Source organism: Pongo pygmaeus, chromosome X (assembly GCF_028885625.2).
Source record: "Pongo pygmaeus isolate AG05252 chromosome X, NHGRI_mPonPyg2-v2.0_pri, whole genome shotgun sequence".
Classification (NCBI taxonomy): Eukaryota; Metazoa; Chordata; class Mammalia; order Primates; family Hominidae; genus Pongo; species Pongo pygmaeus.
In genome coordinates, this window is record NC_072396.2 from 53,460,853 (window position 1) to 53,532,941 (window position 72,089).

At 46.9% G+C, this 72,089-nt stretch overlaps 1 protein-coding gene across 14 annotated transcripts; it reads right to left on the bottom strand.

The window, feature by feature from the left end:
- Positions 1 to 2,962: 2,962 nt before the first annotated feature.
- On the bottom strand, positions 2,963 to 50,987 carry FAM156B (family with sequence similarity 156 member B). Of its 14 annotated transcripts, none has more exons than XR_008497069.2 (7): positions 36,135 to 37,285; positions 33,791 to 33,864; positions 32,979 to 33,071; positions 24,905 to 26,626; positions 24,524 to 24,592; positions 20,571 to 20,816; positions 2,963 to 4,746 (listed from the first exon to the last, which is right to left on the bottom strand). XR_008497069.2 is itself a non-coding variant. In XM_054471224.2 (4 exons), the coding sequence occupies exon 4, from the start codon at positions 26,515 to 26,517 to the stop codon at positions 25,876 to 25,878; it is 642 nt and encodes a 213-aa protein (XP_054327199.1). In that variant the 5' UTR covers positions 26,518 to 26,626; positions 32,979 to 33,071; positions 33,791 to 33,864; positions 50,969 to 50,987; the 3' UTR covers positions 25,183 to 25,875. The 14 variants fall into 14 exon arrangements, 10 of the variants coding, with proteins under 10 accessions (XP_054327199.1, XP_054327200.1, XP_054327195.1 ...); XR_008497066.2 differs by having other exon boundaries at positions 35,916 to 36,243; XR_008497065.2 differs by lacking the exon at positions 36,135 to 37,285 and adding an exon at positions 34,460 to 36,034.
- Positions 50,988 to 72,089: the final 21,102 nt, after the last annotated feature.

Below are 72,089 nucleotides of genomic sequence, written 5' to 3' on the forward strand. Positions count from 1 at the left end.
CCTAATAAACATTGTGAAATAAAATATTTATATTTCCCGTCATTTTTCTTTATACGTGTAGAAACAATCTTTTCATAGCACTGAGAGATAAAATATAGTGAAGAAAACTATCCACAGTTCCATCAACATGCCATCATCAGTAATCAGATTTTTTTATTTCCTTAGTGGTTTTTCATCTATAAAGGTACATTTTAAACATACTGAGATTGATGTTTGCATCATTTCTTTCAAAAATTTTTAAACTATTTAGCATTAAGGTGTCCCACAAATTATTTCAAAAAGACTTGAACATTTTTTATTCATGAATAAAAAATATAGTATAGAAGTAGTATAGAAGAGTAGTAGTATAGAAGAGCAAAAAAAAAAATTTAACAATTAAGCTGGACAACAGAAATAACCCCTGACTCCCTATTTCAAAGGTTAATATCAGAAAGTGATCATTATAAGGACAGGAACTATATTTGTTTTGCTTTGTTTTTGCTCACCAATGTATTTTCAGCACATTACCAGAACAGTGCCTAGCTTTGTCTTGTCAATATAGACATTTGATGAATACAAATACAAGTGCCTAATGTCTTCCAGGTGATTTAAAAAAAAAAAAAAAATAGGCCAGGCGTCGTGGCTCAGGCCTGTAATCCCAGCACTTTGGGAGGCCAAGGCAGGAGGATTGCTTGATCCCAGGATCAAGTTGGAGGCCAGCCTGGGCAACACAGTGAGATCCTGTCTCTACAAAACATAAACAATAAAATTGGCAGGCTGTGGTGGTGTGTACCTATAGTCCCAGCTTTTGGGAGCCACAGGGGGCTGAAGTGGGAGGGTCGCTTGAGCCCAGGAGGTCAGGGCTGCAGTGAGCCTTGATTGCACCACTATACTCCAACCTGGGCCTTGTCTCAAAAAAAAAAAAAAAAAAAGATATCATTTCATAATACTTAGGTCCTACTCTTTGAACATTTTCCTACATGGTTTATTTTTTCTTTCCATTTTGCACTATTTCTGTGAGCAGTGACTGCCATGATTTTTTAAAAATGTTTTGCTGGCTCTTTTAAACACTTCCCCAGTGTGTCTTTTATTCTTATACTGGGGACAGGAAAGCATTCTGCAAGCCAGTGTGTAATATAGAGTCTGACAGACCAGGGACAACTGACTCCACATCTGTGTGCCTGTTTCCACAAGTGTAGATTAAGGGTGGTAACAGCATCTGCTTCAGGGGGTAGTGTTCATCATAAACAGCCCAACAGGTACTTGGCTTGGATCCTGGCAGTTGTAGATGTCACACTACTGTTGTTGTGTCTAATATTTTCTATTACGTGTGTAGTAGGTACAGATTTTTTTTTTTTTTTTTTTTTTTTGAGACGGAGTCTCGCTCTGTCTCCCAGCCTGGAGTGCAGTGGCATGATCTCGGCTCACTGCACCTCTGCCTCCCAGGTTCAAGCGATTCTTGTGCCTCACCCTCCTGAGTAGCTGGGATTACGCCTGGCTGATTTTTGTCTTTTTATTAGAGACAGGGTTTCACAATGTTGACCAGGCTGGTCTTGAACTCCTGGCGTCAAACGATCCACCTGCCTCAACCTCCCAAAGTGTTAGGATTACAGGCATGAGCCATGGCGCCCAACCGGATTTTTAAGCCAGATTTTTTTTTAGAGTGCATGTAGTAAAATCTAGTCTTGAAATTTAGTTATAGCTGCTATGTGTTCTTTCATTTCCCATTTTTGCCTTCTGGTAGAAAATGCACTCTACTAATCACTAGGGAAATTCATGCAAGGAAATGTGTAGGAGGAAAGCATATTGATACATTCCTCAAAGATATTCCCTCCATAAAATGTAAAGAATATTTTTGTACGTATATATTTTTCACTATCTCTGATTATTATTATTATTTATGGAGTTTCACTCTTGTTGCCCAGGCTGGAGTGCAATGGTGCAATCTCGGCTCACTGCAACCTCTGCCTCCTGGGTTCAAGCAATTCTCCTGCCTCAGCCTCCTGAGTACTTGGGATTACAGGCGCCCACCACCACACCCAGCTAATTTTTGTATTTTTAGTAGAGACAGGATTTTACCATGTTGGCCAGGCTGGTCTCGAACTCCTGACATCAGGTGATCCACCTGCCTCGGCCTCCCAAAGTGCTGGGATTACAGGCGTGAGCCACTGCACCTGGCCACCCTGAGCTCCTTGACCTGCCTGAGCTCCTTGACCTGTATCATTTAGCACACCTTTTAGTAAGACCAGGAGATCCCTGAGCATGGTTTGACAAGGCCACCATAAATGAGGATTTAGGTAATGCTCCTAGAAATAACACCTGCTCTGCATATGTAAAAGCCCCAGAAATAGGATAGTGTCTTTTAAAGGCTATCCCTGAAGTTTACCCCCTCACAATTACTAGAGAACAATCCAATCCTGTTGACAAAGGTAGGATGAATCTGTCTCTAACTATAGAGACCAATTAGATACTACTATCAGGAATGCTAGAGGTTGGGCATTAATGCTGATGCCACCAGGGAGTTCTCCACCTTTTTTGTTAATGGCCCTAAGCCTGAAATATCAGCTGCTGTTCAGAAGCAGAAAATACGTGGGCAGGTCATACCCATCCATGAGTTACAACACTTAGCTCAGTATTTTGAAGAAAGTATGATAAATGAGGAGAAAACTGCATGCACAGTCTTATGGCCCTCAACTTCACCTAAGGGAAACACAAGGGCCTCTACAAATACAACACAGCTAGGCAAGCATGTGTGCCGATGCTGTGGTTTATAATTTCGGTATTCTACAGAAACAACAGGGTTTCCTACCTGCTGCTGGTACTTCTTATATTAAGTATGGTGAGCAAGGTCGAGCTTTACTAGAAACCTTGCTCCAGGAATTGGCTGTAAGTGTAGTCAAAGCTCCTACTGGGAAATAAACCTGTGAAACAAAAGGAAAGTCCTTGACTGGTATGTTAAACAATTCGCTCTCATTCATATTCAGCAAACTAATGATGGTCTGGTTCCTCCAGACCACTTATTTATTTATTTATTATAATTTAAGTTCTGGGCTACATGTGCAGAACATGCAGTTTTGTTACATAGGTATACACATGCTATGGTGGTTCGCTGCACCCATCAACCCATCACCTACATTAGGTATTTCTCCTAATGTTATCCCTCCTCTATCCCCCCACCCCCCACAGGCACCGGTGTGTGATGTTCCCCTCCCTGTGTCCATGTGTTCTCATTCTTCAGCTCCCACTTATGAGTGAGAATATGTGGTGTTTGGTTTTCTGATCTTGTGATAGTTTGCTGAGAATGATGGTTTCCAGCTTCATCCATGTCCCTGCAAAGGACACAAACTCATCCTTTTTTATGGCTGCATAGTATTCTGTGGTGTATATGAGCCATGTTTTCTTAATCAAGACTATCATTGATGGACATCTGGGTTGTTCCAAGTCTTTGCTATTGTGTATAGTGCCGCAATAAACATACGTGTGCACGTGTCTTTATAGTAGAATGATTTATAATCCTTTGGGTATATGCCCAGTAATGGGATTGCTGGGTCAAATGGTATTTCTAGTTTTAGATCCTTGAAGAATCGCCACACTGTCTTCCACAATGGTTGAACTAATTTACACTCCCACCGACAGTGTAAAAGCGTTCCTATTTCTCCACATCCTCTCCAGCATCTGTTGTTTCCTGACTTTTTAATGATCGCTATTCTAACTGGCGTGAGATTGTATCTCATTGTGGTTTTGATTTGCATTTCTCTAATGACCAGTGATGATGAGCATTTTTTCATATGTCTGTTGGCTGCATAAATGTCTTCTTTTGAGAAGTGTCAGTTCATACCCTTTGACCATTTTTTTATGGGGTTGTTTTTTTCTTGTAAATTTGTTTAAGTTCTTTGTAGATTCTGGGTATTAGCCCTTTGTCAGATGGGTAGATTGCAAAAATTTTGTCCCATTCTGTAGGTTGCCTGTTCACTCTGATGATAGTTTCTTTTGCTGTGCAGAAGCTCTTTATTTTAATTAGATCCCATTTGCCAGTTTTGCCTTTTGTTGCCATTGCTTTTGATGTTTTAGACATGAAGTCTTTGCCCATGCCTAATGGTATTGCCCAGGTTTTCTTCTAGGATTTTTATGGTCCTAGGTCTTACGTTTAAGTCTTTGATCCATCTTGTGTTAATTTTTGTATAAGGTGTAAGGAAGGGGTCCAGTTTCAGTTTTCTGCATATGGCTAGCCAGTTTTCCCAACATCATTTATTAAACAGGGAATGTTTTCCCCATTGCTTGTGTGTGTCAGGTTTGTCAAAGATCAGATGTGGTAGATGTGTGGTATTATTTCTGAGGCCTCCGTTCTGTTCCACTAGTCTATATCTCTGTTCTGGTACCAGTACCATGCTGTTTTGGTTACTGTAGCCTTGTAGTAAACTTTCAAGTCAGGTGGTGTGATGCCTCCAGCTTTGTTCTTCTTGCCCAGGATTGTCTTGGCTATGCGGGCTCTGTTTTGATTCCATATGAAGTTGAAAGTAGTTTTTTTCCAATTCTGTGAAGAAAGTCAGTGGTAGCTTGATGAGGATAGCATTGAATCTATAAATTACTTTGGGCAGTAAGGCCATTTTCACGATATTTATTCTTCCTATCCATGAGCATGGAATGTTTTTCCATTTGTTTGTGTCCTCTCTTATTTCCTTCAGCAGTGGTTTGTAGTTCTCCTTGAAGAGCCTCCAGACCACTTCTGTGATACCTTGGGAAAACTGCAGTCACAAGCATTCGATTCTATAAAAGAGATAAGGGAGAATGGCAGTTCCTCAAAAAATTAAACATAGAATTACCATATAATCCAGCAATCCCACTTATTGGTATATACCCAAAAGAACTGCAGTCAGGGACATGACCAGATATTTGTACACCCATTTTCATAGCAGCATTATTCTCAATAGCCAAAATGTGGAAGCAACCCAAGTGTCCATTGACAGATGAATAGATACACAAAATGTGGTATATAAATACAATGGAGTATTATTCAGCCTTAAAAAAGGAATGACATTCTGACACATGCTACAACATTAAAAAACCTTGAAGACATACTAAGTGAAATAAGACAGTCACAAAGACAAACATTATACAATTTCACTTATATGAGGTATTTAGAGTAGTCACATTCATAGAGACAGGGAGTAGAATGGTAGTTGCCAGGGGCTGGAAGGAGGGGGGAATATGGAGCTATGGTTCAGTGGGGACAGAGTTTCAGTTTTGCAAGATGAAAAGAGTTCTGGAGATGGATGGTGGTGGTGCCTGCAGAACAATATGAATGTATTCAATGGAACTGAACTGTATACTTAAAAATGGTTAAAATAGTAAATTTTATGTTATGTATATTTTGCCACAGTAAAATAAGATATTGGAAGAAACCCAATGTTCCCTCCTATGAGATGGGCAATGGAGATACCAAGACTGCTGTTTGCCCTCTCCAGTCTGAATTGGAGCTTGATGAAAAATGTGTAGGCTATGATCCATCACAGTAAACAAACTTGAAAACTCCTCTGGGCCAACAGTGGTGGGGAATTTTATTTGAGTAGCAGATGATGTCCCCAGGGTATGTTCCACCTGCAACACTTTATAATCCTGGACAAACTGTAAATGTGGGACATGGACAGGAACCACAGCTCCAGGGACCTTTTGAAGATTTACAGATGGACTTTATAGAACTCCCTGCATCACAAAACATTTAATTTCCTTAATTCCCTTGCTCTAAGGCAACAGCTCTTACTGTGACTTTTAAGAACATTAGAATTTGTATTTCCTATCTGGGGAATCTCTACTTACTCATTTTACTGAAATTATAATTAAGAAACTTTGTAAGGTGTTTTCCTGTTAGCCAAAAATTATACTATTGCTACCAACTTGTATCCTCACTCTGCTATTTCTGTTTCCTCTCCTTGTTCTCCCCATTTCCTGCTCCTTTTCTCCTCTGCCCTTACTCAATACCTCAAATCTTTCTCATTTTCTTGCTCAGGCTTATGAAGCTAATGTCACCTATTGGCTCTGCTCACCTTTTCCTGTCAATTGTATTTTACAACTCCTCCATTTCCTACCCTGGAAGAAATCTCTCCACCAGTACGGCTGCCATTTGAGGCATATTCCCATACCAACTGGACCTCTGACAACTCTCCAAAATGAACACACCCTACCCAGGATACGCACCAAAGGAGATGAACTTGTTTTTATCCAAAGGAAGTGTTTGTTTGTAATCATAAATTTGTGAGCCTAAGCTACTGCAAAGGAAACCGGCCAGGTTATTAGCCCAAATGAGGGCAGTGGGTATCATGGGTTTAGCCCCAACACCAGCCGCACCTAGGAAAGTTACATGATAAATTGTGACAATTGCTCCCCCCACTCCCCCAGAGAATACCGAAGCAGTTCATACTTTGTTGTGGGTTCACTACCTTTTTTTTTTTTAACCAGCCAATTGGATAGTCATGTTATCTTACCCATCTCTTTCTCCCTTTCTGATTATACATTTGCATAGAGTTTTAACAACTTATCACCTTTTCAGAAGTAGAATAAAACTCTCACTCCTGCACAGAACAATCCATTGTCAGGAGTGAGAACATCCCTCTGCAAAACAGCCATTCTCTCCAGGAGATGAACAGGAACTGTCTGAAGAAGCTAAAAGACTTGGAATGGTTTTAGATGTGTTCGCCCCCAACAGGGACAGGTCTCAGGTTGCAGGCTTTTCTGGTAAACCAGCTCTGTGGGTTACTGAAGAAGCTCAACCCAATGCCCGAGTTTTCCATGCTCTCATTCATGAAGCCAACCAAGTCACCAGTGATGTCACGAAAAATATTAACACAATCACTCAAGAAATGCAAGAACTCCAGAGGCTGTTGTCCATCATCAACTGGCATTAGCCATCATCCGGGCAGATCTAGGAGATGGATGTGCTTGTGCAGTTGTCAGAGACGACTGCTGTACATATATCCCCCAACACCTTTCTGATGTCTTTTTGATGAATTGCCACCTAGTCCTGATCTCTGGGACCTCTGGGTTATCATTGGGTGGCTGAGAATATGACCTTTTCCCTTGAATATTCCCAACAGGGATACAGTCCTGGGGATGCGCTGCTTTTCCAAGATATAGTGATAATTTTTCTTTTTATTTTCATAGGAATACTCCTCATGAAGTCTATCCAATCACATCTAGTTAAGACCAGCAGCACTCTCCTGTCCAAATGGATGATCCATGCTACGACTAAGGAAAAGAAGACCAAATAACAAACTGCTCCTCAGATCCATTATGGAGGCCTTCTTGGCTCAATTCCTGAATATGATATATCCTTATAATTTTTTTTCTCTCCAAAAAAGAATATGCTGGCAATGAAAGGAGTTCATCTTGTCTAAGAGAAGGGACTGGAAAAATAATTTATTTATTTTGAGATAGGGTCTCACTCTGTTGCCCAGGCTGGAGTGCAGTGGTGCAATCTCGGCTCACTGCAACCTCTGTCTCCTGGGTTCAAGCGAATCTCACGCCTCAGCCTCCGGAGTAGCTGGGACTACAGGCACGTGCCACTATGCCTGGCCAATTTTTGTATTTTTAGTAGATACGGGGTTTCACCATCTTGGCCCAGATGGTCTCGAACTCCTGACCTCAAGTGATCCTCCCACCTTGGCCTCCCAAAGTGCTGGGATTTGTTTTTAATTTTTAAAAATTAGCCAGGTATGGCCAGGCGTGGTGGCTCTCACCTGTAATCCCAGCACTTTGGGAGGCTGAGGCAGGTGGATCACGAGGTTAGGAGATCGAGACTATCCTGGCCAATATGGTGAAAACCTGTCTCTACTAAAAATATGAAAAAATGAGCTGGGTATGGTGGCACGCACCTGTAATCCTAACTACTCGGGAGGCTGACGGAGTAGAATCGGTTGAACCTGGGAGGCGGAGATTGCAGTGAGCCAAGATCGTGTCACTGCACTGCAGCCTGGTGACAGAGCGAGACTCCGTCTCAAAAAAAAAAAAAAAAAGCCAGGTATGATTCCAGCTACTTGGGACGCTGTGGTGGGAGGATCTCTTGAGCTCAGGAGGTCGAGGCTGCAGTGAACCATTATTGCACCACTGCACTCCAGCCTGGGTGATAGAGACCCTGTCTCAAAAAAAAAAAAAAAAAAAAAGCCAGGTACAGTGGCTCATGCCCCCCGTCTCTACTAAAATACAAAAGATTAGCTGGGCGTGGTAGCGTGCGCTTGTAATCCCAGCTACTCGGGAGGTTGAGGCAGGAGAAATGCTTGAACCCAGGAGGCGGAGGTTGCAGTAAGCTGAGATCACCCCACTGCACTCCAGCCTGGGTGATGGAGTGAGACTCTGTCTCAAAAAAAAGAAAAAAAAAAAAAGAAAAAAATATGAGGAAATCTGTCCCTTGAGTCATCATAGGGTTCACATTATACAAACATCTTTAGCATCACACACCTGAGCAATGATGTCTCTTTAAGCAGCAGTTTTCTCATCTGTTAACCAGAAATAATTATAGTAACCAATAACAAACTCCAAATATTTCTATGATCAATGAGACTAATAGTACATGTAAAGGACTCAATATAGTACCCAACACATAGTATATGCTCAATAAATCTTATCCATATGATTTGAAATAGATAAGAATACAGTCTCTGGAATCATAATTTTAGGGAGAGTAAAGACTTTCTTTATATCTTTTTTTTCGAGACAAGATCTCACTCTGTTGCCCAAGCTGGAGTGCCATGGCATGATCACAGCTCACTGTAGCCTTAAACTACTGGGCTCAAGCAATCCTTCCACTTCAGCCTCTTGAGTAGCTGGAACCACACCTGGCTAATTTTAAAAAAATTTTTTGTAGAGACGGGGTCCCTACATCTTTAAAATACAAACAAAGGGTGTCTGTGCCAAAATAATACAACCTAAGATGCCACTGGGAAACAAATATAGGAAAAACTGTGTTTTGCTATTTGGAAAAGATATTGAAAAACTCACTAAATTGAAAAAAAGGACTCAAATTTCTATAGAGTTTGGTTTTCAGTGATGCTACAGTCTATGCTCTTATATGCCTATTATTATTATTATTATTATTTTGAGACAGAGTCTCTGTCACCCAGGCTGGAGTGCAGTGGTGCGATCTCGGTTCACTGCAACCTCTGCCGCCCGAGTTCAAGCGATTCTCCTGCCTCAGCCTCCCAAGTAGCTGGGATTACAGGTGCCTGCCACAGCGCCTGGCTAATTATTTGTAGTTTTAGTTGAGACAGGGTTTCACCATCTTAGCCAGGCTGGTCTTGAACTCCTGACCATGTGATCCACCTGCCTCGGCCTCCCAAATTGCTAGGATTACAGGCATGAGCCACCGTGCCCGGCCCTTATATAACTATTTAGTTAGGAAACAGGCTAATCTATTTAATGAGGCAGCAAAAATATATTAGCTTTAACAAAAGATAAAAGTTTATCTTCAAATAGTCTTTTGATTAAGCCAAGGGCCAGTAGAGTAACTTGACAGTGCTGGAGACCTAAGCAGAGCGATTGCTTGGTAGTGGCTGCTACTCCTATGGATGGCTGTACTTACTCATTTTCATAACTTCATTTCTGTCCAATCTTCCTTCCTTTCATGTGTGGGTGACTAAGCACAGAGGAAATCTTAGAAATCATGTAGACCAGTGGATTTCAGTTTTTGTTAAAGTAAAAGCATGTTTCTTGAAAAAAAAAAAATCCAATGCATAAGAGAAAAAAGAGGAGCTGTTGTGCTGGGAACAGGGGCACTCTCACCACACCCCTCCCTGGATGCTGCTGCAAGCCCAGAGGAGCAAAGTGACTCAGTCAAATAGGTAAGGCTGGCAGGGCAGGAACTATTAATAGAAAGGAACTTCTCTTGAGGCCTGACCCAAGGCCCTGCATGAGGCCCTGTGAGAGGAAGTGAATATTAGTGAAGAACTTCTTGTCCAAATCAAACCGCAGCTTTATGGTAAAGAAGCTGTCTGCATAAATTAACTCCGATTATTTGTGTACAGTACTGTTTACGGTGAGCCCCCTCCCCCTTTTTGGAAAGAAGTATGTGATTTTTTTCAGTTATTTGAGGCATGCTTAAAGCAGCTTCACAAGTATTAGCTAGACATGGAGAAAGACCACTGCAGTCAGATAAGCCTTGGCTCACATATGGTGCTTCCAGTCAAGTGATGGTGTCCCTGACTCCAATGACACGTTGGGAATTAGGCCCCTAAGTTCATATTTAGTGCATTTTTCTTTATGCCCCCAGTACATCATTACATGACTATATCAGTGCAGCAAGCTAAGCTGACTGTAGCTTCTTACCACTGGGCCAGATAACCTTAGCATGCCATCCAGAATCTCAGTTCTATGAATTGATTTGATCTAGGGCAGTGTCCTATGGAAGACAGCCAATATATTGAAAGCTGATTAAAACAGAATAAAAGATCCGTCTCTATCAAGGCAATTCTAGGCTACAACTTACTCAAGCTTCAGTGAGATTATTATTTTTGGAGGCAGAGTCTCACTCTTGCCCAGGCAGGAGTGCAGTGGTGTGATCTTGGCTCACTACAACCTCCACCTCCTGGGTTCAAGCGGTTCTCCTGCCTCAGCCTCCAGAGTTGCTGGGATTACAGGCGCGCACCTCCACGCCCAGCTAATTCTGTATTTTTAGTAGAGACGGGGTTTCAACATGTTAGCCAGGCTGGTCTCAAACTCTCAACCTCAGGTGATCTGCCCGCCTCGGCCTCCCAAAGTGCTGGGATTACAGGCGTGAGCCACTGTGCTGGCCGGCTTCAGTGAGATTTTTATGGAATTAAGGAGAGGAGTGTTTTACATGCAAAGCCCTGAATTCTTTCCTGAATATCATAAACAAGTAAAATTATCTTCTGTAAGTGAATTGACCTGACCGATGCAAGACAATTAAACATTTAAGAAATGTTAACGACAAAGGCAAATGCTCACTACAAAATGTGAAACAAAAAAATCATGTAGAAAACCGGTGCTATATTATAATCCAGGGCTATGAAAAGATTAACTCTACATATATAAGGAAAATTGACTGGAAATGTAAATATCAGTTTAATTCACAATGTTTATTAGGCACCTAGTAAATTCTAAGTAGTCTTCCAGGTGCTGAGGACAAAAGACTGGAACACACACATACCACAGCTCCTGCCCTCATAACACAGTGACAGCTGTCTTTGGATATCGAGTTAATGAATTGTGCACTCAAGTTTTACAGGAACTTTCAACGTTCCAGAAAACGTTTGCATTATTATTTCAATCAAAACCATGAAAGTTACAAAAAGAATTTTTCAAAAATGTGAAACTGAGTTTAAAAAGGATGTTGAAGTCGCGACGGAAGTAGGAATCTCAGTATGTGCAAAATGCACCTTTATGGATGAAAAACCTTCTTAAGGAAATATCACAAAGCATAATGAATGACCACCGCTGCGTGATGGGACGGTGGCTAACATTCGTTTTCTTTATTCTGCGTTATCTCACCTCCCAATGTTCTCCAGTGAGGCTGAACGCAGTCCCTAATGAAAGAATACATTGATGGGCCGGGCGCGGTGGCTCACGCTTGTAATCCCAGCACTTTGGGAGGCTGAGGCGGGCGGATCACCTGAGGTCAGGAGACTGGCCTGGCCAACATGGTGAAACCTCGTCTGTACTAAAAATACAAAAATTAGCCGGGTGTGGTGGCATCTGCCTGTAATTTCAGCTACTCAAGAGGCTGAGGCAGGAGAATCGCTTGAACTCAGGTGGCGGAGCTTGCAGTGAGCCTCGCAACACTGCACCCCAACCTGGGCAACAAAGCGAGACTCTGTCTCAAAAAAAAAAAAAAAAAAAAAAAACCAAAAAAAAAACGTTGATGAAGGTTCACAGGTGCCAGGACGGCGTGGGGGAAAAGAAGGATGAGACCAGGCCGGGACCGGTGGCTCACGCCTGTAATCCCAGCACTTTGGGAGGCCGAGGCGGGTGGATCACGAGGTCAGCAGATCGAGACCATCCTGGCTAACAGATGAAACCCCGTCTCTACTAAAAATACAAAAAATTAGCCGGGCGCGGTCGCGGGCGCCTGTAGTCCCAGCTATTCGGGAGGCTGAGGCAGGAGAATGGCATGAACCTGGGAGGCGGAGCTTGCAGTGAGCGGAGATCCCGCCACTGCACTCCAGCCTGGGTGACAGAGCGAGACTCTGTCTCAAAAAAAAAAGGACGACAGCATTCAGCGCAGCAGAATGAGGGTTGCTAAAGGAAGCGGGCAGCCTCGCAGGAGACAGGCCGATTTAAAAACCAAAAAGGCTTTGTCCACAGGCTCTGAGTTTTAGCGAGGGGGCCCCTCAAAGGGCGGAATCTTAGCCTCTGGGACCTACGGGCGCAGACCCCAGGGAAGGAAACAAACAAACAAAAAAAGCCTCTGCTCTCGGAAAAGGTTCGGCGACCTTTTTTCGCCCGCGAAGGGCGGGGCGGGAGGCGAGCAGGGCGGCTCCATGGCGCAATATTGCCACCTGCCGGCCGCAAAAACCGAACGCCGCCAACTGCAGAGGAAATTCCATCTTCTCCTCTGCTTTTCGACCTCCAGCCCGGCTGGGGCAGGCTAAAGGGAGGAGAACTACGACCCGAGAAGGGAATGGTACGGGCCGCAATTGCTCCGGCGAACAGTGAAGAGGGACCAACCACTGCACAAAACTTCCCCTAATCCCGCCCTCGCAATCACAGCAACCACGCAAGAAGTCCCTGCGGCGCCGGAATCCCCCCCGTCACGCCCTCGCAACCATAGCAACCGCGCTAGTCCCGTTACCGCAACCACAGCAGCCGAGCAGGAAGTGCTTGCGGAGCCGGTAACCCCCACTTTTCACGCCCTCGCAACCACAGCAACCGCGCAGGAAGTTCCTGTAGCTCCAGAACACGCAACCCGTGGGGCGTTCCTGGCGTAAGATTAACGGGCTCAGGGCCTGCACTTCGGGGCCCAAGGAGGTTGGCTCCTGTCTCCTTCCCGGGGTCCGCCAGGGCTTCCTTCCCTGCTGTTGGGAGCTGACGGCTGAGGGACGCGACTGCCCCAGCCGCGCCACGTTCGAGACTTGTGTCAGTCCCCAGGCCATTCTCCTCCTACCAAGCCAGGCTTTTTTTTTTTTTTTTTTGAGACGGAGTCTCGCTCTCTCGCCCAGGCTGGCGTGCAGTGGCGCGATCTCGGCTCACTGCAACCTCCGCCTCCCAGGTTCAAGCGATTCTGTTGCCTCAGCCTCACGCATAGCTGGGATAACAGGCACCCGCCACCATGCCCGGCTGATTTTTGTATTTTTAGTAGAGGCGAGGTTTCACCATATTGGCCAGGCTGGTATCGAACTCCTAACCTTGTGATCCCCCCGCGTCGGCCTCCCAAAGTGCCCAAGCCAGCCTTTGCACACGCTTCCCACGTGACACACACCCCGTACCCCCGCAGCCCTTACTCTATAAATCCTCTCTGGCGATCTCAACGCCCCCCCCCCCCCCCCGGGGCTGACCAAGCCACCGCCAGAACCCCTATGTCTTCAGGGATCTCCTCCTGCCCACCTTCATGCCCTGGGCCTCAGGAAAGACCGCGCCCCTCCACGATGTGCAGTAAAGGATGGGCGCCCGGCCTTTCAGGAGCTGAGCACTGATGAGAAAAAAATGCCTTACTTACTGTTGTACCTTTCTCCATGACCAAGAGAGATTGCTTCTCACTTTCACTGTCATCCTACATCCATTGCTAACATACTCCCCAAGTATGCTAGGAACCCTCTTCCATTTCAGTGGCCTACCCTAAGGATTCATCGAGAAGACAGAAGCAATCCACTGGGAACTCTTAGAGCTTCCCAAGCCCGGTCTACCCGTGCCTGCCCTGGCATTCTCTGCCGCCCTTCTGCATACAGTGCTCCTAACTGAAGCCAGCTCCTCACCTCAGCTCAGGATCCCATACCTCCCACCTTCTCAGGGGCTTTGCTCCTGCAATGATCCCTTCTCCCTTCAAAGTCATCAACTGCCCCCTCTACGTTGGAGCACTCCACAAGCAAAGGAGGAAAAACCCACCCTCTCCCCACATGTCCTTCAGCAGCTGCTGGCACAGAATGTGCTGCCCTTCAACAAAAGCTGCCTGGAGTTCTGAGGCCACGGCCTCCTCAACTCCCTTCAATAGAGCTTTTGTCCCTAATCTGTATTTTGGGGTGGCTGAGGTGGGAGGATCTCTTGAAACCAGGATTTTGAGGCTGCAGTGAGCTATGATCGTGCCACTATAGTCCAGCCTTGGTGACAGAACGAGAGGGTGTCTCAAAAAAAAAAAAAAAAAAAAAAGAGAGAGAGAGAGAGAGAGAAACAAGAGGGAAAAATCTCCCCTTCTTCTTATAAGTAAGAAGCAGTAAACCTTTGGCTTACTGCTTTTTCCCTAGGCGTCCTTTCCTGGCTCTGGACACATTTTTTGAATCCAAGCTCCATGGCTCAGGCCCTTGGAAACATATTCTACCGTTGTTCTGAACCAAGTACAAATTCCCAACTGTGACCTTCTTGACCTGGATATAACAGGGCAAGTCTGAGGTGAACATGAAAGACAAGCCAAAGAAAGTGTCCTGTTCTGGTCACAGGGGGTAGGAGGTCCCCAGAGGCAGGAATCTCAGAGGAGGAATCTCAGAGGAGGAAGGTGTGACAAGGGAGTGGAGAGAAGCTTCGAATAAAAGAGGGTTTTACCTCATGCAAATTTGGAGCTCGTTTTGCAGAATGGCCCAGTAGCCTCTTTGGGCAGAGGGATGTCTGGAGTTGAGGAATTTCACTTTGTAGAGCTGATCTTGGTTCCTGCTGTTTTGGGAGACCTCAGTGCTCTACATTCTCTGAGAGGGGAATGTGGAAGTGGCTGATTCAAAACCCAGCGGTGCTACCATGAAGCAAGCATAAGCCAGATAGGAGCTAGGAGACCCTGCAGCTGAGGCTGTGGAGTGGACAGCACTGGTCAGGGGTCGGGGAGAGCATGAGGCCCAGACTCAGAAGGGTCCGCAGATGCCAGCACAGGTGGGCTGAGGTCAAGTCAGCCAGGGAGCACAAGGTCCTGATCAAGATGAGAGAGAGACAAAAATGCAAGTTATGCCAGCCTCACACATGGGTGAGCAGGGCAGCGTCGCCAGCAGGACCTGGGGACAAGAGTGAGCCTTCCCTCAGAAACCACCGAGGACACTGCAGTCAACATACAATGTCATAGGCCCCTTCCCACATCACCATGGAGACTCAAAAGCCATATATGCCCCTTCCCCATCTTGGACAAGAGTAGGGAGGTGGGGTGGCAATCCAAGAGACTGATCATTTTCGCCAAAACAGACTGAGCATTTATACAAATGGACCGGTTACATGACAGCATCAGATGACACCAGATTGGACGAAAATCCAGTGCGTTTGTTTCCCCTTACTATCCAGTCCAGAGGGTGGACAAGCAAGACAAATGTCAAATCAGTCAGAGAGAATAAATAAACCAGCGTGCTTGTGGGGTGTGAGGGGCTTGAGTGAGTTTGTGCTCTCTGCATACCATTCCCTGCGACTCCTCCTCTGCACACTGTCTTATCAGTCCACAGTAGCAAGGGAATGGGACATACTTGTCTTCCCTACTGTAACCCAGGACAATTTTAACCCCTCATAAGCAGACTCCCAAAACAGGACACAGAAAGAGCAGAGAATCTGACAGACACACAGAATAGAGAAGCTGTCGTTCCCCTCCCCATGCAAGGCCAGGCTTTACTGTCCTTTATTAAGACAGACCCCATTTCCCAGGGCCTGAGCCATGGAGCTTGGAGTCAAAAAATGTGTCCAGAGCCAGGAAAGGACGCCTAGAGAAAAAGCAGTAAGCCAAAGATTCTTATAAAAAGAAGGGTTTTTTTTCCCCCCTTCTTTTCTTTCTCTTTTTCTTTTTTTCTGTCACCTAGGATGGAGTATAGTTAGCATGACTGTAGCTCACTGCAGCCTCAAACTCCTGGGCTCAAGAGATCCTCCCACCTCAACCACCCCAGTAGCTGGGAGTACAATCTTGCACGACCACAGCCGGCTAATGTTTTTATTCATTGTAGAGATGAGGTCTCATTACGTTGCCCAGGCTGGTCTCCAACTCCTGGGCTCAAGCATCCTCCGGCCTCAGCCTCCCAAATGATTGGGATTACAGGTGTGTACCAGTGTACATGGCTGCCACCTCTTCTTTAATCATCTGAGATGATATTAACGCCCCATAAATAGACCCCCCCCCCCCAAACAGAGCACAGAAAGAGGAGAAAACCAGACACACACAGAGAGTGGAGCAGCCAATGAGAGTGTCACCGAGGTGAGCAGGGCCTCCTTGAGGGCCATCATTGACATCCCCAGCCACGCCGGGCTCCAGTGTTCTTTATTAAGATAGACCCCACTTCCCAGGGCCTGAGCCCTGGAGGGTGGAGTGAAAAAATGTTTCTACAGCCAGAGAATGACGCCTGGAGGAAATGCAGCAAGCCAGAATTTCTTATTAAAAGAAGGAGGGCTTTTTTCCTTCTTATTTCTTTCAAATGTACATAATGCCAGTTTCCTCCCAAGAGTTGACAGGTACAGGGGAGAACTTCAGTGGCTCCTGACAGACCCAAGAATTGTCTCCCATCGTTGTATCCTGGCAGAAACTCATTCTCCAAGGCAGAACCTCCTCATTTCTCACAGACGCCACGCGCCCTAGTGCACTGGCATGGCCCTTTGGGCAGGTCTCGCTTCTCCACCCCGGGGCGAGTCAGCTGTCTTGGGCCCCGTTGAGTGTTTTCATTTAATAGTAAAACTCGGTTACTAATAGATGCAGCCGCCACAGTTAGGCAGCAAAAACAAAATCAGTAATAGCACTCTTACTTCACATGGAGCTGTAAGATTTAGAAAACATTTATATACGCATTGCCTGATTCGGTTTTGTGGGTTTTTTTTTTGATATAAGGTCTTGCTCTGTCACCCAGGATGGAGTGCAGTGGTGCAAACATAGATCACTACAGCCTTGAACTCGGCTCAAGCCATCCTCCCACCTCAGCCTCTCGAGTACCTGGAACTCCGAGGCCACGCCACCACTTCCAGATCCTGACTGGGCTCTTGACGCTGAGAAAATCATGACTTCTACAGCACTTCTTCACGCCCCAGCAGCGCTCTGAGGCCGAAGAGTCTGGCAAATGCACACCAGGAACCAGACCCAGAGAGGCCCCCGGGGCCCTTGTGTCTCATCCTGGGATCTCTAAAGGGGTCAATTTGGAGGAAGGGCATGCTTCTCCTCTTGTCACATTCATGCCCCATGTGGTCCCCTTTTCTTACAGGGGGTACCGCCCAGGTAGACACCCGGAGACCGCCCCCCCCCCACCCCCCCCCACCGCCCACAGAGAGTTTAAGGAGCTTTGCAATGACGGGTTTCCCTGACAAAGACCTTCAGTTCCCGATGGCACCTGGGCTGTGGCCAGGTAGTGATGGCCGGAATCTTTCTTGCATTGCACCCTGCTCCTTCAACTGGGGAACATACCCCACCATTATTTATGGCGGCCTGGTACAGGTGGCTCGCTGCAAGATATCTGAACCTCCAGACTCGGGGCTCTCCTTGCATTTGCAAAGAATACTGGAACACGGGGCCCCTCGCAGTTCCCATGGAGAACTCCCAGGGGAGTTCTGTTGTGTCACCCTGTGGCTAAGTCTCTCTGATCCTCCCTTGAAGGGCCCAAAAGCACAGCCTCCTCACCACGAGGGATAACACTTTGAGGCCACTCTCACGATAGGGCTTAGGTTTACAGAGGCTGGAAATCCATCCTGGCCAGGGCCACAGACACGAACAACCTCTTCTGGCTTCTGATGGCTCCTCGTGCTTCTATGGTCCCAAACAAAGAAACCTCTTCACACCAGGCATTCGGTGTGAATCTCCAGACCAAGTGCCCAGCCCCTTCCATCACCCCAACTCCAAGCCCCATAGGTCCACCACTCTCATCACAAGACTGCTCTGTGCTCCCCCAGCGGGACTCCTCCTCCCTCTTGCGACCTTTGCCCTGGACACTCCTCATTCTGTAGGTGACCCTGGGTGCCCACATGGCCACCCAGACTTGGTTCCGTCCTTCTCCGCTTGTGTGCTGATGGATTCCTGCATCACGAACTCCACCAGGAAAATCCCAGCTGAGCCCCAGAGCCCCCACAGGGCATGGTTTCAGGAGCATGTCCACTCAGATATCCCACAAGCCCAACAAATCAGCGGGTGACCCCCAACTGTGTCCCTTGTCTCATGGGTTGGCACCGCCATCCACTCAGTTCCTGAACCCCAGAACCTAGGAATACTGCCAGGTTGGCTGCAGATCACCCCGTGACTCTGCTGCAAGGCTCTGGAAAAAGCCAACCATGACCTCCACATTGCCACAGATGAGCAAAGAGTCTCCCGTGAAGGCTTCGTATTGGCAGAGGCTCTCTACAGGCACCCGAGTGGAGGCCCAGACCCTGGCTGGGGTGGCCCCCACAGGGAAGGCCAAAGAGCAGACCCGGGCCCTGTAATATATCTCAGAGACCGAAATGCTCATCTCCTCCGAGAACTCAACAGATAACCTCCAAATCCCTAAATCGGGACATGGCAGTAGGAGCCCATCATTTAGAGACACAGAGGTTAATATTCAGAAGAAATAGCTGAAGAAAAAAAAGAGAAGTTTGCGGAGGTGGGTCTCCACGGGTGCACATGAAACAAGGGACTGCTGAATTGTATTTTTCATCGTACATTTCCTAGTCCTCTATGGCCCTTTAAGCAGAAGGATTCATCTGATATCACTAATTATAATAACATGTGAAAAATGCATCTCAACACAATAAGTAAGCCTGGGAGCTGATTCATCCACATCGGCTAATACAAATCTGAGCCATCTCTAGATTCAAGGAATGACTGTGCAATGTCTCGTGAACGTATCTATGCAGTGTTTTACTCACCTTGAAAATAACTACCATATGATCCAGTAATCTCACTTCTGGGTATTTATAGTCCAGATACTCCCCATGTTCTTTGCAGCACTATTCATAATAACCAAGATATAAAACAACCTAAGTGTTCATTGATGGATGAATAAAGAAAATGTGGTAGATAAATACAATGGAATATTATTCAGCCTTAAAAAGAAGGAAATTCTGACATTTGTGACCACGTGGATGGACCTTGAGAACATTATGCTAAGTGAATATGCCAGACACAGACTGTGTGACCTCACTTATATGTGGAATCTAAAATAGTTAAACTTATATAAACAGAGAGTAGAATGGTGGTTGCCAGGGGCTGGTTGGGGCAGGGAGTGGAGGGTTGATGGTCAAAGTTGCAAAGTTTCAGTTATGCAAGATAAAGAAGTTCTAGAGATCTACTACATGGCATAATGCCTATAGCTAAAAACACTGTATTGTATACTTCAAATTTACTAAAAGAGTAGATCTCTGGCTAAATGTTCTTACCACACACACACACACAAATAATAATCATAATAATAATAATAGTAATAAAAAAGAGGGTGTGTGGAAAGTTAAAAAAAAGAAAAAAAAAGAAAATAACTCGAGCATAGGAGACCCTCACCAGAAACAACAATAAATTTCACTGGCAAATGCAGCATGTTAACGTGAAAATTTTGATTTCAGGAATATAGAAGAAGGTGAGCACAGTGTCAGCTGTAAAACACGCACTCACATTACTTTGAATGTTTTTGACCTTTCCTCAGCCCGGGAAATCTATTAGCCCTAGAAACTGCCAGCATAGCAGGGAGCAAAGACGTCCTGCTTTCCCTTTGGCGAGGGACCTTGTGTTTCAGATATGCTTTACTTCCTATGAGGATGGTTCCGTTTCTGCAGCTGCCACCTCGTCTTTCATAAGAGGAGTTATAAAATGATACTCATGCTGGGGCCACATTCCAGACCTGCTAAGTCAGACTCTCTGGGGATGGGGTCCGGCATCTGCTCTTGGACAAATGCTCCACGAGAGACCTGATGCACAGCTGACGCTGAGAGACATAAGCACACACTCCCTTTCACCTGCCCTGATTTTTAAATATAACCTTGGACTTCATAGCCTTGTTTGTAGTTAATGAATTGGAAAAAAAAAAGTAGGGGTTGCCTTCTCTTTCAAGAGCATCTTTTGACATATTTATTCTACAGCCACGTCTAGAGCAATTTCAAGGACTTAGGAGGGTGGTTATGCCACAGCTTTCCCTTTCCGACCTGATGCTCGGCAGGCCCAGGAGAGGGAGAAGAGCCTTGCAGGTGGAAAGGGGTCGAGCATTCTGTTGTCTTGGTAACCGTGCTGCCACTCATCCCATTGGGGTGCTCAGCTCCGGCAGGGGCCCTGTGGGTGAGACACCACCCCTCCCCACTCTGGCTATCTTCCTGTGCTCAGAGGTCGAAGCTAAGGGCTGAGGCTGGTTACCAGGGAAACTGAAGCCAGGTCCTTGAGATTGGTGAACAGAAAAACCGGCAGTGGAATTCAGGACGTAGCACGGATTATGGGAGCCAGCCCACAGACAGAGGATTGACAGTCACTAGTGCATGCACCCACAGGGTGCCTGCGCAGGAACGCGCGCACACCGCACACAGACACACACGTAGACATGTGCACTCACCAGCACTCCCTCTGCCCAGGTGTGCACAGTCTATCTGGCTGGAGCATCAAGTGCACGTGGAGGGGCCAGGCGACCAGGCAGGACATGTAGGCAGGACGCGGAACAGGGAAAGAGAGGGGATGTTGCTTACTGTTGTAGAAAAAAATGACTGCATACTCTTTCCTCCGTGACTTACGGTCACACTTGCACTACATTTTTTAAATGGCTTTACTAAGGTATAATTTGCTTGCCACAAACTTCACGTACCTAAAGGGAATAACACAGGGAGTTTTAGTAAATTCACACAGTTTTGCAGCCCTCACCACTATCCAGTTTCAGAATACTTCCATCACCCCAGAAAGATCGCTGGTACCCACTAGCAGCAGTCAATCCCCATTACTTTACCTCCAGGCCCACCCAGGCAACTAGTAAGCTCCTTTAGAGCTGCCTCTCTGGGCATTTCCTATAAACTGACTTGTGCAATAAGTGGTCTTCTGTGTCTGACATCTGTCAATTAGCATAATGTCTTGGAGGCTCAAACGTGCATCAGCAGTGTGTTCTTTGTCACGGCTCAGTAACATTCGGCTGTACGGATATACCACTTCTTTATCCCTTTACTGGTTGGTAGACACTTGGCTTGTTTCCATCTGGGGCCTTCCTGCAAAATGCTGCAGTGAACATCTGAGCACATGTCTTTGTGTAGACATGATTTTATCACTAATGGGTGTCAGATATTGTCAAATACTTTTCTCTGTCTATGAAGATGATGATATAGTTCCTGTCCTCTATTAACAGGGTGGATTACCTTAACTGAAATTTGAATGTTAAGCCAATCTTGCATTCCTAGAATAAATGTCACTTGGTCATGTTGCATGACCCACTGTATGTGTCGCTGGATTGGGGTTTGTTAATATTTTGTTGGGGATTTTTGCACGCATATTCATGATGGATATTGGTTTATGGTATTCTTCTGCTGTCTCTGGCACTATTATTATTATTACTATTTTATTATTGTTTTTGAGACAAGTCTTGCTCTGTCACCCAGGCTGGAGTGCAGTGGTGCGATCTGAGCTCACTGCAACCTCTGCCTCCCAGGTTCATGCAATTCTCCTGCCTCCGCCTCCCGAGTAGCTGGGAATACAGGTGCCCACCAGTATACTCAGCTAATTTTTGTATTTTTAGTAGAGTCGGGGTTTCACCATGTTGGCCAGGCTGGTCACAAACTCCTGACCTCAGGTGGTCCGCCCACCTCAGACTCCCAACATGTTGGGATTCCAGGCGTGAGCCACCACGCCCAGCTTCTATCTGCCTTTAGTAGCAGGGTAAAATACAATTTTCAAAGGATAAGTTGGGAAATGTTCCCTCCTCTGTAGTCTGAAAGAATCTGTGAAGGGTTGGTATTATGTATTTTGTAAATGTTGGATAGACTTCACCAATGAGGCAGTGGAGCCTAGACTGTCCCTAGTGGGAAGATTTTTAATGTAGTCTTTCTATTTCCTTACATTCTCCGGGTCTACTCAGATGTCCCACGTGATCACTGCATTTGCACCTTTCTCTGTCCCAATCCTCTCTAGCCTGCTGGTGCCTTTGGTTTGGTCTCTACTCTAAAATGTCGCATGCTGGACACCTGTGGACATCACGGGACTGCAGATCCTAGTCTATAACTTGGGATACTATGGTGTCTCAGACACGACCCCCAAGTCCCATCCACCCCCCATACACAGGTACAGGGACAAAGACCTGGAGGTGAGGATGTGGAGGGTGTGCCGAGTGCCTCAGTTACCTCCACCCACCCATCTTCCATGCCTGTTCCTGGCGACCCTGTGGCATTGTGCATCTGTGACCTCCCTGAGCAAGCCCCTGATGCCTGCTTTTTCCAACTCAGATCCTTCTCACTCCTTTCATCTCCTGAGACTGGGACCACATGGGATCAACCACCTGTTCTCTGACACAACGATGCGTATCTGCTAGCGTTTCAATATTTGTGTTTCCTCCAAAACTCACAGTGAAATTAATCCCCACTGCAACAGTGTTGGGAGGTGTGGAATAACAGCAGGTGTTTAGGCCATCACGGCAGAGCCCTCGTGACTGAATGAATGCTGCTATGAAAAGAGCTTGCAGAAGTGAGTTTGCTCTCTCTTTTCCTCTTCTGCTATGTGAGGACATAACATTCTCCCCGGCTTGTCCTTCCACCTTTTGCCACGTGAGGAAACACCAAGAAGACTCTTGCCAGATACCAGATACTGGTACCTTTGTTTTGGACTTCCCAGCATCCAGGGTCACGAGAAATAAATTTGTTTCCATTACAAATTGCCAGCTGTCTTGGTCCATAACAGAATACCTGAGACTCAGTAATTTCTAAAGAAAATTGGAGGCCAGGCACGGTGGCTCATGCCTGTTAATCCCAGCATTCTGGGAGGCCAAGGTAGGAGGATCACCTTCAGGCCTGAAGTTTGAGATGTGCCTGGGCAACACGGCCAGACACTATCTCTACAAAACATTTAAAAATTAGCCTGGCATGGCAGTACATCCTTGAGCTACTTGGGAGGCTCAGGTGGGAGGATCCCACCTGAGTTCAAGGCTGTAGTGAGCCATGATCGTGCCACTCCACTCTCGTCGGCAACAGAGCATCACCCTGTCTCTTAAAAAAAATTAAAATAAATAAATTTTTTAAAAAGAAAAAGTTGGTTTATCTGGCTCACAATTCTGGTGGCTGAAACATTCATTTTTGGGCAACTGCATCTGGTGAGGGCCTCGGGCTGCTTCAACTCATGGTGGAAAGTGGAAGGGGAGCTGGCGTGTGCAACGAGATCACATGGAAAGAAGGAAGGGAGAGAGAATCCAAGGAGGCCAGAATCTTGTGAACAATCCACTCTCCTGCGAACTAATCCATACCTGTGAGAGTTAAGAACTCAGCCCAACAGGATGGCATCACAGGACACTGACTCATTCATGAGGGATCCCCACCATGACCCAAACACCTCCCACTAGGACCCACCTCCCAACACTGCAGCACTGAGGATTCAACTTCAACCTGACTCTTGGTGGGGATAAACACACCGTATCCAATCCAGAGCACCCAGCCTGTTGTATTTCATGATATAGTGGAAGGACACAGACTAAGATGGGGTCGGATCTCTCTCCCTGATGAATCGCTCAATCCCCCGGAGCGGGGCTACCTCTGCAACTCCTCCTCACCTCCCCACCACGACAGTCGATGTAGCCCAGAAGGGAGAGAGGCAAGGTGAGAAAATGGAAACCCTGATGATTGCTGAAATGATGACTGTCACTGGCAGCACGGACCTGGTGTGCTTGCTGAGCTGACTGAGAAGGTCCGCAGAGAGCATTTGAGTGGTTGGGGAGTGAGACAAAGGCATGCATCTCTGGCCACCACTTTAGGACCTGCACAAACTCTCCACAAGGTGGGGATGATTGTACCTGGCCCACGGCACTGTGTGGAGGATTCAGCAATGGATCTCACCAAGACTTGGTGCTACCAGCTATGAAATGAGCACCAAAGCCCGGCTCTAGGCACTTCACCCACAGCCTTCACAGAGGTGAACTGCTGAAGGGGGGCCAGCTCCGATCCCAGCCTGCCTAGGTTCGGGTGCTAGTTCTACCTCTTACTGCCTGTGCCACCGTGGGCTAGTTCCCTAACTTCTCTGGTGTTCTGCTTTCGAAGTTCATAAAGCGGAACTGAAAATGTTGCTAGAGGATGGGTGTGTGGGAGTGGAGGAAGGCAGCTGACATGTGGAAATGGGGAAAATACCATCAGAACCCTAGGAAACATCAGCCAAAGGGCAACGCCTCGAACCCCTTTGAAACCCTCCCGGATTCACTGGTCTCCATTTAGGCCTTTGTGTTTCAAGAAGGAATAGCCCTGCTTTTTTTTCCCTTCTCCCCTGGAGCTAGGTCAGTTCAACTGTCGACTCTCTCATGAGATCTCAGCATCAGAATCTAAGACACTTACTTACCTGTTTTCAAGCCACTTCTGTCGGCAGGAGATGCGTAGACTTTTGCAGCAAGACAGCTCTGGGGACTACCTAAAACAGACCGACACAAAGCAGAATTTGTTTTCGGTTCAGAGGAGTCACACGGGTACTGGCTGGGTTCACATCTCAGGATTCTGCAGAGGTTAAAAAAACAGGTAGATTTAGTCATTTGTGCCTCCTAAAATTAAAAGACACACATGTCTAAATCCCAATAAGATGTTGGAAGAACCCAAGGATGCTCTGGTTCTCACAAAGCAGGTGCAAACTGCTGCTCAGTTTCACCCACCCGGGCCCACCACACAACAAGCAATGGCGCCGCAGCCCCTAAGCCAGGGCACCAGCACCAATGCGCAGGGCTCTCACCGTGGGCGGCGGACTCTGCTTCCACGTCTCCTGTGCACAGGAAGCCTCTCTTCGAAGCCATGGCCCTGCCTCGCTGGTCTGGATGCTGGTCCCGCTGCAGGGCTCAAACAGTGACTGGGCTGTGTTCTCTGGTGCCCTCCCTCCCCCGTTCCCAGTCTCCACAGCGCAGAGCTTCCCTCAATAAACCCGGATCCCCTGCTGGGAGATTTCAAGGTAGCCAGCTCAGATCTAATGAGAAACAAACCAATACTGAGGAACAAACCTGAATTCTACACCCATTTTCCATTCCTACATGTATTTATTTGGTATTGATGATGAGGAACCCCGTCAAAAATTCCTGTAAGGGAGACTACTACTCGACTGTTAGGGGTATTGCAACATTTACATACATGTAGCTTATCACATACATAAACATTTACACAAATAGTATAGCGGTGAACCACCAAGTTCTCATTCCACATTCCTTTCCCACACTGCGTTTACCTGCCCATTCTTGAAACTGGATCTCAAGGCAGCACATTGCATTTCAACAGGCCTAGTGCTGCTTCTCAGAGGCAGTCAACTCAATGGTGCAAAAGCACAGGACAGCGACAAGGCATTCACACTACACAGACATGTGATCTCTTACTGACAGCAGGAAGGGACGAGAGATGGAGATCCCGGGTGGGAAAGCAACAACATGCATCACAGGAGCCATGTGAGACGTGGCGAGGACCGCTGGTACGCAGCGTCCCTTGCCAAGGAATGCCTCACAGCCATCCAAGAATGACAGGCACGAAAGATGAGGACCTTCCTCGGGTCGGTCAAGCATCACGCTGGGAGGATTCCCACGTGTCCCGGTACACAGGTCCTGGCACTCATCCGACCGCAGCTTGCTGTTTGGTCCCCAAAATGGGCCCACACCCAGGCGCTGCCAACACGGCGGCTCCGTCTGAGTCCCTTCGGGTCTCCATCCCACGTGGGTGCACGTCTCAGTTTTCCTCTAACCACTGCTTGAGCAGCCTCTGAAACATTATTTTGCTCTCCTGCTGCCTCTCTCGCTGGCGCTTCTCCTCTGTCTCCTGTGGTTGGAGTGCCGCTTCAGGCAGAGGCCCGGGCTGGTTGGTGCCTAGGCTGAGAGTCAAGCCACTGAGGCCCTGCACCAGCGTCTCCCAGGAGGAGGGATGTGGGGCCCTGTTACTCTCCCCAGGGATCCCAGAAAGATTCGGCCTGTGGCTCTGGCAGTATCGACATTCACATCGGAATCGATTCTGACTTCTGTCACCTAACGGGGAGATTCTGGCTTCCCTCCCAACAGCATAGGGGGCCATGTGATCGCGGTGTCTCCTCCTCACATGCCGCAGGAATGCTTTCTTCCTCTGAAGGAACTCCAGCCTCTCCCACCGCCGCTCTTCCAGCGTCTTCTCCTCTCTGTACCGCTGGCGGAGCAGCCCCTCTGGGAGAGGCACGGCCTGGCTGGGGCCAGGACCGGGGCTCAGGTTACTGAGGCCCATCATCGGCTGTTCTGAGTATGAAGGCTGAGAGGGCGCTGGACCTTCCTGGGAAGTCTCTGCAGCTGTCATCGGGGAAGATTTGGAAGGCGATGCTGGATTCTGTTTCTGGAGTGGATCCATGGAGGTCTGGTCCCAGCTGGAAGCTCCGCCAGGTCCAGAAAAGGAGGTGAAGCTGGAGGTTCTCAGACACCAAGAAGGTAGCGAGGAATGTGTGCGGGCAGAACCCAGACTGCAACGCAAGGTGATAAGACAAGAAAACACAGAATTATTCATCTTACTCAACCTCTCTGTCCCTCCACTTCCTGTGTGTAGAATGGGGATTATAGAGAGACCCTGTCCTAGGCTTCTTCTGAGGATGACGTGAGATCACACATCTCACCAGCTTAGAATATTAATGTCATCTAATAAAGGATTTAGAAATGATACCGATTAATGCATCCACGTGACACGGGGTGCAAAAGGATGCGATGCAGTTCGACGATGTCAATTGCCTGCTGACATTTTCCAGCCCCTTCCCAAGCATCATTTGTAGAATAATCAATGTGTGACTCACAGGTGCTCTGCCCATGAGCGTTCATTTTCATCCAGTCACAAGGGAGACTTTTACTCAACTGTAAGCGTTTGCACCATGGGGACACACCCTTTTGTATGTTCGCCTTCCTGACCACTGGGTTTGCATCTAGTCGAAAAGGCTGCTCATGCCTATGGAAATCGTTTCCAAATTCCTAGTGTGGATAAGAATTTATTTTGCTAAACAACAGAAGCATAAACCCCCAGGAGACTTCAAACAGAAAAACACATAGATGAATTCAATTAATCCAGAAAAAAAGCTGGTTCTTTGAAGTGATCAATGAAATTGATACACCCGTGGCAGGACTGGCTGGGAAAAAAGAGGGCAAAGAAACAAGTTACCAATATCAGGAATGCAAGAAGAGATTTCACTCCAGACCCGGAAAACATAAAAGGGTCAATATGGTGAGAATACACGCAACTCTACGGATTCACATTCCACAGGTCACAGGAAATGTAGCACATACTTGAAAACCACGAGCTACAGAAACTCACACAGGATGGATTTCAAACACTGAACTGTGTGCACAGTCCTATATGTTTTAAAGAAGCTGAGTTCACAGGCAGACACATTTGCAAAAAGATCTCTGGGCCAAGACAGTTTCACTGGCCAAGTCTACCAAACGTTTAATGAAGAAATATCACCAACTTACACAACTTCTTCTAGGAAACAAAGCAGAGGGAATGCGCCCCACTGATTTTATGAGGCCAGCACCACAGGGATACCAAGAAAAGGACAGACCAGTATTCTTTCCTAATACAGGCACCAAAGTATTCAACAAAACCTAGCAGTTTGAATTCAGCAATATGTGAGAAGAAGAATAAGCCACGATCAAGTGGGTTTTATAGCGGGAAGGCAAGGGTTGTTCTTCCCACACCTGAAAATCAATCAATGTAACCCACAGATTGAGAGATCAGATGAAGAACAAAAATGACAGGATCACATCAAGCTATGCAGAAAAACCATTTGATAAGATTCAAAGTCCACTGGTGATATAAAAGCTCTAGCACACTAGGAACACAAGACAACTTCCTCAACCTGAAAAAGGGTGTGTACAGTCAGACCTACAACTAACAAGCCACTTAATGGTCAACGACTGGATGCTTTCTGCCGAAGGATGCGAACCAGGCAAGGACGCCCACTCTCACCACAGCTATTCAACGTCACGCTGAGGCCTAGTCAGTGCTATAATGCCAGAAGAGTCACGGCACACGCCGGAGAAAGCAAGAAACCAAAGTACTCCTTTTCATAGGTCCTGTGATCGTCTACGTGAAACAACCAATGTATCTCCCCCAGACTCTCAGAGCTAATAAGAGCTTAGTGCTCATTAATGAGAGCTTACCAGCGATACAGGAGAGAAACTCAACACACGGAAAACAATCCTATGAGTAACCGGAAACCTAAATTTAAGAAATAATACTGTTCTACAGAAGCTACAAACACAATGAAATGGTTATGTATAAAGCTAAAATACGTGGACGGGGTCTGTATGCCCAAAACTATTAAACGGTAATGAAAAAATCAAAGAAGATTTAGTTAAATGGAGAGAAACAATGTGTTCCCATATTTAAAGACCCAAAAAAGTTAACAGTCCATTGTCCCCAACTTGATCTGTAGAATGAATGCAGTGCCTGCCAATCAGAATCCTTGAGGGACATTTGCATGCATAAACAAGCAGATTCTACAATTCACGTGGAATATCTGATGTTTCAAAAAGCAGAAGGGATTTTAGAGAGATGATGTTACCAGATTTTCAGATTTGCTCTAAAGCTGTAATAATCGAGATTGCTGGCTTACAGGGGTAGACGAGTAGATCCATGGAATAAAATAGAGTCCACGAATCCATCCATAGAAATGTGTCCAATGAGTTTTGACATGGGTGTGAGAGTGAATCCAATGGAGAAGGGATAAGCTTTTCAATACATGAGGTGGCCTATCCTTATGCAAAAAGATGCACCTCAACCTCAACCTTTACACGCAATTAAGGAAAAAGGGTTCAGAGACCTACACGCCAAAGTTCAATACTATGACTTTTGGTAGAAACCGTAGGAGGACATCTTTGTGAGGGGAGGCTAGGACATGACCTGAGATGCATGATCCACGGAAAGGAAAGATGGATGAATAGGAGTTTCGCAAAATTTAAAACTCTGGCTCTGGCCGGGCGTGGTGGCTCCTGCCTGTAATCCCAACACTTCGGGAGGCCAAGGTGGGCAGACCACTAGAGTTCAGTTGTTGGAGACCAGCCTGGCCAACATGGTGAAACCCCGTCTCTACCAAAAGATACAAAAATTAGCTGGCATGGTGGCACATACCTGTAGTCCCCAGCTACTGGGGAGGCTGAGGCAGGAGAATTGCTCAACCCAGGAGGCAGAGGCTGCAGTGAGCCGAGATAGAGCCACTGCCCTCCAGTCTGGGCGACATAGCAAGCCCCTGTCTCTAAATAAACAGAACAGAACACAACACAACACAACACAACACAACACAACACAACACAACACAACACAACACAACATAATACAACACAACTTTGGCTGTGTAAGAGCCAGTGTGTTCAGAGAATGAAAATCAAAGCTGCACCACTAGGAGGAAATGTTTGAGAATCACCGACCTGACAGATCTTAGATCCAAAATACATGGCGTGTTTTCAAAACTCCACAATAAGGAAATCAACACCCCAACTAGAAAATGGGGGAAAGACTTGAATGGGAGCGCAAGAAGCCATATTTAACATCATTCAGCATTAGGGGAATGCAAATTAACACCATGGAGACTGGCAAGGCCAAGCGAGGAGAACATGTTGGGTGACTGGAACTCTCACACTTTGCAGCTGGGAGGGCGAAATAGCACAGCAACTTTGAGAAGCAGTTTGGCAGTTTCTTGTAAGTCAAACAGATGTTTACCATAGGACCCAGCCATCCCACTCCTGGGTATCTACCCTAGAGAAATGAAAACTTAGGTTCACAAAAAAGCCCGCACTGAATTGTAAAAGCAGCTCGATGCGAAACTGCCCCACACTGGACAGAGGAAAATGTCATTCAGTAGAAGGATGGCTGAACACCTGTGGTCTTCCACACAGTGAAACTGCCTTCATGAAAAAACAACAGCCTATGACAGAGGCATCTGACACTCATCCGAGATGTTCACTGGGCCAAAAGAAGGAACATCTCACAAGGCCACAAACTGTATGGTGTCATTGACATAACACTTTCCCCAAGACAAAACTAGAGGGAAGGAAACAGATCACTTTACACCAGGGATGATGGATGAAGAAGGGGTAACCGCAACGGGGCAGTTCCAGGGAGTGTCCTGGGGTGATGGGACTGTTCTGGATCCCGACTGTGGTGGTGGTGACAAGAATGGATGCCCGTGTCAAAGCTCACAGAACTGTACTCCTGAGGGAAAAAAGTCAATCTTGCTGTAGGTTAAGTGAAAAAACCCAATGGCATATTTTGCGATAAGGGTATCTCTCTGTATTGTTTTGATAAATACATCTTGGATGAGTGCAACCAAAAATTGACATTAAATGCTAAATGGAAACTTTAGATCAGCCTCCCAGGCTCTATTCTTTTCACAAACGTGGAAACCAAGAATTCACTAGTTTTCTTCAGAGGATACTGGTCCTTTGAATGTTTATTCACCAAATCGTGGCTATCAGCACACACTGGGGCAAGAAAGACAGAACCCTATCAGCAACAGTTTGAATATGTACTGAACACAAACACATATAAACACACACACACACATCCCAGAAAGAGTTCTTAACTTTTCAGAAATTGCAATCTATCTTTCCTACGAGTTAGTTCCCTGACATCCTTTGGGCCACCACTATCTGACACAAACAGTTATGTGTGAAACGTTTGGAAAATGATCTTAACCCAATTATCTCCCAGCCAATTCTCTGTGTCACAAGGACTCTCTCAGGATCTATTTCTACATGTAGAAAGCCAATTCTTAGAGAGAGAAAAGACCTTACAACCCCCACCCCCCATGTTTCTTTTGTTGTTTTGTTTGTTTGAGGCAGGGACTCGCTCTGTTACCCAGTCTGGTGTGCAGTGGCAAAATCTTGGCTCATTGAAACCTCTGCTTCCTGGGCTCAAGGGATCCTCCAGTCTCAGACGCCTGAGCAGCTTGCGCTACAGGCGTGAGCCACCATGCCCGGCTAATTTTTGTATTTTTTGTAGAGACGGAGTTTTGCCATGTTGCTTAGGCTGGTCTACAACTTCTGAGCTCCACATGATCTGCATGCCTCAGCCTCCCAGAGTGCTGGGATTATAGGCATGAGCCACTGCTCCCAGCCACAAACACTTTTATGAGAAGAAATGTGAGCCGGGTGTGGTGGCTCATGCCTGCAATCCCAGCACTTTGGGAGGCCGAGGCAGGCAGATCACCTGAGGTCAGGGGTTTGAGACCAGCCTGGCCAACAAGGCGAAACGCCATCTCTACTGAAAATACAAAAAAATTAGCTGGGTGTGGTGGCGGGCACCTGTAATCCCAGGTAATAGAGAGGTTGAGGCAGGAGAATCACTTCAACCCAGGAGGCGGAGGTTGCAGTAAGCCGAGATTGCACCACTGCACTCCAGTCTGGGCAACGGAGCAAGACTCTGTCTCAAGAAAAAAAAAAAAAGAAAAAGAAAAAAAAGAAATAGGAAGATTCTGGAGACATCAACTGACAACCGGCCCGCATAGTCATCGCTCTCTTTTCTCTCTTTCTCCCTCCAGCAATTTTGTGAAATGAAACATTTTACCGTCCTATGTGTAGGTTCATCCAGAGATTCTCAAACCACACCCATGGAGTTGCTCATGATCCCTGACAGAGCCATTAAGGACAGTGAGGCCTAGAGAAGTCCGTTGTGTGTGTGGAGGGGAGCAGCTGCAGCAATACATGTGACTTCCCTTCCTTCATCATCTCACCAATGTCATTTCTTCAACAGGCACTTGCCCCCAGGTAAAAGACCTTGTATCAAAAATCTCTGCATGAAACACCACAGCCTCAAGTTTCCTGCATCATGTCATGCAGCTACTGAAGAAAGAGAAGGACTACTGGAGACAGGAAACCCAGACAGTTTACCAGTCAGACCTTCAGCATGAGAGGTGATGCCTCTGGGTACCAATCCCTCACTGTGATGGTTTTATCGGTCAACTCGGCCAGGCTTGGTGCCTGGTCCCTTTCGGTCAAATACTACTCTAGTTGTTGCTGGGAAGATATTTGTGGACATGATTAACATTTACAATCACGCTGGGCACAGTGGCTCACGCCTGTCATCCCTGCTTCGGGAGGCTGAGGCGGGTGGATCACTTGAGGTCAGCAGTTCGAGACCAGCCTGGCCACCGGGGTGAAACCCCATCTCTACTAAAAATAAAAATTAGCCGGGTATAGTGATGGGTGCCTGTAGTTTGGGACTGCCATGGCCCTTGGCAAGACTTTCACCTCTCATTCACCCTGCATGACTCAGCTGAGATAGGACTTCTCCCAGGAAGCCTTCTCCAAGCTCCTAAAACGCCCTGTATTTCCCCTCTCCCAGCCCCAATCCCACTCAGCTGTCAACAGATGGTTATTTCTCTGTCAACCCACTAGCCCAGGAGCTGACAGAGGCCAGGGACTTTGTCTTGTTCACCCATCACAGAGCCTTGAGCCCAGTGGACATTCACAAATATCTATCAAATGAAACAAGAAGGATGTGGGGCCCGTGATAAACATCTCACTGAGTATGTCAAGTCAACCCTGCAGAATCCATATTTTCCCACGTTGCAAAGGCAGAAATTCCTGCATGGAGAGGTCAAGTAACTTCCCTCAGATCACACAACCACTCAGGGACAGAATTCCCTCCCAGGTCTCCCTGACTGCAGATGAACACACCCTTGGTGGCACTGCCTCTCTGGGTGTTCAGCCTCCCCTGACACCTAAGCGAGAAAGTAATCCTGAGGGAAGAGTTTAGACAGCAGAGTCCTAGGGGCTGACCCACATGTCCACAGCTGCCCGGGGATCGGGTGCAATGCTGCGAATCCTTACCGTCACTTCCTCCTGACCAGTTCTGCTCCCATGCCAGAAATGCTGCACCGAACACACCTCTCACACTCCCCACTCTCATTCGCTTCAATTCTCCTGTGCGGAAGGAGAAAGAGAACAGCTAAGCAAGTGAATCCAGACTACGTCCTGGAGATGAGCGCCAGGAAGAGCTTTGTGTTTCTTTTGAAACACATGCAATGCTTTTTTCAATCTTCCACAAAGATATGAGATACCCTTATAAAGTGCATTTATTTCAGTTTAAAGACACAGATTTCATTTAATAATCCCAATTATATACGGACTTTTTTCTAGAAATGGCAAAATCCTACAGCAAAATGACTAAGATCCATGCAAGGTTGCTGGGTGCTGAAAACTGTGCTCCTAGTCTCATGCCGTGTCATGGCAAAGGAATCTAACTCCTAGCCACGCAACGCCACACAGATTAAGGAAAGAGTCTGTCCTACACACAACTTGGAGACGTTCTATATTGTTGATATCTACACAGATCATCTCTATCCTACTGGGTCTGGAGTGGAGGAGATACAATTTTTAGCAGCTTTGTAACAAAAGAACAGGTAGTCAGTAAAGCCAGCAATGCCCACTTTTAAGAAAGAAAGAAGAAAATGAAGACAGCAGTGAAGCGTGGTGCTGGCATCAGGGGTCTCCCAGCAGGTGAGCACACAGAAAAGCAGCGGGAGTACAACCGGGAGTCCAGGGAGGGGAACAGGGGAGGGACCAAGAAGAGTGGCCAGAGCAGCAAGAGGGAGACAAGGAGCAAGTCCGCTCTGGCGAGAATGGAGCTTGCCTAGACTCACCCAAGGCAGTCAGGTCGCTGGGTTCACAAGGTCGATGCTGTGGGTGTAGGCCGAGTGACTGCTACACCTTTCACCTACAAAAGAAAATAACCTCACTGGCCAGGTCACATTCCTCCAGGTATTTACTGAGGGCCCACTCCATTCAGCGGTGCCTTCAGTGAATTATCCAATGCAGCCCCATCCCAAGGACGTGTCTTAATCTGAGAAATAAAATATTGTCCAAGGAGCCAGGAATGGTGGCTCACGCCTCTAATCCAAGCACTTTGGGAGGCTGAGGTGGGAGGACTGCTTCAGCCCAGGAGTTTGAGGCTAGCCTGAGCAACAGGGCGAGACCACCATCTCAACAAAAAATTTAAAAAATTAGCCAGGCATGATGCTGCACAGCTATGGTCCCAGCTACTGGGGAGGCTGAGGTGGGACGATCACTTGAACTCAGGAGGTTGAGGCCAGTGCAGTCCAACCTCGGTGACAGGTGAGACCATCCCGCAAAAGAAAACAAAACAAAAAGACAACTATGGTAGGCATGAGACGGGGGTACTTCTGACACAGAAGTCAAAACCACCATAGCCCAGGTGGCCAGGAACAGCTTCTCCCAGGGCTTGCTATGATATATATCGTCATCCCCAGTTGCAGATGATGTAACAGGATCAGAGAGGTTAAGCAACTCACTCAAGGTCACACATCTAGGGAGTGGTGGTGACCATTTCTCACTGAGGTCTGCTGAAATACAAAAGCCACTTCACCATTTGTGACACCAATCTCTCTTTATATTGTCACCCGTTTTAATTCGCATTCACAGACATATACTTACCTGTGGCTCTCCTTACCTTCATATTGTCATAAGCGGCTAAATACAGTTTAGATTTCATTTTAGCACATCAGGCCTTTCCCTTAAGGAACCTAAATTTCCCGTGCCCGGCACGATTGCCCAGCCCAGAACTGAACACTTACTCAAATTAATCTTCCAACCACACACTAAGGAAAGAAAATGGATTACTGCCACGTAGAGATTTAATTTGGGTATTGCGCGAATTCTGAACTACGATTTGAAATGTAACCACTGTCCAACCAGAAACAGTAAAAACAGTGCTTCCCTATGAAAAGTATTCACAGGACATTTTATTAAATGCCAAAGCATTCCAGGTAAGACACACTGCCCGTTTTACAGGAAGTTGTTGAGATTCTGCTCCTAAGAATACAGTAGTCCTTTCTCTCTCCACTGCTAGTGCCCTGATAAGCTCAGCCAACCAAGGCCATTCACTTTTCCATTTGCGAGCAAACACACCAAACTACCCTCACACCCACGCACAAATCCAACGCACCCAACGGGTCAGTGAGTAGAGGGAAATGGTATTGGAGATGCAGATGGAAATCTGTGGCTACTCAGAGCACCACATTTCTGATGGCGGAGAGGGCTACCGCCCAGGGTCGCCTGTACTCCAGCAAAGTGGACGGCGGAGAGGCCCTCCTTCTCTAAACATGAGACCCTGCAGCTTGTGCGGCTACTGGACATAAATGGCCTGGACCATTCATTGCGCACGAATGCAGCAATCACACCGCCCTTTAAACGCATGTCTAGTCGTATTTCACATTACGACCGTCCCTCTGTTACACGTCGGAAAAAGGGTTTGTCGGACGGTTTGTTTCAATAGGGGCAATGTAGTCCTCCTTGAAAACCCTCCAGTCACTGTCTCCTGCTGTGCGATGGGAGAGGAGGTGGGGAGGGAGGTGATGCCAAGGACACGGTGATATCTGAACGCTCTGAACACTGATCCTAGCCCAAGTGTAGTCCCGCCGACTACCAATGCCCGCGGCATCCTTTTTCTCCGCTGAAAAAGGCCACCCCCAAGTAGGGAACGAGAACAACGCCACCCCCAGAGTGCACGACCGCCATTCCCACACCGGGGAGATATGGACGACGTGGAAAATCACCCGCTTCCTTCGAAAGCCCCACTCCCGGCCAGCCCAACCCAGGGATTCGAGTCCCAAGACACCCTGGCCTGTTCTAGGGACAGCCTCGGTCTCGGCCTCTCGCTCTGTCTCTCTGGAAGTCTCTCTCCCACCCCCCTGCTCTCAGTCTCTCCCGCGCGCTCGCTCGCTCTCCGTTTCTCTCGGGCTCTCTCACGCGCGTTCTCGCTCCGGAGCCGGTTCCCGCCGTCCAAGCGCCAACGCGGCGCCTCGTTTCCTCTACCCTGGAAACGCAGCGCCGCCCGCTCGTAATTGAAGGGTTAAGACCATCGAGAGGAGCCGCCCTCCGGCGGGCTAGAGGCGCCGCAGCGCGGAAGGGGGCGTCGGCGAGGATGTGTTCACATCACAGGGATGCGACGCCGCTGAGAAACTGAACCTTTGATTGGCTGCCGCGGACCGCCGGAGCCGGAAGACGGAGCGGTTGGGTGGCTTCTCGCGACCGACGCCGCTCGGGTGGGCTGCGAGAGGAGAAGGCGTGGAGGTCATCTCTTCCGGAGGTGCGCCGCGGCGTTCCCGTAGCGGCCCTCTCTGAAGCGTGGCTCGTGGACTGCCGAATGCTTCCGGAGGCCATGGGAAGAGACTCCCTGTAGCGGACGTGACTTCCCGGGTGAGGGATGTGGGAACTGGGCTGGAGCGTTGGGAGGTGGCTGACTTCTGTGATTGGCTGGGAGTTTTGAGTTAGGGCGCGCCGCTGAGAACCGACACGTGCTCTTTTTTTTTTTTTTTTTTTTTTTTTTTTTTACTGTTTTTGCATGAATGATAAATGCACCTTGGTAAAGACAGAAACCAAACAATCTAATACATTGAAATTATTCGGGCTACTGCCTTAGGGAGAGCACCCCAGAAGTGGAAATCCCCCTGCTGGGGTAACCGGGGCGGGGCGGGGGTGTCTTTTACTTTCATAGGAAGGAGTAGACCGGTTTCAGTGGGGAGATTCATGGGGCAGGGTTTTTTTTTCTTGTAATTAGCGGAAGTCTCAGCCAGCTGAACAGGGAATGTTTCTCTCTGTGCCTAGCTACTTTTAGGAGGACAGACTTTCCGTCTAAGTCCATCATTTGTGATACCCTACCTTGTTTTAACCTGAGTGACTCTCTCCTAGCAGAGAGAGCCGGACAGACTCCATTTTAGTTCCTTCACTTGCAGCCCCCTTTATCCCCCTTAAGGGAATAACTAGTGCAAGCTGACTCCAAGCACATCCAAGAATACACCTGCTGATAAGATATTGAGGCAGGCTGTACCAGCAGCTCCTGGGAATGTGCTCGGTGGAAAGTACTTAAAAGCCCCTGCGTTTCTCTCTTAGTGATAGTTTAAGCCCCTGCACCTGGAACTGTTTATTTTTTGTAACTGCATCTATAACAAATTTTTTTTAACTTTTTGCCTATTCTGCTTCTGTAAAATTGCTTCAGCTAAACTCCCCCCTCCCCTATTTAGACCACGGTATAAAAACAAAACTAGCCCCTTCCTCAGGGCCAAGAGAATTTTGAGCGTTAGCTGCCTCTAGGTCGCCGCTAATAAAGGTCCCCTTAATTTGTCTCAAAGTGTGGCGTTTCTTTATAACTCGCTTGGTTACAACATTTGGAGGCCCCAGCGAGATTTCGCCACCGGGTGAGAGCCAGACTCATTCCAGGCTCCCCCGGACAGACAGTGGACTTACAGGGGAGGTGCCACCTAAAGACGTTCCAGGGCCCCGTAAGACCCAGTCTTCCAGAGGGGAATGGATCGACCACCGGTGTGTGCCCACAAAAATTCAACTCCTGAGTCCTCAGTTTCTGGTCACGGGAAGGTAAGTCAGATCTGACTGTTTCTGTGGGAGGCAAGTGGCTCTGACAAGGGCCCTCCCTTTTTGACTCTGCTCGCGTTCTAGGACACTGGAGGACAGAGTCATGGTTTTCTATTAGGCGCCTCTGTGCCTCTCTGGGAGGGAAGTGGCTCTGACAGGGGCCCTCCCTTGACTCTGTCCATATTCCAGGACGCTGGAGGACTGAGTCCTGGTTTCTGGCAGGGCAGCCTCTCCATTAAGACTAGTAGTCTGTCTGTCTCTGTCTCTCTCTCTGTCTGTCTCTCTCTCTCTCTCTCTCTCCCTCCCTCCCTCCCTCCCTCCCTCCCTCTCTCTCTCTCTCCCTCCCTCCCTCCCTCCCTCCCTCTCTCTCTCTCCTCTCTCTCCTCTCTCTCTCTCCCCCTCCCCCCTCTCCCCCCTCCCTCCCCCCTGCCTCCCCCCTCCCTCTGTCCCTCCCTCCCCCCTCCCTCCCTCCCCCTCCCTCCCCCCTCCCTCCCTCCCCCTCCCTCCCCCCTCCCCCTCTCCTTCCCTCCCTCCCCCCTCCCCCCTCCCTCCCCCCTCCCTCCTCCCTCCCCCCTCCCTCCCTCCCTCCCTCCCTCCCCCTCTCCCCCTCTCCCCCTCTCCCTCCCTCCCTCCCCCTCCCTCCCCCTCTCCCTCCCTCCCCCCCTCCTTCCCCCTCTCCCTCCCTCCCCCTCTCCCCTCTCGTCTCTCTCTCCTTCCCTCCCTCCTTCTTCCTCTGTCTTTCCTCCTTTTCTCGTTCAGGTCTTCTGGAGACCTCTGTTTTAGAACAAGAATAAGAAAACTGTTATAAACTCTGTGTGAATGAGTGCGTGAATGGGGAGTTCAAGGGCTTGCACTTGAATTTCCAGTTTGTAGCTCCGCAGTGAAAGCCACGGAGTTCGAGTGGGCCCTCACCTGCGGTTTTGTGGTGACCTCATAAGGCTTAAGGCAACATCGGGCATGGCTCGATCCGAGCCAGCGGTTTATACCGACCTGCCAATGCTAAGAGGAGCCTAAGTCCCCTCAGGGGGAGCGGCTAGGTGGGCATCTGACTGATCCTATCATGGGACCCCCACCCCTTGTCTGTCTATAAAAAGAGAAAAAAAATTGTCAAACTTGTTTATATGCACTATTGTCTATTGTCTTCTTTAGTGTCTAAGTTTCATATGTCGCGTCGCCAATACTGCCCAAGGCGACTGGAAAAGAATGTCTTTAAGGTCCTCAGTACTGATTTTCTACCACAGGTGGTCAAATTCCTCATCAGTCGTTTGGGCTGGCCGTCCCAGTCCTGCCTTTTCTGTCAGAAACAAATCAGGTGTTGTTACGGGAAAGAGTGTGAGAAACATTCGCCCATTTGAAATTTCTGGCACCATAAAGGCTGCTGGCGTTTAAATTGCCACATCCCACGCCCAAGTGACTGGACCGCCTCCACATTAGATCAGTGCTGGATTCAAAATGGCCACCCTGCAAATCTCCTTGCCCACATTTTCTGTCATCCTGTAACTTTTCCCGTGCCTTTGAATAGAAGACTGCAGAGAAACCTATGCTCGTACTGCTTTACTCCGTCTGGACTCTTATTCTGTCCCCCCGTGGCTACTCTCCTACCTTAGGAAAGATCTGAGTGGCCCCTTTCCTCCTCATCCTTATCCCTTACCCTGCACATCTCGTTTTCCTGTGTCACAGCAAGTCCAGTGCCTCCAAGATTTAGCCCTGCTCTCCCTCCTAAAACCCTTGAAAGAAAGGGCTGAGTTTGAACTTTTTGCCTTTGACTCGTGGAGACACCAAAAATATTTAGGCTATAGGTCAAGGGAAAGAGGGAGGTCATCTAGGTCCAGCTGGCCAAGAAGCCCTCGGGTCGGCCTCTAGTCCTCCCTAAATCTGAAAGCTTAAGAAAACCAACTTAATGTGGCAGGAAGTGTTGGCTATAGTTGTTTTCCTGCTCCTTCTGGTTATTTCTGTTCTTCCGATACGCCAGCCCCCCAGGTTGTGAATTTCTCTGTCCATGCTGGGTTTAATATCTCTGCTCAAACCTTGTTAAACTACCTCCAAAATGGGAAACTCCTCTTCCTGGCCTTGTAAAGATTAGAGCTCTCTCCAATGTATGCTGCAGAATTTCTCTCTAGGCTTCTCAGAGGATTACAGAGTCCGCCTTAAGAAAGGCAAACTCCGTACACTGTGAAGTAGAATGGCCACAGTTTGGAACCGGGTGGCCCCCAGAAGGGTCATTTAACCCCACAGCTGTTCAGGCTGTGTGGCGGGTCATTACTGGAAGTCCCGGTCACCCCGATTAGTTTCCCTACATTGATCAATGGCTGGATTTGATCCAGAGCCCTCCTCCCTGGCTCCACTCATGCGCCATTCATGATCCCACTTCCAAGGTCCTTTTGAGCTGGTCTGCATTTTTGCCCCGACCCTCAGCTCCCTCAGCTCCTCCTGTACTGCCTCCTTATGAAGAAGAGGAAAGTTTTCCTCACCCAGTTCCGCCGCCCTATAACCCTCCTGCTCCCTCAGATTCTTCCCTTGTCTCCTCAATTACATTTCCTTTGGGCTCTCCGCCCATAGCCTCCCGATTACGGCCGAGGCAGGAGGAGGTAGCCCCCCTCCTCTGGCTGAGAGAGGCCCAAATCCCTCCGGGTGATGAGCGCTCAGCTCCCTTCTTAGTTTATGTCCCTTTTTCTACCTCTGACCTGTACAACTGGAAGGCTCACAATCCCCCCTTTTCTGAAAAGCCCCAGATTTTGACCTCACTAATGGAGTCTGTGCTCCGGACTCACCGACCAACATGGGATGACTGTAAGCAACTCCTTTTAACCCTTTTCACCTCTGAAGAGAAGGAACGTATCCGAAGGGAGGCCAGAAAGTATTACCTTACATCAGCTGGTGGGCCAGAAGAGGAAGCCCAAGACCAAATTGAGGAGGTTTTTTCCTCTACCTGGCCTAATTAGGACCCAAACTCCTCCTGTAGGAAGAGAGCTTTAGACGATTTTCACCGGTATCTCCTTGTGAGTATCAAGGGAGCCGCTCGAAAACCCATAAATTTGTCTAAGACAACTGAAGTTGTCCAGGGGCCTGATGAGTTGTCCAGGAGCGTTTTTGGAACGCCTCCAGGAGGCCTATCGGACTTACACCTCTTTTGACCCAGCAGCTCCCAAAAATAGCCGTGCTTTTAATTTGGCATTTGTGGCTCAGGCAGCCCCTGACATTAAAAGAAAATTATAAAAGCTAGAGGGATTTGCTGGAATGAACATCAGTCAACTTTTAGAGATAGCTCAAAATGTTTTTGACAACCGAGAGTTTGAAAAGCAGCAACAGGCAGCTCAGGCAGCTGAAAAGGCTGCTGACAAAGCATCCAAAAGACAGGCAAAAATCATAGTGGCTGCCATTCAGGAAGTCAAGAAGGAAAGGCCCCCATCACAGAAAAATGGTCAGGGAACCCCGGGTCCCCGCCAAAAGGGCCAGAAAGGGGAGCAGGCTCCCCTGGAAAAAAAACCAATGCGCTTATTGCAAGCAGATGGGACACTGGAAAAAGGAATGCCCATTAAGACCAGAGAAAAAACTAGAAGAGGAAAAAGTCCTCACCCTCCCTGCTGTGGAGGAATCTGATGATTGACAGGGCCAGGGCTCCTTTATACTTGGCGCCCAGGAGCCCATGGTGACCGCTACAGTTGGGGGCCAGCCTGTACGCTTCCTAATTGACACTGGGGCAGAACACTTGGTACTGCAGATGCTCCTAGGCAGTGTCTCTAATAGGAAAGTGGCTGTACAGGGGTCTACTGGAGTTATTCAGGAATATCCTGTCACCCACTCACGAGAGGTAAGTTTAGGACAGAAGAGAGTAACCCACTCGTTCCTCGTGGTCCCAGGGTGTCCTTTTCCCCTCCTAGGACGAGACCTGCTCCATGAGCTACAGGCATCTATTTCCTTCTCAGCCCAACAAGTTCACTTCATGTTAGGGGACACAATGCCCCCCACTGCTCAGCTCTGCTAACCACCCGTCTGTCAGAAGAATATCTCTTAGTTTCACCTCCACAACCGCCGGAAAATAAAACTAATCCTCTCCTACTGGACTTACAGACTCTCTTTCCGTGAATCTGGGCCAAGTCAAACCCCCGGGACTGGCTAAACACCATCCGCCAGTGGTAGAACTCCTGGCCACCACCTTGCCAGTCCAGGTAAAGCAATATCCTATGAGTCAGCGGGCTAGGGAGGGAATCAACCCTCATATTCAGCGACTGTTACAAGCTGGCATACTCGTGCCATGTCAGTCCACCTGGAATACTCCATTTTTGCTGGTCCAAAAACCCGGAACAAATGATTACCGGCCTATACAGGACTTAAGGGAAGTTAAGAGACGGACAGTCACTGTCCACCCAACTGTCCCTAAGCCTTATACTTTACTCAGCCTGTTCCCGCCAGAATAGTGTACAGTGTCCTTGATTTAAAAGATGCTTTCTTTGCTATTCCTCTGGCCCCCAAAAGCCAACCTATCTTTGCTTTTGAATGGACAGATCCTGGCTCAGGAGACACCACCCAACTGACCTGGACTCGGTTATCTCAAGGTTTTAAAAATTCCCCCACCCTTTTTAAGGAAGCCCTCCAAGAGGATCTTATACCATTTCGAGCCAGACACCCTAATTGTACTCTTCTTCAGTACGTAGACAACTTTTTATTAGCTATTGAAACTACTGACAGTTGCCTGAAACATACTAGGGACCTACTTTACCTCCTTCAGGAACTCGGGTATCGAGTTTCGGCCAAAAAGGCCCAGCTTTGTTTTCCCAGAGTCTCCTACCTAGGGTATGAGATAAACAGAGGAAAAAGGGCACTCACCAGTGCTAGTAAGGAAGCCATCCTGCGAATCCCCACTCCCACCACCAAGAAACAGGTACGTGAATTCCTGGGGGGCAGTGGGATACTGTCGTCTGTGGATATTAGGGTTCACAGAGATTACCAAGCCCCTGTACACTGCTACTGGAGGGAATGGCCCACTAGTTTGGACTGACACCGAAGAACAGGCTTTCAAAAACCTGAAAAAAGCATTAACTGAGGCCCCCACTCTAGCCCTCCCTAATATCTCAAAACCATTTCACTTTTTTGTTCATGAAAGCCAGGGAGTTGCTAAGGGGGTGCTCATCCAGACTTTAGGACCCTGGAGATGCCCAGTAGCCTATTTGTCTAAGAGATTGGACCCTGTGGCCTCTGGATGGCCAAGTTGTCTGTGAAGCAGTAGCGGCAGGTACCTCGGCACAGAAGGCTGAATTGATCGCCCTCACTCAGGCTCTCTGATGAGGTAAGGACAAATGTATTAATATTTACACTGACAGCAGGTATGCTTTTGCTACTGTACATGTACATGAAGCCATCTATCAAGAGCATGGACTACTTAACTTCAGCAGGAAAGATTATCAAAAACGAATAAGAAATTTTAGCCCTGCTTGAAGCTGTTTGGCTTCCTCAGCAGGTGGCTGTAATTCACTGCAAACGACATCAAAGAGAACACAGCCATTGCCGTGGTAACCAAAGCTTCTCTGTAGCCCGAGAAGCCACTCAGCTCCCAGTCATGCCCTTGGTCCTACTGCCCGCTGTGTCCTTTCCACAGCCCAACTTGCCAGATCACCCAAAATACTCCACAGAGGAAGACAAACAGGCTTCAGATCTTCAGGCTAATAAAAATCAGGAAGGTTGGTGGATTCTTCCTGATTCCAGAATCTTCATACCCCAAGCCCTCGGGAAAACTTCAATCAGGCATCTGCATTCTACCACCCATTTGGGAGGAGTAAAACTGGCCCAGCTTCTAAGGAGCCATTTCAAGATCCCTCACCTTCAGGACTTAGCTAACCAAGCAGCTCTCCAGTGTACGGCTTGTGCTCAGGTAAACGCCAAGCAAGGTCGCAAACCCAGCCCAGGCCACCATCTCCATGGAGACTCACTGGGAGAGAGGTGGGAAATTGACTTTACAGAGATAAAACCGTACCGGGCAGGGTATAAATACCTCCTGGTGCTAGTAGACACCTTTTCCGGGTGGACTGAGGCATTTGCCACCAGAAACGAAACTGCCACCACAGTAGTTAAGTTTTTACTAAATGAAATCATCCCAAGACATGGGCTGCCTGTTGCCATAAGGTCTGATAATGGGCCAGCCTTCACCTCATCCATAGCTCAGTCAGTCAGCAAGGCATTAAACATCAACTGGAAACCATTATGCCTATCAACCCCAGAGCTCTGGACGGGTAGAACGCATGAACTACACCCTAAAAAATACTCTTACAAAACTAATTCTAGAGACCAGTGAGAATTCGGTGAGGCTCCTTCCTTTAGCCCTTCTTAGAGTAAGATGCACCCCTTACCGAGCTAGGTTTTCACCTTTTGAAATTATGTATGGAAGGGCTCCGCCTATCTTGCCTAGGTTGAGAGACACCCATTTTGCAGAAATCTCTCAAGCTAATTTATTACAGTACTTGCAGTCTCTCCAATAGGTACGAGACATCATCCAGCTGCTTGTCCAGGGAGCACACCCCAATCCAGTTCCTGACCAGATGGGACCCTGCCACTCTTTCCAGCCAGGTGACCTGGTGTACGTTAAAAAGTTCCAGAAAGAAGGACTTATTCCTGCCTGGAAAAGACCTCATACTGTCATCCTCACCATGCCGACAGCTCTAAAGGTGGATGGCATTCCTGCTTGGATTCATCACTCTCGCATCAAAAAGGCCAGCAAGGCCCAGCAAGAAACATGGGTCCCCAAGCATGGGACAGGCCCCTTAAAACTGTGTCTAAGTCGCGTGAAGCCATCAAATTAATTCTTTTTATTTACCTCTTTTGTTTGTTTCTGCCTATTATGCCCTCTGCTCCATCCTACTCTTTTCTCCTTTCACGACAGGACATGTGTTGGTAAACACTACTTGGAAGGCAGGAACCTCCAAATAAGTCTCTTTTGCAGTCGATTTATGTGCTTTATTCCCAGAGCCTGCCCTTACCCATGAAGAGCAACACAATCTGCCAAGCAGGAAACAGTGACCTGGCTGCAGGATTCGGACACACAGGAAGCTGGACTGGATGTGGGAGCTCTAAAGGTGCAGAAAAAGGACTCCAGAGTGTTTTTACCTGTGTCCTGGAAATCACCCTAATTCTAGTTGTCGAGATTCCTATCAGTTTTTCTGCCCTCACTGGTCATGTGTAACACTGGCCACTTACTCTGGAGGATCAACCCAGTCCTCAACCCTCTCCATAACTCACACTCCCCATCCTAGACCGTGTACTATAGAAAATTGCAACCCTCTTACTATAACTGTCCGTAACCCTAATTCGGCTCAATGGTATTATGGCATGTCATGGGGATTAAGGCTTTATATCTCAGGATTTGATGTTGGAACTATGTTCACCATTCAGAAAAAGGTCCTGGTCCCGTGGAGCCCTCCTAAGCCAATCGGACCTCTAACTGATTTAGGTGACCCTATGTTCCAAAAACATCCAGACAAGGTCAATTTAACTGTCCCACCACTCCTGGTTTCTAAATCTCAACTACAACGACAACATCTCCAACCCAGCCTGATGTCCATTCTAGATGGAGTGCATCACCTCCTTAATCTTACCCAGTCTAAACTAGCCCGAGATGGTTGGTTGTGCCTAAAAGCCAAACCCCCATATTATGTTGGTTTAGGAGTAGAGGCCATTTTCAAGGTTAACTCTCTTTCTTGTCATACACAACCCCATGCCCTTACACTAGGAGATGTGTCAGAGAACGCCTCCTGTCTAATTAGCAACGGGTATAACTTATCTGCGTCTCCCTTTCAGGCCACCTGTAATCAATCTCTACTTACTTCCTTAAACGCCTCAGTTTCCTACGAGGCACCTAACAATACCTGGTTGGCTTGTACTTCAGGCCTCACTCGCTGCATCAATGGGACTGAACCTGGACCTCTCCTGTGTGTGTGTGTTCATGTACTCCCCCAGGTCTATGTGTACAACGGGCCAGAAGGGCAACTTCTTATTGCTCCCCCTGAATTGCATTCCAGGTTTCCCTGAGCTGCCCCGCTCCTAGTACCCCTCCTTGCCAGCCTTAGCATAGCTGGGTCAGCAGCCATTGGCATGGCTGCCCTAGTTCAGGGAGAAACTGGACTAATGTCCCTGTCTCAGCAAGTAGATGCCGATTTAAGCAATCTCCAGTCAGCCATAAATATGCTACATACCCAGTAGAGTCTCTAGCTGAAGTAGTTCTTCAAAATCGCCGAGGCTTAGATCTATTATTTCTCCCCCAAGGAGGGTTATGTGCAGACCTAGGAGAGAGTTGCTGTTTCTATGCCAATCAGTCTGGAGTCATAAAAGATACTCTCCAAAGAGTTCGAGAAAATCTAGATAGACGCCAACAAGAACAAGAAGGTAACACCCCCTGGTAGCAAACCATGTTCAACTAGAATCCATGGCTAACTAATTACTGGATTGGCAGGACCCCTTCTCCTCCTCTTGTTAAGTTTAATCTTCAGGCCTTGTATATTAAATTGGTTCCTTAACTTTGTAAAGCAGCGCATAGCTTCTGTCAAACTTATGTATCTCAGAACCCAGTAAAACCCCCTTGCTATAACTGAAGAATCAATGATTTGATTCCCCAAAACATGAGTGAGGAATGTGATACCCTACCTTGTTTTAACCTGAGTGGCTCTCTCTGCTAGGAGAAAGAAACTAAAACGGACAGACTCCATTTTAGTTTCTTCACTTGCAGCCCCCTTTATCCCCCTTAAGGGAATAACTAGTACAAGCTGACTCCAAGCACATCCAAGAATACACCTGCTGGTAAGATATTGAGGCAGGCTGTACCAGCAGCTCCTGGGAATGTGCTCGGTGGAAGGTGCCTAAAAGCCCCTGCATTTATCTCTTAATGATAGTTTAAGCCCCTACACCTGGAACTGTTTATTTTTTGTAACTGCTTCTATAACCAATTAATTTTTTTAACTTTTTGCCTATTCTGCTTCTGTAAAATTGCTTCAGCTAAACTCCCCCCTCCCCTATTTAGACCACGGTATAAAAACAAAATGAGCCCCTTCCTCACGGCCAAGAGAATTTTGAGCGTTAGCTGCCTCTAGGTCGCCGGCTAATAAAGGTCTCCTTAATTTGTCTCAAAGTGTGGCGTTTCTCTATAACTCGCTTGGTTATAACACATTCATGAGACAAAAGAACAAGGACTGGTGGGGTCTGCCATCTGGGAGTCATGGCACAGAGTGGACAGACAGCATCCCTTATCTAAGTCTCATGGAGAATAATTGGTCCTGTGTGGTCAGTGACTTCCCAGAACACGAAAGTGTACAGAGATTTCTTTACTGTGGCGTATTTCAGGAGTCAAGTGACATGCAACAATGTCTGTCCTAGCAGATACATGGATAGTAGATTCCTTTTTAACCCTGGAAGAAGCCGCCTCGTGAACAGCAGTTTATGAAGGAAGGAAACATGAACCGTTATCCCAGAATATTATCATTTCATTTTACAAATGAAGTAACTGAGCCACAAAGAGGTTAAGTAACCTCCCCAAAGTCATACAAGAAATAAATGGTGGAGTCTCGATTTAAATCCAGGTATCTGTGACTTCATCCCCTTCGTGCTGCACAGCCATACACTGTCATTTCCAAATCCACACATGTGGCTCGATTCTCTGAATCTACAGATTTCTTCCGCCAACTGACAACTCCACAGGCCCGTTGCACTCACCTCCTCCCATCCAGCATCCTGGGCAGTGGGAGATGGCTTCCCAGAGAAGAGAGTGTTAGAGATCCTGGGTCCCAAATGCCCTACCCAGCCCCTGGAGGGAGAGGTGGGCTTCAAGAGGAAGATTAGAAGATTTAAAGAGAGAGTTTATTTGTCTGAGGGACAGGCTGATGGGCTATTACAGCCCACACATGATAATAAACACCTGTTACTTTGAATTTAAGTATTTATTTGTTTAGTATTGGCAATACATGCCGAATGGTGGTGATACCCAAAGCAGACAGGTAAAATCAAGCCACTGTATGGGCAAGTCGAGACATTCCCATTTTACTTGGGAAGACCTGACAAGAAAATACCACTCTGCAGTATAAAAGGAGAACCTTCTCCTAGACTCACAAATGAAACTAATTAGTTATTTTTTCTAATTATTCTTATTCTATTACAGATGAGGCACGGTAAGCACAGGGGGGTTAGGTCAGCTCTGCGAAGTCATTCAAGTCATAAGTCGTTGAGTCCCATAGCAAGAACTACTCAGCATGTCCCAAAGTGAACCCACCCATCCCCACTCTCGGCATGCCTGCCCCTCCTCCTGTGCTGCCTGACTCAGTGATGCACCACCCTCTACCCAGCAGCTTGGGCCAAAGATCTTGAAAGCCATCCTTCATTGCTGCCTCTTACCACCCCCACAGTTGACTGAGCCTGGCCAGTTAGACCTCCCAAGTTTTTCTAAGTGAGACCTTGACACTGACTCCTCTCCATCACCACAGGAAGTTCCCTAGTCCAGTCACCCTCATCTCCCTCCTTGATGACCACCAACAATTCATAGCTCATCTTGCTGCCAGTCTTGACCCCTTCCCACGCATTCGCTGTCCCAGTGAGTGGAGCACCTTTCTTAACTGCTAATCTGGTCATGTCAAACCTTTACAAATTCTACTAGGGCTGCCTGCTGCCCTTAGGATAAAGTCCAGCCTCCTGGATTAAGGATATCAGGCCCCAGCTACTACCAGGCCTCTCTCTCTCTCTAGCGTGCATGCTCACTCTCTCACTGTCTCTCTCTTGTGTCTGCCGCCTCACACCCGCCCTTCCCTCTGTCTGGCCTGCACTTGCTCCATCAACTGCTGCCTGATTCCTCCTTACCTTCAGCTCTCAAGTGAAGGAGAGCAAGTTATACTTTACCTAAGGAGCACATAATCAAAAGGCACGCTTAGTGGGTTTGATATTTTTACTCAATAGCACATGATGGGGATTCATGAAAATTCCCCCAATGGGCCAACCAGTTGGAATGTCACCTGAGAGTAGGGTTTTTGGGAAAAGTTTACTTGCAAAGAATAGGATGGAGGAAAGTAACTGAGGAAGGTGACAGGTTCATTTGCCTAACTATAGCAATTATTTCACTGTGTGTGTGTGTATAACAACATGTTTTATGCCTTAAATATATACAATAAAAACATAAATAATAATGAAGATACACAACATAGATCTCTCCTTCATTCCTATAGACTCATCATGTGTGAACATGGAGTTTGGAATTGTGGCCCCAGGTTCAGTACCATGAAGTGATGTGGGCTGAGGACCTGCCTCACAGCTGGTTCTTCCTGCCATAGAGTGAACTGTGAGGCTTAGCTTCATTCACTACAGCCTGTTATTTCAGCTCCTAGCATTGCACACCTGAATATGAATGGAAGTGTCTGCTTTGGACATATGGACAATAAAAAAGATGGAAATGGCCCTGGTCCTGCCACCATCAGCCCAAGCCCAAACCCTGGCTGGAGGGTAGACTGGACTCCCACTGTCCTGGCACGCTGGCCTCCACATTGATGTGCCTCTAACATGGCACAGTGTGAATGGCTCTCCCTGGAGCCTGGTTGTTGATGACCTACTGTGTGCTACTCATGTACAGTGTTGATTTCCCAAAGACCCAGAGAGGTAAGTATCAAACTCCCATCTACAGATAAGGAACCAAGCTGAAAGAGGTCAGGGCACTGAGGCAGAAAAGGCTGGATCTGGGACTCACACGCGGGTTCTGTCAGACTCCAAAGCCAGGCCTCTTTAAACTCACGACAACGTACTTTGCTTATGCTCCCCATGCTGAGCTGCAGATATTATTCCGTGATAGGACAGTCAGCTTGGTCCTAACACGACGTCCCCCTGTGAGATCCAGGCCCCTGGCAGGGCAAAGCCACCCTGAAAAGTTCTAACACAGTCCACAGGAGCTGCCCTGGCGTCCCTTGCCTCACAGCTACCAGTCGAGTTTAGCTTCTGCGCCTCCACCAGGAGGCGCTTTGCCCTATCACAGAGACACTTGCAATCCACCCCCGCCCTAAATTACATCTCCATCAGCCTCACTTTATTTAACAGATAAGAAGAATCTAGAGGCAAACAGAGCAGAGGCAGCGTTAGCGGCTGCAACACAGCTGTGGAGTTGATCAGACTCCAAATGCGGTGTGGAAATCAACAGACTGAGAATGGGAATCTGGTTCCTCCTGTTCTTCGGCTCTCTGGACTGTAAGCTGTGCAGAATCAAAATGCCTGCCACACAAACCTCCCCTCTTCTGAAGAGTCTGCCCTGACCCAACCCTTGCGCACACACATCCCTCAGGGGAGGGGAGGGTGGTCTCCTGTGTGCTCCTAGGGGACCGTGGGTTGAATTCTGCCATGGCTCTCCTTACCCCGCAGTGTGGGGGTCATCTGCCAGCAAGGATACAGCTAAAACCTCCCCCTGTCCCCAGAGTGTCCAGTCGGCACTCAGAACAAGCTTATTCAGTTAATAAAGGAATTTCACCCAGGGTACTTGGTCAGAAATGGCTATGATTATAGCACCTCTGTCTGCATTAGAAATGCTCCAGGAGAATCGAGTGAACAGAGGACATCTGTGCAATGAGATTCTCTTCCCCTGGAGTCAGGGAGGAGGGTTGTAACTTTCCTCTCTTCCCTAATTCCAGAATTCCTAATAAAAGAGGCTACAAAATTATTTATTTTATTTATTTATTTATTTATTTATTTATTTATTTATTTATTTATTTGAGACAGAGACTCACTCTGTCACCCAGGCTGGAGTGCAGTGGCACAATCTCAGCTCACTGCAACCTCCACCTCCTGGGTTCAAACGATTCTCCTGCTCAGCCACCCAAGTAGCTGGGATTACAGGCATGCGCCACTGCACCTGGGAAATTTTTTTGTATTTTTTGTAGAGACAGCGTTTCACCATGTTAGTCAGGCTGTTCTCGAACTCCTGACCTCAAGTGATCTGCCTGCCTCACCCTCCCAAACTGCTGGGATTGCAGGCGTGAGCCACCGCATCCTGCCAGAATTTTTAAATATGTCTCAGCCAGTATGTTACTCCATCAGGCTCAGTTGTGGCCTCCCAGTGGGACTGCAGTGATGGGTTCACCAAACTGTCCGAGTACCCCATGGCAAGTGCACGTGGGCCTCCCCCAGGGTCTGCAGGGAAGGAGGACTGTTGACTGGGTTCAAGCCTCCTAATCGAGTATGTGGTTCTGTCGCCAAAACACAGATGTCCACGGCAACAAGGACATGACCACCCAGATTACCACGTCAAGTCCAGGTGGGCTGTGTCAGCCCCTTTGCCTGTCCTAGCTCATTGCCCAAGCCATCCTGGTTCTGACTGCTCCTGCCCGGGTCCCTCCTTTGCCTGAACTCTGCAGGCTGCACAGACATGTTTTTGGCATCTGTGGCCCTTCGTTGTCCCTTTCTGTGTCACTGGCAGAGCAGAAGCTTACCTGGCCCAACAGGATCCCGTCCCTGTCACCGTGGCACCTCCAGCCTTCTGTTCAGCTTCCTGCTGGTGCGCTGGTGTCCTTGTGGCGTCTGTGCCGTGTCGGATCGACTCAGCCTCTGACTTTTTTCCAACTGTTCCCTCTGTCTGGAAGGCCTTCACCACAGATATCTACTTGACTGACTCCTCCCCCTTCACATCTTTGTCAAATTGTCACCTTCTCAACCCAGCCTACCCTGGTCACTCTGTGTCATAATTAACTTACAGCTAACCCAGTTCCTCCTCCTATTCCCAGTCCCTGTACCGTGATCTGTATATTTTTTCTTTTTAACACAGCCCCCATCATCTTTGTAAACTAAAAATAAAATTCTAAGCCCCACTCCCCAACCATCTGAATGGACCCTTCCTCTCGGCCAAGGCTATTCCAAAGTTAGCCTGAAAAAGTACTTCAGGCCATGATGGGAAGGGTGGGTCAGACATGTGTCGTTACACCCTTCTCCCTATGGAATTCAGGCACAACTGACCAGCATTTATGTTAAGGCAGAGATCTTAAGACTGTGGCAATAAGACACCAAGTTCCAGCCTGACTAGTATAGCATCACATAACAAATAGGCCCTGAAAGAAGTCAAAGTGTTTCACCCAACAATATATTTCTTTGACACATTTTGAAATAGGCCTACAAAGCCATCTTTTGTGAGGAAGTCTACATTCTGTAGAGAATCCCTTTCCCTTTCCAGGTCTTTTTCCTGATCTAGGAGAGAATTAGCTAAGAGTCCAGCAACTTTTAAGGTCTGATAAGAAATATTTACAGTCTATTCTCTCTGAAGCTGGCTACCTCGGGACTTCATTGGCATAATAAGAACCTTGATCTCCACAACCCCTTATCTTAACCCAGACACTCCCTCCTATGGATTGGAGGTCTTTAGATAAACTCAAGCAATTGCCAATCAGAAGATCTTTGAATCCACTTATGACCTGTAAGACCCCACCGCCCCCCCACCGCCCGCCAACTTGTAGTTGTCCCGCCTTTTCAGAACGAACCAATGTATGTCGTACATGCATTGATTGATGTCTTATGTCTCCCTAAAGTGTATAAAGCGAAGCTGTACCCTGACGACCTTGGGGATGTTTCGTCAGGACCTCCTGAGGTTGTATCAGGGGCATGTCCTTAACCTTGGCAAAATAAACTTCTAAATTGATTGAGACCTGTCTCGGGTACGTTTTGATTCATAACTTCTAACGTTTCCTAGATTCCCTTGTGGAGGGTTTGCTGTCTGCCACCTACCACGTCCTCTTCGGGGAATGTCAGATCCAGGGCAGGGATTTCTGTTGATTTGGTTCCCTGAGGTATCCCCACACCTCAAGCAATGCCTGGCACATAGAAGACTTTCATACATATTTGTTGCCTGAAGGAACACATATGCCTCCCCCACCAGACTGCGAGACCATTCAGGGTCTCGTTCTCCCCTGTATGATGGAGCCCTCCATGCATGCTTGTGTCATGGTGCAAAGAGCCTCACAAAATAACAGAATTAAACCGTGCATGTCTTAGAGACGGAGGAGATACTCTGAAGGTAGTTTCTACTTTCTTCAGCCCAACACACATTTCTCTTGAATGGTCTGTGCCCATTACTCCTACATTTCAGCTGAGATGGTCTCGGGACCACACCTCCCCCTGACCACAGATGGCATCTACCTGTGTCCCCTCCCTTCCGTAGCCTAGAATTCTGCATTCAGAAGCACTGTGTGTTTGCAGGAAAGGGCTGAGATGCTGCTCTGTAGATCCTCATCATGTAAAGGTGAAGTTAAGGTTTGGGAAGATGATCCAAACAGCTAGAGACTCCTGCCATCCCACCAGGGCACAGGGGATCCCGGGTTTGATGCATGTGTTCTGGAGAGCTGCAAGAGGGATGTCGTGTCCAGGTTATTTTCTGGGTGTCTGACATCTCGCAGGAGACAGACCACACGACCCAGGAACACATGGGCAGGTCCTGTTCATCGCTGAGAGAGAGGGTCCCTGCTCTGTGTCTTTTATCAGAGACACAGAAGAAACTCCTCCCCACAGTGAGATCTCCACAAGTGGTGCTGAGGGGGACCTGTGACTCTCAAAGCAGTCGCATGACTCCAACCCCAGGGGCAGCTGTGAAGGAAGCTGGCCGTGTAAACTCAGGGGTCTAGTTAAGTAAGCCCGGCTGTGGCAGGCTGGAGTGGACGAGTCTGGGAAAGTCAACTCGAGACAACCTCTCACTGACTGTACAGGGTGAGACCCAAATATCAGGAGAAGGTCACAAACAACTCATGTCTGAACTTTGCTGTGTGACAGTGTCTCTCATGCTTGAAATGATCTCCCAAACAGCTCAGACGTTTCAATCCCTGGAACACGGAACCAAAGACAGAACAGGCCTCCCTCCAAAACATACATCTCCTACCAGCTCTGAAACGTCCTGTCCTGGACACACACACTCTCAGATACCTCAGGGACCTCACAGACTGGGTCACAAAGCCCAAGAGACCCCAATGACACAGAAAACCCAGACAACAACCCAGGAATAAGCAGCTCAGAGACCTCAACCCTGGAAACACAACACTGAACAGTTCGCAGAACTCACGCCTCCAAGAACTCAGTGAAGGAGGACACAGACACTAAACCTGCTCAGAGACATCAGATTCTAAAATTCAGACCCACGTGCATGTGAGCAACTTTAGAACCTGTGATGTAGAAACCAGATTACTTCACGGACCTCACACCCCGGACCCAGAAGCCCACAAAACCATAGTGCGCACACCCTGAGATGCAGACACAGAAACAGTTGAGGGGACCGGGACAGGGAACACAGAGGCCTTGGGCACAATCTTCCCTGCAACAAACACCTAGGAGACCTCAGAGTGTGGGACACACCATTCCCACACAGCACAGAGTTTACAACCTGAGACACAGCAACTCCTCAACATGTCAGCAGCCTCAACCCCTGCGGTGCAGGCTCATAACCGGGTAGGGAGGACACACTCAGGACGCAGGACCCCAAAAGGATCAGACAACTTTCGTGAGTTTGGAATAACCTCAGTGTTCTCACAACCTAGGATATGGAGCCCCAAGGGGCGCTATTGTGTCCTATCATTGACACAGACACTCGGGAGAGCTCAAACCCTACTTCCTGAAATCAGAACTGCTCCCACGCCTTGCATTCTAGACACAACACCTAAAGCAGATCAGACACCTCACATGCTGGGAGAGAACCCTAACCAGCCCAGAGGACTGTCACCCCAGACACAAGCCCTCCACAGCTCAGAGACCTGCCGACCTGGGACGCTACCCTCCCAATTGGTCAGAGGCCTCAGAATCTGGGCACAGAGCCTGAAAAAGCTCAGCAGAATGACATCTTGCATTGGAGACCCCTAAAAAGTCACTTGGTACAGGACATGTGTCAGATGCAGTCACAGCAAGAGATCACCCAGGCTCATGAGGCAGACATGGAGACACAGGGAGACAGAGACAGACAGAGTCAAAGGGAGCAATGAGGTGGGGGAGGGATTGAGGATTAGGGAGAGCATTTCTGGACACCTTCTGTCCTCACGGAGTTAGCCTCGATCTCAGGACCCGGGCCCAGGCAGCCGAGTAACCTCTTGTTTTCCAGGCGAAGGGAGACCCCGGTTTCTGCCCTCAGAGGCTGTTTCTGGGCCTAGGCCACATCCAGGAGGGCAGGAGCTGGCCCGGGCACACAGGGGAGCCCTTTACCCATCAAAATGGGGATCCATTCTAGGTTTGGAGGGTTCATGCCATCATGAGGTGGAACCCTGTGCCCCTAAGGCCCCAGCTGCCCTCCCGCTGAGGTGCTGCTGTCCTGGTGTGGGGAAGGGGTGTCTCTGCCCCGGTGGAATAAGAGCATGAACCTGTGCTGCTTACAAAAGTGCTGGAAGCTTCCCCCAACCTTGGGACTGCTTGTCCACACCCTCTTCATCCGTCCTGAGCAACTCTGCTTCAGCCTCCTGGGCAAGTGCACTCAGGAGGCACGGCGGCCACCTGGCTTCTCTCTGCCCTCTGTGGCCCTGAACAGAAGGGCACCTGCAGATCTTTCGCAAGGGAGTGAAGCAGAGGCAGCTAAAGTGGAGACTGGAGTAGCTGGCCGTGCTGTGCTGAGGCTCCGTGGCACAGACCAAGAGCTGACACTGAGGGGTGCTGCTGTCCCTCCCCAGTTCTCCTCCCTGTGCCATGAGAGACCCGTCCCCCCGACCCCACCCCCCACCTCTAAATGCCTGATTCTGCTTTACAGGAGACAGGACATGAGGGTATCCACGCTTGCTGCAGGGCTTTGTGCAAACGGAAGGAGCCCAGACATCTCCCGGCCCCATCTCTTCTAGACCAGCCCTAGAGCAGGGCTATTTGCTCATGGATGAAAACAGCTGTAAGGCTGTGGAATTTGGGGACTGAGGCCCAGGTGGGCCTGGCCGGTAGGCCTGATCCTCCTGGCGGACACACTCAGTGGCCCATCTCTGATTCCCTGGTGGACGTGCACTCCCGCAGGACCACAGGAGCCCAGTGTCGCATCTGCAGCATTTCCTGAAGCGCTCTGAACACAGTCCGGGCTTAATCAATGCCTGGTGGGATGCTCTCTGACTGAAGAACCCAGCTCTTAGCTACGCTCACCCAAACATCTGTCCCTGCTTAACGCGTAAAATCCCATATTTAGGCTGGGCACAATGGCTCACTCCTGTAATCCCAGCTCTTCAGAGGCTGAAGTGGGAGGATCAGTTGAGGCCAGGAGTTCAAGACCAGTCTGGGCAACATAGCGAGACCCTGTCTTTACAAAAAAAATTAAAAATGAGCTGGGCAGGGTTGTGAGCACCTGGAATCCCAGGTACTCAGGAGGCTGAGGTGGGAGGAAGGTTTGGGCCCGGGAGGTTGAGGCTGCAGTGAGCCTTGATTGCACCACCGCACTCCAACCTGGGTGACAGAGCATGACCCTGTCTCAAGAAAAAATAATTAAAAAAATAAAACCCCATATTTGCTTATTTACAAAAGATTGATTTATAAAAGATTGAAAAGATCTGCAAACTATTCATTAGACAGGGTGTTAATATCCATGATATACAAAGAAGTCAAACATCTCAACAGCCAAAAAACCCATGCAAGCTCAAATAGGGAAATTATCTGAATAGATGTTTCTCAAAGGAAGACCTACAAATGGCCAAGAAATGTATGAAAAAATGTTCAGCATCGCTAATCATCAGGGAAATGCAAATCAAAGCCACAGTGAGAGCTGGCTGAGATGGAGCAGGCCTGTAGTCCCAGCTACTTAGGAAGCCAAGGGAGGAGGAATGCTTGAGCTCAGGACTTCAAGACCAGCCTGGGCAACATAGTGAGACCCTGTCTCCAGAAAAGAAAAGAAATAACGGTAAAACCACAATGAGTTATCGTCTCACACAGTTACAATACCTGTTATCAAAAAGACAAAACAAACAAACAAACAAATGCTGGCACTCTCACCCAACTAGAATGCCTATTCTCAAAAAGACAAAAAATAACAAACACTGGCAAGGATGCAGAGAAAAGGGAAGTGTCATACCCTATTGGTGAGAATTTAAACTAGTAGAGACACTATGGAGAACAGAAGGGAGGTTCCTCCAAAAACTACAATAGAACCACCATATGATCCAGCAATCCCACTACTGGGCATTTATTCAAGGGACAGGAAATCAGCATATCAAAGAGACATCTGCACTCCCACATTGATTATAGCACTATGCACAATAGCCACGCTATGGAATCAGTTTAGATGAATGGATGAAGAAAATGTGGTATACGTACACAATGCAATACTTTTCAGCCCTAAAAAAGAATGAAATTCTGTCATTCTGAGCAATCCTGGGTGGAAGTGGAGGACTTTATGTTAAGTGAAATAAGCCAGGAACAGAGACTTAAACACCACATGTTGTCATTCATATGTGGAAGCTAAAAAATGCTAATCTCATAGAAATAAAAAGTAGAACAGAGGATACTAGAGGCTGGAAAGGGTAAGGGGTGGTGGGGATAGAGGAGATTTGTTAAAGGATACAAAATTACAGTTTGATAGGAGAAGTAAGTTATAGTGTTCCACAGCATTGTAGGATGACTATAATGAACAATAATATATTATATAGGCCAGGCATGGTGGCTCACACCTGTAATCCCAGCACTTAGGGTGACTGAGGTGGGCGGATCATCTGAGGTCAGGAGTTTGAGACCAGCCTGGTCAACATGGCGAAACACCGTCTCTACTAAAAATACAAAAATTAGCCAGGCGTGGTGGCGGTTGCCTGTGATCCCAGCTACTCGGGAACCTGAAACAAGAGAATCACTTGAGCCTGGGAAGCAGAGGTTGCAGTGAGCTGAGATCACGCCACTGTACTACAACCTGGGTGACAGAGCGAGACTCTGTCTAGAAAAGTTAAACAAATAATATATTATATAGTTTCAAATAGCTAGGAGGACATTGAATATTCCCAACACAAAGAAATGATGAATGTTTGAGACAATCCATATGCTAATTACTCTGCTTTGATCACCATACATCATATGTATGGAAATATCACTACTTGCCCCATTTATATGTACAATTATTATGCCAATTTATAAAATAAAAACAAAGAAGAAATACAATTGATTTTTGCATACTGATATCTTGTGCCCTGAATCTGAAGTATTGTGTTATATTGAAAATATCTACAGCTTTTAGACCAATATCCCTGATGAACATTGATGCAAAAATTCTCAGTAAAATACTGGCAAACCAAATCGAGCAGCACATCAAAAAGCTTATCCACCATGATCAAGTGGGCTTCATCCCTGGGATGCAAGGCTGGTTTAACATACGAAAGTCAATAAACGTAATCCAGCATATAAACAGAACCAAAGACAAAAACCACATGATTATCTCAACAGATGGAGAAAAGGCCTTTGACAAAATTCAACAACCTTCACGCTAAAAACTCTCAATAAATTAGGTATTGATGGGACGTATCTCAAAATAATAAGAGCTATTTATGACAAACCCACAGCCAATATCATACTGAATGGCCAAAACCTGGAAGCACTCCCTTTGAAAACTGGCACAAGACAGGGATGCCCTCTCTCACCACTCCTATTCAACATAGTGTTGGAAGTTCTGGCCAGGGCAATTAGGCAGGAGAAGGAAATAAAGGGTATTCAATTAGGAAAAGAGGAAGTCAAATTGTCCCTATTTGCAGATGACATGATTGTATATTCAGAAAACCCCATCGTCTCAGCCCAAAATCTCCTTAAGCTGATAAGCAACTTCAGCAAACTCTCAGGATACAAAATCAATGTGCAAAAATCACAAGCATTCTTATACACCAATAGCAGACAGACAGAGAGCCAAATCATGAGTGAACTCCCATTCACAATTGCTTCAAAGAGAATAAAATACCTAGGAATCCAACTTACAAGGGATGTGAAGGACCTCTTCAAGGAGAACTACAAACCACTGCTCAACGAAATAAAAGAGGACACAAACAAATGGAAGAACATTGCATGCTCATGGGTAGGAAGAGTCAATATCGTGAAAATGGCCACACTGCCCAAGGTAATTTATAGATTCAATGCCATCCCCATCAAGCTACCAATGACTTTCTTCACAGAATTGGAAAAAACTACTTTAAAGTTCATATGGAACCAAAAAAGGGCCTGCATTGCCAAGACAATCCTAAGCCAAAAGAACAAAGCTGGAGGCATCACGCTACCTGACTTCAAACTATACTACAAGGCTAAAGTAACCAAAACAGCATGGTACTGATACCAAAACAGAGATGTAGACCAATGGAACAGAACAGAGCCCTCAGAAATAATACCACACATCTACAACCATCTGATCTTTGACAAACCTGACAAAAACAAGAAATGGGGAAAGGATCCCCTATTGAATAAATGGTGCTGGGAAAACTGGCTAGCCATATGCAGAAAGCTGAAACTGGATCCCTTCCTTACACCTTATACAAAAATTAATTCAAGATGGATGAAAGACTTAAATGTTAGACCTAAAACCATAAAAACCCTAGAAGAAAACCTAGGCAATACCACTCAGGACATAGGCATAGGCAAGGACTTCACGTCTAAAACACCAAAAGCAATGGCAACAAAAGCCAAAATTGACAAATGGGATCTAATTAAACTCAAGAGCTTCTGCACAGCAAAAGAAACTACCATCAGCGTGAATAGGCAACCTACAGAATGGGAGAAAATTTTTGCAATCTACTCATCTGACAAAGGGCCAATATCCAGAATCTACAAAGAACTCCAACAAATTTACAAGAAAAAAACAAACAACCCCATCAAAAAGTGGGCAAAGGATATGAACAGACACTTCTCAAAAGTAGACATTTATGCAGCCAACAGACAAATGAAAAAATGCTCATCATCACTGGCCATCAGAGAAATGCAAATCAAAACCACAATGAGATACCATCTCACACCTGTTAGAACGGCGATCATTAAAAAGTCAGGAAACAACAGGTGCTGGAGAGGATGTGGAGAAATAGGAACACTTTTACACTGTTGGTGGGAGTGTAAACTAGTTCAACCACTGTGGAAGTCAGTGTGGCGATTCCTCAAGGATCTAGAACTAGAAATACCATTTGACCCAGCCATCCCATTACTGGGTATATACCCAAAGGATTATAAATCATGCTGCTATAAAGACACATGCACACATATGTTTATTGTGGCACTATTCACAATAGCAAAGACTTGGAACCAACCCAAATGTCCATCAATGATAGACTGGATTAAGAAAATGTGGCACATATACACCATGGAATACTATGCAGCCATAAAAAATGATGAGCTCATGTCCTTTGTAGGGACATGGATGAAGCTGGAAACCATCATTCTCAGCAAACTATTGCAAGGATAAAAAACCTAACACCGCATGTTCTCACTCCTAGGTGGGAATTGAACAATGAGAACACTTGGACACAGGAAGGGAAACATCACACACTGGGGCCTGTCATGGGGTGGGAGGGAGGAGTGAGGGATAGCATTAGGAGATATACCTAATGTAAATGATGAGTTAATGGGTGCAGCACACCAACATGGCGCATGTATACATATGTAACAAACCTACATGTTGTGCACATGTACCCTAGAACTTAAAGTATAATAAATAAATAAAAATTAATAAATTAAAAAAATAAATTCACATTTATAGCTGCAAAAAAAAAAAAAAAGAAAGAAAGAAAATAACTACAGCAACAACACAACTGAAGTCCAGTTCAGCTACTGAAAAGATTGATTCAAACCCTAACACCAACACCCTGGCAGAAAAAGAAAGGAAGACACACTACATACAGAGGAACAAATTTAAAGTCATCCATCAGACTTCTCATCAGAATCTGTGCAACCCAGAACTTTCTAATCAGCACAATTTTTTTTAATGAATGTGACATAAACATGTTTACACAAACAGGTAAACAAACAAAAATGGGGAGAAAAGTCATTGTCAACAGATTTGTCCTACAAAACATGTTAAAGGAAGTTCTTGGGTCAGAAGGAAAATAGAAGGAAATTTGGATCTACACACAGAACTTCACAGTGCTGGACATGGAACAATTGTGGGAAAGTACCAGATATTTTTTTTGGAGACAGAGTTTCCGCCTGTCGCCCAGGCTGGAGTGCAGTGGCATGATCTCTGCTCACTGCAACCTCCGCCTTCCAGGTTCAAGGGATTCTCCTGCCTCAGCCTCCTAAGTAGCTGTGACTACAGGGGCACGCCGCCACGCCTGGCTAATTTTTTTGTATTTTAGTAGAGACGGGGTTTCACCATGTTGCCCAGCCTGGACATGAACTCCTGAGCTCAGGCAAACCGCCCACCTCGACCTCCCAAAGTGCTGGGATTACAGGTGTGAGCCACCGCCCCGGCTGATTTTTTAAAAAACTTTTTAAGTTTCTTATTTAGAAAAACGTCTCCCTATGTTGCCCAGGCTTCTCTCAAACCTCTGGGCTCAAGCAATCCTCCTGCCTCAGCCTCCCAAAGTGCCAGGATTACAGGCGTGAGCCACCATGCTCAGTCAAGACTTTTTTCTTGTAGCTAATCTCTTTAAAAGAAAATTGACTTTCAAATAGTAACAATGTATTGTGGGGTTCTGACATAGGTAGAAATATAATGTAAGACAACAATAGCAGAAAGCTGGGGAGAAAGGAAATGGAAGAATACAGCTGTAAGAGTCTTACAGTGTACATGAAGTGGTAGGATATTACTTGAAGTCTGGCAGGGATTTTTGCATTTTATGTGTGGGATCAGTAGATTGACCATTATCCTACAATTTGACATAAACTCCATGAGGGTGGGGATGTGTCTTTTTTTATCGTATGCCCCAGACACTCAGCACAGTACCTAGAACATAGTTGGGGTTTGGTAAATGACTGTTCAACAAATGAAGTCTTTTTTTTTTTTTTTTTTTGAGACAGGGTCTCACTATATTGCCCAGGCTGGAGTGCAGTGCCCTGATCATGGCTCACTGCAACCTCCACCTCCTGGGCAGAGAAAAGTGACTTTATTTCAGAGAGCCAGCAAGCCGAGACGATGATGGACTAATGTCCTGTGGAGCCATCTTAAGGGGCATGAATCTCAAGTTTCTTTTTACAGGCAAGGGAGAATCAGGAAAGGGTGAGGTCAGGAGGAGAATGGTAACCACAGACATCTAGGTGTCAACGGGAGCCCGGGGAGGTTGCAAAACATCTTTGTCCTTGGTCAGGTCACAGTGCTCCCATAAACCTTTCACACAACATTGCCGCTTGTGTGTACACCCTTCTCATCTTCTCGGGGCTGGGTTCCGAAAGGGACTATTATCATCCTTGCTTTGAAGTTAAACCCTACACTAAATTCCTCCCATAGTTAGCTTGGCCTACGTGCGGGAATGAGCAAAGGCAGTTAGCTCCTCAGGTCAGAAGCAAGACAGAGCAAGCCCTGGTCGATTTCTCTCACTATTTCAGGTGCGCCCTCCCTCTCTGTTAAACACACACACACACACACACACACATTCCCCTGGCACTGATTCAGATCAGTGGGCAGCTTCTGGGCAGCCACCTGACCTGCATTAGGAGGCTGAAGGGCACCAGAACTTTAGCTCAAGGGTGGCCTCAAAGCTTCCCGAAGGTGCCACGGCATGATGCACAGCCAGGCTGAAGAGCTTTCTGGGTCTGTGGGTGCTAAGAGCCAGGGGCCTTCATAGCTTTATGCAGGCAGTGCCCCCTTGTCACAGCTTTTAGCGAATCTTCAGAATGCTCATCAGTAGGTGCAGTCATTCCCGCACACACCTCAGGCCAGGGCGGCTTCTCACCACAGTAATGGAGCACGCCATTGTCTTAGCAGAAAAACAAACTTAGGGAACAGAAGCTTAGCCGCTTGTGCACTAGTAATGTAATAGATCACACTGGCATTCACTCCCCCAATTCTTCTTTCAGGGAATGACCCAACCCAGCCCTGATCATCCCAAACTAATGATCATAACAACCTATCTGTGCCTCTCGCTTTGCACTGATGGCGTCAATGGGGGAGCGTTGAGTCTAACTATTGCACTATATGTTTTCTCCGTTTCCCTGATCTGAAACTGTAGGCTTCCAGATACCAAGACAGGTACCCCAGGCCACTCTCTGAAGTGATAATGCGGCAGGTAGGCCAGCCCTTGACCTCAGTACAGCTCACCAGCAGCAGTGCCTTGCCAGGGCCATGTGCTGCCAAATTGCGCCACTGGAGCCGAAGGAGAGGAAAGGTCTAAGGAGACGTCATAAAGATCTCCATCTCAATAGCACAGCAGCCTCCTCTTATGGACATGCAGGTGTTTTGGTTTCTTTCAACATGTACCGACTGTGGCATTTTTCAGGATGCCTGGGGTCTTCAGCTAACCTTCCGTCCACACCACCCTGCCTCCCCCACTGCGGCATTTTTCAGGATGCCTGGGGTCTTCAGCTAACCTTCCATCCACACCACCCTGCCTCCCCCACTGCCCCTCTCTACCCTACCCCAAACCTTCCTTCTGTTTAAATGCTGCCCCGAGGGTCACTGACTGGTTTTCCTCCTGATAAGGATATCAAAACACCTTTTACCCCTAATCCTCAAGATACCTAAAAGAATGAGTCTTCAGAACATCTATTTTAAAAATTATTGACCAGGCATGGTGGTTCACGCCTGTAATCCCAGCACTTTGGGAGGCCGAGTCGGGCGGATCATGAGGTCAGGAGTTCGAGACCAACCTGGCCAACACGGTGAAACCTGGTCTCTACTAAAAATACAAAAATTAGCCAGGCATAGTGGCGCATACCTGTAATGCCAGCTACTCGGGAGGCTGAGGCAGGAAAACTTCTTGAACCTGGGAAGCAGAGGTTACAGTGAGCCAAGATCGTGCCACTGCACTCCAGCCCGGGCGACAGATCAAGACTCCATCTCAAAAAAAAAAAATTATTAGAGAAACAGTGGCTGAGTAATAATAAGGAAGAAAACGCAAGTAAAACAGTGAAAGGAATGTTATTTCAAAATGATCGAGTTTCCAACACTTCAAATGTGGTGCATTCTCTTACAGGCTTTTTTCTATGCATGTTTTTTAAAATTATGAGATTGGAGAACAAGTAGTGTGTTTATAATACTGCATCTGTTGTTTTGTTTAATATTATACCAAAGCTATTTCCCATAATGACAGTAACAAGGATGTTGCTGCTAACATCCATGGTAGCAAACACATACAGAAAGCCTGATATGGAACAGAGGCCATCTTTGTGCTTTCCAGGTAATGACTCATCACCCTGTATTATCGAAATATGACTATATTTTTACATTATATAAATATGTATATATAATAACAGTCACTTAGTGTGTTGTTAATGTTATCGTCCCTTATTACAGAATAGGAAACTGAGACACATAGGTTAAGAGACTAAGGAACTTGCCAAAAGTCACATTGCCTGCAAGGGCAGGGACAGTAGAGTTTTCACGATGCCTGTGGCACTATATATATATCTCACTATATATATATATCTCTCTCACTATATATATCTCACTATATATGTATATCTCACTATATATATATATCTTACTATATATATATACACACATATATGTATATCTTGATATGTATATATATAAGAGAGTGCACTAAAAACATCTGGCCCAGAGTAAGTATCCAGAAGTATGAGTTTTTATTCTCACATCTCTGAACTTCTGCTTTCTGCTCTTCCCCATTATTCCTCACCCCTGTCTGCCCCAGACCTCTCTCCCTGCCCCGCACACCTTCACCTCCCCTCCACACTCCACTCTCCCCGTTGCCCATTTCCTCTGACTCTGGATCTGAATAAATTGACACTATCTTCTCATGATTTAGCTCAGAAAATATTAGTACCATCAGCCTTTCATTAGATCAAAAATGAATTTACTTTTTTGAGACAGGGCCTCACTCCCATTGCCCAGGCCAGAGTGTAGTAGTGTGATCATGGTTCACTGCAGCCTTGACTTCCTGGGCTCAAGTAATCCTCCCACCTCAGACCCCTGAGTAGCTGGGAATACAGGCATGAACCACCATGCCCAGCTTATTTTTTTATTCTTGTAGAGACAAGGTCTCACCATATTGCCCAGGATGATCTCGAACTCCTGGGCCCAAGCAATCCTCCTGCCTTGGCCTCCCAAGATTCTGGGATTATAGGTGTGAGCCATCATGCCTAGCCAATAATAAACATTAATGGTAGAAGTAATCAACACAAGATACAACAGACGAGGTGAATATTATACAAAAATAAAATGCCACTAATGAAAATTCAACTGCGAACAGCTTCATATCTCCAACAGATTCAGATCTTCACAATTTGATGGAGGAGAGTTGGACTTAATAGAACTAACAGCAATAGAATAATCCATATGATAACAATTTTTGGCCTTTAAATTTCACTCTTTAAATTATTTCTAAAAATTTATATGCTTTTGTGCTATCATTATCCAGTGACCACTTGCTTGTCCAAGCATTATACAAGTTACATGAAGAGGTCACTAGAGTTCTAATTTCCTAGAGAAATTTCCATTCAAATTTTCCATACAAGCTCATGATGATGAAACTCCAGCATTGCATTTAGGCTCCACGATACCCTGTAAGGAAAGCTGAATATTCATTATGCTAATAAAATATGCCCTCCCCCTGCCCCACAGACTCAGACCTTGAGTCCCAGAATTGCTGAAGAGATAATCTAAACATCATCCAAGGGGTCAAAGGTAGACTTGACATCTGTCTCTCCAGAACATGCCCCAGGGAAATGTGGGAACAGCAACAACAACAGCTTAGAATTTATTGGAAACTGACCATATGCCAGGGACTGTCCAGAGAACTGTACATGTCTTCACACAGTCAGTGCTCTAAACTGCCCCAAGAAGTAGATGACATTACTAGTAGTATTTCCATGGTACTAATGGAGAAAGGAAGCACAGAGATGTTAAGGAACTTTCTCAGTGTCACCCAGCAGTGAGTGCTGGAGCCAAGAGCCACAGGCATCGAGAAAACTCTACTGTGCTGCATATTAGTGCAATCAAAAGTAAGATCCAAAGGCTACTGCAAAATATTTAGAATTTTATAGCATGGGACTGCACAGGCAATAGACATTTGATTTCTTCAGAAATCTTTAAGAGATGGAGACTTGAAAGAACTGGTCTGGGTATCATTTGGAAACGGTGCCCTGAGTGTGTCATTACCATACCAGGCAGCATGTCAGTGTCAGTCTCCTCACCTGAAGGTCTTGGGTTTGTACATCAGAGAACACACGAAACCTATCCCTTCCATACCTTCACAAAGGAGAAAGAAGCTGTGTCACTGGGAAAGGAGACTATTCTCCTGCTCTAGTATTGCTCAGACACGTTTCCATGCAAGTTAGAACCTAGGATCTTTTAAAAGTACAGATTCCAGAACTCACACCCAGTGAGTCTCATGTAGTCCAAGGATCTGGAAATTTTCTGGCCAGCCTAGGGAACTTTCAGAAACCTTATTAATTCCCTTTGGTAGCAAGACTGTCTGCAATATACCCAGAAAAATATTCCCAGGACAGACATGAGGTTGAGAAGAGCAACCTCAGAGCGAAGTAACACAGGACAAGATGAGCGCAGTGTGAGACTCACCATAAGGGTAGGGCAGAGGGCCTTTTGAGGAGGCCTCACAACTCCTACTGGCCTTTCTCCTTGAAGGCCTCAGTTTATCTCAAATCCCTTCTCTTCATGGGCAGTGAATGAAGGGGTGCCAGGAAATGACCTTTTAGATCCCAAAATGGCATGGGCTCCTCTCAGGGACCACTGAACACATAGGATGGGAGGAGATGCAAGCTGTTGTCCCCCTCCCACCAGCCTTGGTTTCCTTCTTGCACTGTCATTTCCTTCAATGGGAGCCTAGAGCAATGTCAGGACTTAGGACCAATGTCTTCCCTTCACCAACAGACACCTGCCCCTCACCTAAGGAGTTCATCTCCCCTCTCCTCCCTTCAGGTGTCCTTCTCCTTCTCCCACAGCACACACCTGTCCCTGGCAGCCTGACGACCTAGCCTGGCCTGTTCCTCCTATGTTGCAGCCTGGAGAGGGCTGTCCTCGCTGAGAAGAAGGACACCAGTCCCAGGATCCCAGAGCCATGACTACCACAGAACCATCCTGAGCATCAATGTCCCATGGCAGTGGTTGACCTTTGAAATGAAGCTTCACCACACACCCCAGCTGGCACTGAAACACTTTCTTATCACAAGAAAGCAACACAGAGGAACAAGGTTCCCGCAACCCCTCCTGGGGAACATTGTGTCCTTCTCCATGTTACTGTGCTGTTTCCTCTGTACCGACTGCAACATTCCTATACTTTTGATGTTATTAAGAAGTTCTAGGATTCTTCTTTTAAATCCTAAACTTGTGGTTTGTAGTCAGAATATCATCGCCCATTTTGGGGCATTTTGGAAATTTCCAAGGGCAGCTTTGGGTGTTCAAATGATTGGAAGCAGCTACTGGCATTTGTGGAGTGAAGGTTACAGGGAGGCAAACAACTTTTTCCAGAGTCTTAAATAAACTGGATTTTTTTCCATATATATCACTTCCCTGTAAACTGGGTGGCGGGGGGCGGGGTTTGTATGTTGCTTCACCTGGAAACTTACAAAGACTTATTGACTGCTTTAGAAATCACATCACTGCAGGGCATTCCATTCTTGGATTCCACTCTGACACAATATACCAATTTCAATTTGCTTTGCAGTGCTGCATGCCTGGGGGAAACAATGAGGGGAATCCAACTTACCTACCAAAGGGATCATTTCCATGATAAGCTGTTAGTTGATGGGGAAAATCAAGCGGGAGATGTTGGTAGTGTGATCTCTCATTAGTTGGTGAACACACCGGCTATGCCCATTGCTGTTACTGCACTGAACTTCTCTTTGCAGGTGTATTTCCCTCACCAGGCTCTGTGGTCTCTCCTGGAAGGTTGGAAACATACCCAGTAGATCCTTGTGTCCTCAGGATGGGATAGAGGACCTCACAGACAGAAAGAGGGCAGGGAACACTTGTGGAATGGTAGTGATCTCTACATGGTTGGATGACCAAACGCTGAGTCACAGTGATGAGCCCCATGGCTGGCAGTCTGCAGGGGGTGGGAGGAGAATGCCACAGGCCTCTACCTTAGGAGCCATGCAGCAGAGTGAGGCCAAAGTACTGATCTCAGTTATACCCTTTAAGGGTCCCAGATGTAAGCAGCCTTTTGGTTAGGGTTCCTCTGTGTGTGTGTGTGTGTGTGTGTGTGTGTGTGTGTGTGGAGAGGGAGGGGGAGAAAGAGAGAGAGAGAGAGAGGCTGTGGGGGCTGGCAAGTCTAAATTGTGCAGAGCAGAATGTCAGGCTGGAGACCCAGGGAAGAGGTAATGTAGCTCGAATCCAAGGGCAGTCTCGAGGCAGAATTTTTTCTTCATGGGGGGATCCCAGTCTTTTTCTTTTTCTTTTTCTTTTTCTTTAAGACTTTCAAGTGATTGAATGAGGCCCAGCCACATCATGGAGTATAATTTGCATTACTCAAAGTCTACTGATTTTAATGTTAGTCTCATCTTAAAAAACACCTTCACAGAGACACCTAGTCTGGTGTTTGAACAAATACCTGTGTACTGTGGCCAAGGCAAGTTGACACATCAAGTTTACCATCACAGCCAACTAATACAAATCCCAGTAACCATGAAGGTCTATCTTAGAAAGGCAGGTGACTTCCTAACTAAGATTGTGTATGAACCTTTTTTTGTCCAGCCCAAGTCTCCATTTCAGGCTCAGCACCAATCTGGCCAGGAAGCTGAAGCTGACATGAATGCCTTCCAGGGATGAGGCAGTGATGGAATAGTCAGGGCGTACATGCAAGTACAGTCCCAGAAGGCACACGTGGTACCCCTGGACACCAAGACTTTACCCTTCTTAGGGCACCCCCAGCAGAACATACATTAGTCAGGCAGGAGCTGGCCAAGGCCCCCAGTGTGGCTTCCCACTGTGGGACCTTTCCCTCTAGGGTTCCTCGTCCAGTCCAAACAACTCATCTGTGTCCTTGGTTTCTGAGGGACTGACAGAAGGCAGTCAGTCCAGGTTCTGTTAACCATTGACACCAGTTCCTCCTCTTCACAAGCATGGATGACATCTGTAGAAGTTCTGCATGGGATGCTCAGGAGCTGGGTTGCCCCTACTGTCCCCTAGTTGCAGCTCTGTCAGGTGCAATTGTGCACTCGGCAGTCAGTATGATTTCAACATACTCACAGCAATTTGGGAAGGCTGAATGAGGAGCATTTTTTTTCAGGAAAAGGGGAAGGTTTTCATGAACCATTTGAAAACCAGAGATCCCTAATGTCCCCTCTCTCTGGCTTGACTCTTTCCACGTGTCAGGTTTTGTGTTTCCTTCATTGTTAGAAAACCAGTGTGTACTAATCTGAAATCAAAACTTTCCACTTCTTACAAATCAAAACTACAATGAGAGATCATCTCAGTGGATCATGCCTGTAATCCTAGCACTTTGGGAGGCCTAGGAAGGAGGACTGCTTGAGGCCAAGAGTTCAAGACCAACCTGGCCAACATAGCAAGAACCCATCTCAAAAAATAAATAAAATTTTTAAAAACTTATATTTTTTAAAAGGCTGGGCGTGGTGGCTCATGCCTGTAATCTCAGCACTTTGGAAGGCCGAGGTGGGTGGATCACTTGATGTCAGGAGTTCGAGACCAGCCTGGCCAACATGGTGAAACCCCATGTCTAGTAAAAATACAAAAATTAGCTGGGCATGGTGATGGGCACCTGTAATCCCAGCTACTCGAGAGGCTGAGGTAGGAGAATCACTTAAGCCTGGAAGGAGGAGGTTATAGTGAACCAAAATCAAGCCACTGCACTCCAGCCTGGGTGATAGAGTGAGACTCCATCTCAAAAATAAATAAATAAATAATTTTAAAAAAGAAAGTCAATTAATGTAAGTAACGATATATTAATCAGTTAAAGTAAAAAATAATAATCTCAATAGATACTATAAAGACACTCAATGTAATTCAATATGTACTTTAAATAAAACCAAGTATCTCTTTAAAAAAAAAGACCTTTCCATTTCTTTAATTATCATCTACCGTCCTCTAGATCTTTTCTCTGAAATGGTCATATGCAAGAGGGAAAAAAGAATTTTCAGAGAAAAAATTTTTAATAAATCAACCAATAATACACATCATACTCAGAAACTGATCAGGATGAAATTCCAGATTTAAAAACAAATTTATGTAGGTTTGCATAACTTCTTATCCCTTTTGTCTCTATCATTTATTTCACGAGCAGGCTGGAAAAGTTCATTGCTTTGCTGGTGACAGCTCTGCATTGAATGTTCAAAGTGCCTTACCAAGGTGTGTGCACCAGGAGAAAAGTTAGGGAAGCAAAGCCAGGCTGTCAGTCCTTTGCTGTGTAGGAGCCGAGGGCCTTGGCCCTTTACAGGTTCACTGGAAATGACTAACATAAGGCAGATTGAGCCCAGGAATTAAAGACCAGCCTAGACAACACAGGGAAACTCCATCTCTACAAAAAGATAAGAAAATTAGCCTGGCATCCTGGCACACGCCTGTGATCTCAGGTACTCGTGAGGCTGAGATGGGAAGATTGCTTGAGCCCAGAAGGTCGCGGCTGCAGTGAGCCATGATCACACCACTGCACTGCAGCCTAGGCAACAGAGACCCTGTCTCAAAATAAAAAAGAAAAAATATTTCCCCTCCAGCCTTCCCTGAAGGGGATGGTCCCTCTAGTATTTATAACATTATAAGTATATAGCATTTCACATCAATTTTATCATACATCCAGATGCAGCAGCCATAAAACAAAAAAGCCATTTTTAATTCCTTTTTTCGGCTTTCATTGCAATTATAGGGTTAACATCATAGCTGCCAGGGGAGATTCTGTCTGGAAGGCTGGGAGGGGCTGCAGTAGCAGCAGCAAAGCTGAAGAAAAGGCTGGAGAAATTTTTCTTTTTGTTCCCTTTGGTTTATCTAAGCTTTGCTCCAGCCCAGGGAACTGATATAATTTTTTCCTTCCCGCTTGGAGGAGAGAGAAACCCAAATTTTTAACATTTTTCATCCACCCCAACATTACTTTTGTGAATTCCCAGGCCCTTTCTTCTGTTTAGAAGAGAGGACAAAAACCAAAATCTTGACCTGACTGTGCTCCCAACCCCCAATCTCCGGCATGGCAAAAGATGCCAAGGAATGCAGTGATCCAAGTCTCCAAGAGTTGGATGTGTTCTTTTTAAATTCTGTAAGTAACATTTACCTCTCACAAGAGACAACAGCTAGCTGCTGTTTCACAGTGTGTGTGAGGCCATAATCACCTGAGCACAAAAGGTTCATCACCCATTACTCCTTCATCCTTTCTTTACTTAAACAAGGCTTTCACCATATTTTAGTGAGTCAGGCTCATTCTGGCAAATCCCACCACTGTCACAACTGCGTCAGGGGTCCCCAAGACCACTCCCATTTTCGATTATTTGCTGGGAGGACTCACAGGACTCACAGTCAGCATATAGCTGGACTCACGTTGGTGAAGATTCATTACAATGAAAGTATACAGCAATATCAGCACACCAAAAAAAAAGTGTATGGGGCAATGTCCTGAGGAAACCAGCCCAAGTTTCCAGGAGTCCTTTTTTAGGAAAGTCACAGAATTCGTTCCTCCAGAAATCAATTGTGACATGTGTGATGTGAAATATTTTCTACCAGAGCAGCTCACTAGAGATTCAGTGGTGAAGACTTTTACTGGGGGCTGGTCACACTGGCACTCTCTGCCTAGCATGTGCCAAGATTCCAGACTTCCAGAATGAAAGCACCTATGCAGCATAAACTATATTTTGTACAAACAGTTTAGGCAGAGTAAGGGAATCATGGGAATCCTTCCCAAATCCAAGTTCCCTGATGCCTGGCAAGGGCCAACATGGTAAGCAGGCCCTTCTAAGGGAAGTCTCAGGCTTCCTATATTATTAACCCTTTTCTGCCAGCACCGAACAACAGACCTTCGAAACACAAAAGCAGGCTGGGCACAGTGGTTCACACCTGTAATCCCAGAACTCTGGGAGGCCGAGGCAGGAGGATCACCTGAGGTCAGGAGTTTGAGACCAGCCTGGCCAACATGATGAAACCCTGTCTGTACTAAAAAATACAAAAATTAGCCAGGTGTCGTGGCACATGTCTGTAATCCCAGCTACTCAGGAGGCTGAGGCAGGAGAATCGCTTGAACCTGGGAGGCGGAGGTTGCAGTGAGCTGAGATCGCACCACTGCACTCCAGCCTGGGTGACAGAGTGAGACTCTGTCTCAAAAAACAAAAAAAAAACCACAAAAGCAAAATCACACATAGAGGAAAAGATGAACAAATTTATAAATATAGTTGGAGATTTCAATACTCTGTCAGTAATATATAGAAATAGTTGAAAGAAAATTAGCAAGGATATAGAAGAACTGAATGACACCATTTACCCACTGAATCGTATTTACATATACAGAACCATCTACATAACAACATCAGGATATACATTCTTTTCTAGTACATATGGACACTTCACCAAAATAGCCCATGTCTTGGGTCACAAAATAAATCTTCCCAAATGTA

Excerpts from the sequence above, each read along its gene's own strand:
- FAM156B (XM_054471224.2), bottom strand. The coding sequence starts at position 26,517 with ATGGATCCACTCCAGAAACAGAATCCAGCATCGCCTTCCAAATCTTCC.